This window comes from Schistocerca cancellata, chromosome 1, assembly GCF_023864275.1.
Source record: "Schistocerca cancellata isolate TAMUIC-IGC-003103 chromosome 1, iqSchCanc2.1, whole genome shotgun sequence".
NCBI lineage: Eukaryota > Metazoa > Arthropoda > Insecta > Orthoptera > Acrididae > Schistocerca > Schistocerca cancellata.
Window position 1 is genome coordinate 1075386479 of NC_064626.1, and position 72089 is coordinate 1075458567.

The window sequence follows — 72089 nt, forward strand, 5'->3', positions numbered from 1 at the left end:
AGTCCGTCTGTACCAACAAAAGCTGATACCGATCGAACGTCAAACCCAGGCGCTCAAAACACAAGACCTCTTCTCTCCACCGCTCGCTTCCCAGCAACATTTGGCTCCCCTTTCTCGTAACTGCAGAAGGCTAATCCTATTCTAGGAACCACGGAATATGCTCCCTCTCTATAAATTCTTCCAACGATATTTTAGTCTTTAGTCGTCCAGCGAGAAAGTTTGCGAGGAAATACCTATATTCATACAATGGCACGCTTCTCAGGGTAATAATCCTCGGAAACAACCCAGCCTGCGCTTTCCGAGGTGACGCTTCCTCGTTCTTCTCTGCTGCGTCCAAGATTTTCAGAGTTTCCGAAGTATTATCCGGTTATCCTTCTGGTCCCACTACAACACCGGCCGACCGCCGCTGTGTTGAGCTTCTGCACTCAGGTGCCCATACCGTCCGTCTTGGCACTTTCTGTGTGAAGCAGGGTCAACACACATGGGCGGGCTTTTCCACCCAGGGCTGGAGTTACGCCCGCCGTTTCACTTACACTGGCGTTCCAACCTCTACTAGTATAGGCAATCATTCATTACGCCCTTTTGATAATGAAGACACTCCGTCACCTTTCATGCAATAAGCGTAAACAACTCTTTACAAGGTGTACGTGGCAATGTCAGTCTTCATTAAATATTCATAGATGCGATACACAACCTCTCAAATGATACCTAATTGCTGTTGTACATCACGGGAAAATATGTAGATGAGTGCTTGTAAGATGCGAAATTATAGCCACCTTACAGTTGAATGAACTAATTCTGACTCCCGTAACCTGACAATGCCTTTCGAATGTCAATACGGTAACACAGTTCATAGCAAGCTAGAAGGTTTCAAACTATTCAAGTGTAAATTGTTTTAACAGAAAAGGCCTCTATCAATATTGAACAACCTGATTAATAACAAAAAACTTGCAGCTTACAGAGAAAAGCATAACAACAAATATCGAATTATCACTACATAATGCAATAGCCTGAAAAAAGAAAACACAAATTAGCTCTCAGTTGTGGCCGATATTCGATGAATTCGCATCTTATCTGAATGAACTGCTACCTTCACGATTTTTCAATGAATTCTTCACCTGCGTGCTAAATGTTAACTTCCAACTTAAGTTTATTTTGCTGTGTCATTTTCTGCCTGTGGGCGCTTGTAGCTTGTTGACAACCTTGTGCTGTTAAAGAGCGGTATGCTTAGTAGTTAAAACTACGCGAAGGTCATATTAAGTTGCAAGTTTTCCACTCATTAAATAACATCACGTGTATTAATACGAATGTATAGTCAATTTTCTCGTCTTTTGTATACATGTCGTCATCCAAAGTCACGCGAACGTTTGCAGGGCACCAGTATCTGAGACATGAGACTTCCTTTTCAGTTTTGAATAATATATCACCATTATTCATAGAATTTCGTATTCTTAAGAATTTATTTTTCACTCTGTCGATCTTTATTCAGATCTTTAGTGTGTTCGCTCTTGAACGTACTAGCTTTCGCTTTCGCCATATTTCAGGTAGAGAGAGAATACATTGCCTTTAGCAATTTTATTTTGAAATAAAACTTTCAGCCAGCCAAGTAAGTTCATAATGCAGTGCAACTTCAAGCATGTGATTGCAGTGACGGGAAATTAGATTTTTTGCTATAATACTAGCTCAAATCTTTTCAGTTTATTAGGTTTTGTAGGATACAGAGTGCATACACATTTGCAAGGTGCAGTTCAGAGACACTGATAAGGAGTAGCTACATGAGAAGTGTTGTAATGGCTACGTCTGCAGATTTGTCTTGGTTTAGCTTGTATGAAATTGCCCTTTAATTATTCCGCTGTGCTGTGAAGAAGTTCGTTGTTAAATACGAAATACAAAGTTAGTCAGACCGCGTTGGTTCACTTTCATGGATCAGATTTCATATAAAGAGGAAATAGTTCAGGGCACTGAAAACCGAGGTCATAGTCTCTCAGTAACTCGTAGGCTAAAGTAGTAACAGGCTTTCATAGCTACAGTTGAATATTCATAATGACGTTATAAAACTAAGAGCAATTTTTCCTTTACGTTCTCAACAAGAAGTTTAGTAAGCCTCATATTAGTTATAGAAGCAAGTCTGCATTCCTGATTTCTTTATAGAAACATTCTCTCTTATTTAAAATTGCTCTCTCGAAATTTCTTAAAATTGGGAGGGTTCTCTTGACGATATTGAGGAAACTTCGGAAATGAACCGAAGTTCACCTTGTAGAGCTATGGAGAAGAGAATTCTTTTCGAACGAGACGACTTGTTCTAGAAACGAAAATACTGCAGTTTCCTGTCGCTGAAATTTAAGAATGCGCTCATGGACCCTTGATCCAACGTAAATCCCAAAGTAAAACCAATGTACCCGCTGATCTATTAATATTCCTTACTGAATATTCTTCTCTCCCTGGTAAGTCAGCAAAGTAATTGTACTGGAAAGAATGTACAGTCGTTCCTCGTGTTTTACTTAGAAACTGACATGGTTTAGTTACCTATTTCTGAGGTGGTTGGCAAACTCAGTTATTTATTCCATAGTTCTATGATTTTTTTGCAAATCATTATGCACCAAATAATTACCGGATTGTAATAGCAAGGAAATGGTTCATGATGTATTTTTCATCTAAAAATTTAAACAAGTAGCAGTCAGTGAGAGGGATATGACTTCTTTCCTCACTTATGTTCAATGCTCAACTTTGGTGCTCGTCTCGGAAGTTCTTTCTATGGATCTACATCTGCATCCACATGGATACTCTGCAAATCACACTTAAATGCCTGGTAGAGTGCTCATCGAACCACCTTCACTATAATTCTCTATTCCACTCTTGAACAGCGCGGCGAAAAAAGAACACCATTATCTTTCCGTGAGAGTTGTTATTTCCCTTATTTCTTATGATGATCGTTTCTCCCTTAAATATTTTCGCATTCGGAGGAGAAAGTTGGTGACTGAAATTTCATGAGAAGATTGCGCCGCAACAAACAACGCCTTAGCTTTAATTATGTCCATCGCAAAATCCCGTACCATGTCAGTGACAATCTCCCCTATTTCTCTACAGTACAAAACATGCTGCTCTTCTCTGAACTTTCTCGATATACTCCGTTAATCCTATCTGATAAGGACCCCAGACCGCGCAGCAGTACTCCAATAGAGGACGGATAAGAGTAGTGTAGGCAGTCTCTTTAATAGGTCTGTTACGTCTGTTAATATAACGCAGACTTTGGATTGCCTACGCCACAACATTTTCTGCGTGTTCTTTACAACTTAAGTCATTCGTAATTGTAATTCATATGTGTTTAACTGAATTTACGGCCTTTATATTTGACTGTTTATCGTGTAACCGAAGTTTAACCGATTCCTTTGAGCACTCATGCGGATGACCTCACACTTTTCATTATTTAGTGTCAACTGCCGATTTTCGCACCATACAGATATATTTTCTAAATCGTTTTGCAATTTGTTTTTATATTCTTATGACCTTACTAGACGATAAACGACAGTATCATCTGCAAACAACCTAAGACAGCTGCTCAGATTTTCTCCCTAATCGTTTATACAGATAAGGAACAGCAGAAGCGCTATAACTCTACCTTGGGGAACGCCAGAAATTACTTCTGTTTTACTCGATGACTTTTATTCGATGACTTCCCCGTCAATTACTCTCTGACAGGAAATCACGAATCCAGTCACATAACCGAGACGATATTCCATACGCAAGAAATTTCACTACAAGCCGCTTGTGTGGTACAGTGTCAAAAGCCTACTGGAATACTAGAAATACGGAACCAATTTGAAATCCCTTGTCAATAGCATTCAAATCTTCGTATGAGTAAATCGCTAGTTGTGTTTCACAAGAACGATGTTTCCTAAATCCGTGTTGATTATGTGTCAATAGACAGTTCTCTTCGAGGTAATTGATAATATTCAAACACAATATACGTTCTTAAATCTTGCTGCATATCGAGTTAATAATATGGGCCTGTAATTTGGTAGATTACTTCTACTACCTTTTTTGAATATTGGTGTGACCTCTGCAACTTTTCAGTCTTTGGGTACGGCTCTTTCGTCTAGTGAGCTGTTGTGTATGATTGTTAAGTATGAAGTCATTGCATCAACTTACTGTGAAAGGAACCTAATGGATATAGAGTCCGGACCGGAAGAGTCACTTTTATTAAGTGATTTAAGTTGCTTCGCTAGTCGGAGGATATCTACTTTTAAGTTCCTCATGGTGGCAGCTGTTCTTTGTTCGAATTCTGTGATATTTACTGCGTCTCCTTTGGTGGAGGAATTTCGGAAGGCTGCGTTTAGTAATTCGGCTTTAGCAGCGTTGTCGTCGACTGTATTTGCGTTACTATCGCGCACAGATCGCATCGATTGTGTCGTGCCGCCAGCATTCTTGACAAACGACCAGAATCTCTTTGCATTTTCTGCCGCGTTTCGAGGTAAAGTTTCATTGTGGAAACTATTATAAGCGTCTCGCAATGAAGTCCGCGCTAAATTTTCAGCTTCTGTAAAAGATGGGCAATTCTGTAGATTTTGCGTTCTTTTAAATTTGGATCTTCAAACGATTCATGCAACACCGGGAGAGAAAATTTAAATGGTCTCTTAAAGCCTCATTCACATAATGTTTAATTTTTAAGTTAATTTAATGTTTTATGAACGCGGCATTGAACGTTTTTAAGAAAGATTACGAACTGCATCCTGTAATACACAGATCTATGTGTTTTTATTTTAACAATCGTTTTCAGACACAATCCGACCATCCTAAAGACATTAGTATCAAAGGAGAAATGAGCATTAATTGCATACAGTAACTGCACACAATGTCCCAAAAACACTTTTCATCAGGTACATATGCATTACGCACAGTGTATGCATGCACACGCTCGCATGTGTATGTGTGTTATGTTTGCGCTCATGTGTGTGTGTGTGTGTGTGTGTGTGTGTGTGTGTGTGTGTGTGTGTGTGTATTTTCTGTGGGCACCCACATCATTTTAAACTCCTTGAGGATGTACGTTCAAATAAATTGTGATTAAATACCTTGCTGTATTTCCATCACACAACATTTTGTTTGTGGCGTTGGTGTCAGTACAGAATTATAACAGCTGATTTAAGAAACGATGATTACATAGGCCAATTAATAATGTACGTGATAAAGTGGGGAATCTTCAGGATTTAAAAACGTCGTTTGTAATGATATTCTTTGTATACGTAAGTGGCACTGTTTGTAATACATACTTACCTGATGAGAAATGTTTCAGGGGGCGCCACATATATTTACTGTACGTACTTGATGGATAGCCGGCCGCGGTGGTCTAGCGGTTCTAGGCGCTCAGTCGGGAACCGCGCGACTGCTTCGGTCGCAAGTTCGAATCCTGCCTCGGGCAGGGATGTGTGTGTTGTCCTTAGGTTAGTTAGGTTTAAGTAGTTCTAAGTTCTAGGGGACTGATGACCACAGATGTTAAGTCCCATAGTGCTCAGAGCCATTTGAACCATTTGAACTTGATGGATAGTCTGAAAGCTATTTGTTAGAAACATCTCCCATACACTGTATTAGTCCGAGAGTTGCGAGTCACTTGCATGATGCAGAGATTGTACTGTCTGTGTTTCTGTCTGCTAGTGCAGTCCCATCCATCGTTATGCAGCATGTATGCAAGCAGTAGGGCGAAAGCAGAGCTGTGTCAACCAGCCGGATCGCTAGACGTTTAGATTCGAGTTCGCTTGGCCTTCGTGTATACGGACAAAGCAAACACATTGCGTTTCTTCCTTTCTCGCTACACTCGGAGCTCGAGATGTAGTTCACGTTGTGTGCATTGTGCTAAGCCCCTCACTTCACCCGTCGACGTGACGGTTCCTGTGGGTTCCGTTGTTCCCGCAAAGACGTCTCCAGGTGGGTAGCCTTTACAGTGTTCTAGTGCAGTACCACCTCTCCTCCACGCTGAGAAGGTCGAGCAACAGGATTCTACGGGTTCTCTTCCTGATGTTCAGGAGATACCAGTCGACACCGGCACTGCATTACCTATCTCTTCTGTACCTGATGTTAGTGTTGGTCGTTCTGAGTTGTGCTCCCCGATTTCCGATAAGTGTGGTGACGATGGCTCCTCTGTCAAATCGGAGCTTGACGGGCCCCGAACCCCTCAACATCAAGAGTGCATGTGAAACAGCGTTTTCAACCTGCCTGTGCCGCGCCGCGTCGTAAAAGCGAGATTCCTCGGCGTCAGGTGGGGAGGACTAGCATTATACCTTCTCCTCCCCGCCTCCGGACGTTGGGGAGAAACGGACGTGATCGTGCTTATTCCTTAATGTTGTTTTATTGACCTTACATGTGTTAACGGATGCAGGCGTATACATTTCTACCCCTCAATGTTAATAGGATACGTATCCAATTACGGCTTGCTGCGTCACACCAGTTTATTTACGATTCCCAAGCTGATATTGTATGTTTACAAGAGGTATTATTTGATGTGTTTTGTCTTCCGGGATATTCTATGTTTTTCAATGTCGCACCTGAAAATTCTACTGGTACGGGTTTACTTTATCGAGATGGAATCCCGCTGACGGACATCGAAACGCTAGATGATGGTCGCGGTATAGGCTGTAGTTTTTATGACCTCACCTCAATTTTTCTTTACACTCCGCCTGGATCCGGTCGTTCATCCTATCGCGCGCGGTTTTATAAGGAAGAAGTTGTTTGATTACTCCTACGGAACCCGCGCAAGAGTTTGTTAGGGGGTGATTTTGACTGCGTCATACGCCGTGTTGATCAGACCCTCAGGTGACGTCCTTGCATCTCCAGGATGCTTGGGTTTGCAGATATCTTACATTGGTGCGGTTTAAGTTTTTTACAGCTACTTCAAGTAGCCGGTTGGACCGCTTTTACACTCCTGGAAATGGAAAAAAGAACACATTGACACCGGTGTGTCAGACCCACCATACTTACTCCGGACACTGCGACAGGGCTGTACAAGCAATGATCACACGCACGGCACAACGGACACACCAGGAACCGCGGTGTTGGCCGTCGAATGGCGCTAGCTGCGCAGCATTTGTGCACCGCCGCCGTCAGTGTCAGCCAGTTTGCCGTGGCATACAGAGCTCCATCGCAGTCTTTAACACTGGTAGCATGCCGCGACAGCGTGGACGTGAACCGTATGTGCAGTTGACGGACTTTGAGCGAGGGCGTATAGTGGGCATGCGGGAGGCCGGGTGGACGTACCGCCGAATTGCTCAACACGTGGGGCGTGAGGTCTCCACAGTACATCGATGTTGTCGCCAGTGGTCGGCGGAAGGTGCACGTGCCCGTCGACCTGGGACCGGACCGCAGCGACGCACGGATGCACGCCAAGACCGTAGGATCCTACGCAGTGCCGTAGGGGACCGCACCGCCACTTCCCAGCAAATTAGGGACACTGTTGCTCCTGGGGTATCGGCGAGGACCATTCGCAACCGTCTCCATGAAGCTGGGCTACGGTCCCGCACACCGTTAGGCCGTCTTCCGCTCACGCCCCAACATCGTGCAGCCCGCCTCCAGTGGTGTCGCGACAGGCGTGAATGGAGGGACGAATGGAGACGTGTCGTCTTCATCGATGAGAGTCGCTTCTGCCTTGTGGCGCCGTGCAGGTGAGCGCCACAATCAGGACTGCATACGACCGAGGCACACAGGGCCAACACCCGGCATCATGGTGTGGGGAGCGATCTCCTACACTGGCCGTACACCACTGGTGATCGTCGAGGGGACACTGAATAGTGCACGGTACATCCAAACCGTCATCGAACCCATCGTTCTACCATTCCTAGACCGGCAAGGGAACTTGCTGTTCGCCCGCATCTCGTGGTCGTGCGGTAGCGTTCTCGCTTCCCACGCCCGGGTTCCCGGGTTCGATTCCCGGCGGGGTCAGGGATTTTCTCTGCCTCGTGATGGCTGGGTGTTGTGTGCTGTCCTTAGGTTAGTTAGGTATAAGTAGTTCTAAGTTCTAGGGGACTTATGACCACAGCAGTTGAGTCCCATAGTGCTCAGAGCCATTTGAACCATTTTGAACTTGCTGTTCCAACAGGACAATGCACGTCCGCATGTATCCCGTGCCACCCAACGTGCTCTAGAAGGTGTAAGTCAACTACCCTGGCCAGCAAGATCTCCGGATCTGTCCCCCATTGAGCATGTTTGGGACTGGATGAAGCGTCGTCTCACGCGGTCTGCACGTCCAGCACGAACGCTGGTCCAACTGAGGCGCCAGGTGGAAATGGCATGGCAAGCCGTTCCACAGGACTACATCCAGCATCTCTACGATCGTCTCCATGGGAGAATAGCAGCCTGCATTGCTGCGAAAGGTGGATATACACTGTACTAGTGCCGACATTGTGCATGCTCTGTTGCCTGTGTCTATGTGCCCGTGGTTCTGTCAGTGTGATCATGTGATGTATCTGACCCCAGGATTGTGTCAATAAAGTTTCCCCTTCCTGGGACAATGAATTCACGGTGTTCTTATTTCAATCTCCAGGAGTGTATTTATCTGCCCCCATATGTAGTCAGCTTCTATCGATTGATGTAGTTCCTGCCAGTTTCACTGATCACTGTGCTGTTTCAATGACTTTTAACCACGTCCCGCAGCGGGTTCATCTTTCGCGCCCTTTATGGAAGCTAAACACTCTATATCTCACGGAACCCTCTCTGGAAGGCATCATCGCAGACGTATGGCGGAGGACAACTCAGTCCCAGACGCGTTATTCCTCACTTCTAGAATGGTGGGTTACCTTTGCTAAACCCCGGATTCGAAATACACTCAAGCGTTTTAGCGCTGAAAAAGCGGCTGAAATAAGGCGATCTTTACGATAATGCTAGTGATGCCCCCCTGAGGGTCGTCAACATCCACCGTGTGAAGGCAAAACTTCTTCAACTCAAACGCAGGCAAATGGATGGGGTCCGACTGCGTTCCCAGCCTCGTTCAATCGTACAGGATGAATTGACCTCTCTCTATCATCTTCCCCGGCTTCGCAAGCGAGGACGTTGAAAGGTGGTTACACTGAGCCACAGCGCCAAAAATCGCGCCAGAGAGTATATTGTTCCGCCGCTTCCACTGGCAGTGATTATTGAGACGTAGCGGCAGGCAGTGCTTGCCGAGAAGTTGTGGTGGACACTGCTTGTAGCTGAAGTTAGAGTGAGATGTGGTAGTGGAGAGTGTTGTTCCATGTTTTATGCATTGGTTTGATGGGAGAGATAGCAGATGTTGTTCTAATGGAGATATTGTAATGGTCAGAGTGCATTTCGTCAATATATATGGAGGTATTTTCTTTTATTCTTTTATTATTTGTGTGTCCTGAATAATGTGCCATTACAGGTGCAGTCAACAAAGCATCTGGCTTGTGTTCTTGTATTAGAGTGTAATTCTGCTTTCCTTACGCAATTATAGTATTTCTAATTTTCTTTTATCACGTCAGTATAATTGGTATTTGAAAATTCTTGTTTTGTTGAAGAAGAACCGTGCCAGATGTGCGTTGAGTCACACTACCACACACAGAACAGCTACACTTGTGCTATGTTGGCTTCGTAGGTTTTATAGTTGCTGGGGACTTAATTAATTAATTGTATTAACTGAAATTTTATTTCATTCTTTGTGGTTGTTACATGCAGTCACATTGTGTACAAAAACTAGTCAGGGCCAGCCGTTTACGAAACAGCATAATCGGACATACAGCTACTAAAAATATTTGCATTCTTATATCTATATTATAATTAAGCCCCCATGCACGTGGCGACCGCTGCTTCGGATCGTCCCTTGGAATTCTTCTGATTGTAAAAATAGTAGACAGTAGTATTGTTGTAGTAATTTGTAGTTTAGTAATTGTAGTCTATTTTGCATGTGTAGATTTAGTAATTGGCATTCTTCTAATGTTATTTTTCAAAATTTAATTTTTATTGTCTTGTATACGCGTTTGACGATTTGGTGCAATTATTTCAATTGTTCGTTAATCGTGTTTGAAGGAAGCTTTTCGTGTGATTGATATTGTTGGTGATAAAGTGTCATTGTGTATAAATTTTCATATAGTGACGAGTTTTGTATATTTTGTAAATGATTACGCGATCAATGAAAAAGGCAAAAATGATGAATAGTGAGAATGACGAAATTGTTAACATGGCGAACTCGCCAACACAGGAGAACAGTGTGATGAATAATGAAGTGGAAAACAGTGTAATAAGTCGGGAAAATAGTCCGGAACCATTTCAAAATTTTTCCCAATCAGAAAATTCACAGAATCCGAGATTAACAACAGAAGATTCTGGAATAGTATCGAACACAGATAGCTTTACAGCTACGACGAACGAAGCTGGTTTTGCGGGAAATGTTAGGGGCGATAATAATTTCGAACAAGTTAACATGGAGCAGTTGATGAGTGCAATATTGAATTTACGATCTGAATTAAAAACAAATAGGGAAACAATGGCAACACGGTTAGACTCACAAAGGGAAACAATGGAAGCACGGTTAGACTCACTGGAATCACAAATGGGAACAATGGAAGCACGGTTTGGATCTGAATTAAAAACAGAGATGGGAACTTTGGAAACACGGTTAGACTCACGAATAGGGACATGTTTCAAAAATATGAAAGATGAATTAAAGAAAGAAATCAGAGAAGAAGTACAACCGATTTTGAATTCTCACAATAATAGATTAATGGCAGTAGAGATTAGACAAAGGGAACAGGATAGAGAACAGGAGGAAAGAGATCGCGTGATAGTACAGAAATTTTCAGAGTTAAATTTACAACGTGCAATAGATAAGGAAGAAATATTTGAGAGAATCGAGGAATCCGTACCAAATGACAGATTAAATAACCTAACACAACAGTATGAACAGTTAACTACTAAATGCGTTAATACTGAAACGCGAGTCGCGACACTTATGGAAGACGTAAATAAACAGAAAGAACAAATTGGTGACTTATCGGAAAGAGTGGAGGAGATTTCAGATAAATTGACAAATCTTAGTTTAAATGGGGACAGAGATTCAGATGACACAGCTCCATTGCCATTTTCAGAAACCGAAGAGTACCAGAACATAAATAAGCATGTTGAAAATCAGGGAAAATTTAATGAACGCGTTAAAAGGGAAGTTGAGGCATTACGAAAGCAAGTCAAACAAATTGAAGGCGAAATCGTAGGAAAAGACAGCAGAAGAAATCTAGAATCACAGGTAGCAGTGGGCTTTGAAGAAAGTAATTTATTTCATTTACGGGATGCAACAAGAGAGCGCCAGGCGCGCGAACTTGACAATAATCGACATTCGGACTGGAACAGACGCGGTAGGTCTTTGTCGCCACGAGGCGAAAACTTTGACTATAAACACTTTTTGACTGTTCGGAAATTTAAGATCTTCCGCAATTCTAAGAATGACATACATCCATGTTCATGGTTAGATCAATTTATGTACGCACTTCCGCTAAAATTGCCACTAAGTCACAAACTGAAATTTATGTGCAGCTATTAAAGTCCTCAGGGGATTCACTACTCTAAGTGAATATGTGCCGTAGCGAGCATAGGGCCCCGAGCTGTAGTGGTGCTATTTCCCTTTTAGTTTTCTGTACCGCTGCCTACTCTTTTACTATTCTTTGCATCTATCAAAACAACTCTTCAACTATCAATCTATCTAGAGAGCGTGTAAAAAATAACCGGATATGACTAATTTACCCAAATGTGATTTCGGAAATTACCATGTGGAGTTACTGTACCTTCAGCAGCATTCATTCGTAGCCTAAATGAAATTTTACCTGTTTATCTTCGTGACAACATTACTTCATATATTGACGATATTCTTATTGCTAAACGTTCTTGGAGTGAGCACAACAAAATTTTGGATTCATTATTACGTATTTTTGCAAGAGTTGGCATTACTGTGAACTTAGAGAAATCTGAATTTGGTCGTTCACAGGTGAAATTTCTCGGTCACATTATTTCTACAGAAGGTATTCTTCCTGATTCAGAGAAACTTGACGCTATTCGTAATTATGCTGTTCCTACCACAAAACGTGATGTTCGTAGTTCCCTTGGTGTCTGTAATTTTCTTAGACGCTTTGTTAGATTGGACAATTTGGCCACACCTCGTTTATGTGAACTATCTGGAAAGAAATTTAATTGGTGTTGGGATGAGGAAGCTCAGTCAGAATTTGAACAACTCCGTGATGCTTTAGTTGCTGCTCCACTTCTTTCACACCCGTATTTATCTAAAGATTTTTGTTTGGCGACGGACTCATCATACAAAGGCCTAGGTGCACATTTATTTCAAGAGATAGAAGAAGACGGCGTTGTAGTCCAGAAAACTATTGCATTTGGAAGTCGTGTTCTCTCGAAATCAGAAAAGAATTATTCGATTACGGAACTTGAAGCTTTGGCTGTTGTTTGGGCTTTTACAAAATTTCGGACATTCTTGTTTGGCAGACATACTAAGGTTTACACCGACCATCGAGCTCTGGAGTTTCTTATGTCGACAAAATTAACTCATGGCAGATTGTCACGATGGGCGTTGTACCTACAGGAATTTAATTTTAGTATTGTTTACATACAGGGTTCTTCAAATATTGTTGCTGATGCTTTATCACGTGCTCCTATGGGTTTGAAACAAAGTGCTGAAGAGGACTGCAAGGAAAACAATTATTGTTTGTTGTATATTCAAGGTGTTGCGTTTGAGAACTTTATTTCGTCTTCGCTCCAGGACATCGCTAAGGAGCAAAATAAGGATCCAATCTCGAAGGACATTAAGGAGAAGTGGAAGAGAAAGGAAAGCGTAGCGATTAGACAGCATTATTTAGTTCGCAATGACATTCTTTTTAAACGAAAATCGGTCGACAACTCTGTTTGGTTAGTTTGTATTCCTGATGAGTGGGTTAATAAGCTGATTTGGTATACGCATTTCAGTTATGCACACTTTGGTCCCAGAAAATGCTTTCATAAATTACGAGAAAATTGCTACTTCAATAATATGGAAAAACGTATTCGATTTGTTCTTGCCAAATGCAAATTATGTCAAAAGGCTAAGCCGCCGACAGTTTCTCACAGAGCACCGTTGTTTCCTATCATTCCAGCAAAATTAAAGGACATGGCTGCAGTTGATTTGTTCGGTCCAGTGGTTCGATCTACTAATGGTTTTGCGTACATTTTCGTAGCAGTGGAGTTGACATCAAAATATGTGTGTTTTACACCGTTACGCAAAGCAACAGCTCGTTCAGTATCTAATGCTTTCATTAACCATTTTCTTAAAGAAGTGGGTCATGTTGATAAGGTTATATCAGATAATGGATCACAGTTTCGTTCTAAAATTTGGCTTCGTACTCTACGGCGTCGTAAAATTAAACCAATTTTCATTTCACTTTTTCACCCTCAATCTAACGCTTCAGAGAGATGGATGAAGGAAATCAATAAATTGTGTCGTCTTTATTGTCATCAGAATCACAGAACTTGGGATCAGTATCTTCATATTTTTCAAAACATTCTGAATGAAATTCCTAACGACTCAACTTCTTTACCACCTATACTGATATTAAAAAACAAAGCACCGACAAATCGCATTTCTGAAATCGTTCCTTTTCCGCCTACACGGAAACTGCGGCATTCTGAAGTTGTCAACCTGGCTCTACAAAATATTGCATCTGCGGCTGCTAGAAGAGAGAAATCAGCTAAGCGTCCTGGTCGTTTAAAAATCTTGTCAGTTGGTCAGAAGGTGTTAATTAAGGCTCATCGTTTGTCTCACAAAGGAAAAGGCTTGTGTCGGAAATTTTTTCTGCTTTATAACGGTCCATATAGAATTCACAAAATTATTCATGATAACACTGTCGAAGTAGAAACTCTTAAATCACGACGCTCTAAGGGAATACATCATATATCTAACGTTAAAATTTTTGTGGAATGATATACTTTTGAAAAATTTTTGTAGAATGACATACTTTTGAGAAACTAACAGTTGTATGTAAACACACGGAGAGTACAAGGATACCGCGCTGTGTTTTGGCGGCGGCATATACTCAAAGCAACAGTCAAGTCTGCGCGCCGCACAAGGCAGTCGTTGACCGCAAACAATCACTTCCTACGTCACGCGCCTACAGCTGATCGAGCGCTCAGTGCGAATGCACTGACAGCCGTAAATAAATACACAGTCTAATTTCTCTGACTAAATTCAGTATAAAGCTATAGTGACTTGATGAATTCTGTTATTAACATTCAGTATTTTTCAGGATACGGTTCTATAAAATACTTAAGAACTTCAGGTAAATTCTGTGCGTGTCCGACGTTAAGACGACTTGCTATAGAGAAAATTTCAGGAAAAATGTCATTTCGAAGAAGAAAGTAATAAACTAAAAAGGTAATTATTAATTGAGTTTATTTTTCAGGTAACATATATCCACTTAGGTACGTACTTTAGACGTAATTTGCTGCTCGCGATTACGTGATTCATACCTTGTGCTAAATTTCATGTTCTATGAAATTACTTGTGAAGCGACGTGCTTGCGTACGTTAACTGATTTTGACAATGATTATTAATGAACTGAGTTGTAACTTGTGTATATTATGCATCGCTTGACTGCACTGCTTTTTCACTGATGTCATATTTTTAATTATGTGCCTGCTGTGCCTATTTATTTAAATTATAATTGTCACCTGATTAATTGTGCTGATGTGGTTAGGTATGTAAGTTTCACTTTGTGATTTATCTGCTTGCGCCTTCATGTTTACTTATTAAGATACGATGCTAATGACCTGTTTAGTACGTAAGATATATGTTTACTGCTATGCGTATGGATTGCACATTTACACATTTCTGCTTGTTGTCATAACTATACTTTAATTTGGTATATAGCAATGCTGATGTACAGTGGACGGACATGGAGTGTGGGTTACGATGTGGTATGGGTTATGGATTGTTCGCTTGGCAGAGCCTCGTTGTAAGAATTGTGCTGCATCCACTTGTTGACATTCTGTTCACTACTGGTATATTTACTCGCTATTGCTTGCCTTGCTTACGCTCAGTGCCTTATATTTTTAAGATAAGAAAATGAACTGCTATAATTCGACGAACGACATTAGTAAAAGAAACTTCATAGAAGTCACATGAGCTGGAGGTTTTATGAAAGCTGTATAAATGTATGCCAATAGGAAGGAAGCTAACGACATGACATACCAACACAGTTATTACACTGCATTTTTCGTGAGCAATTGAAATAGGAAGTGACACTTGACACAAGAAATACTCCACATGTTTGCTTCTGTTTGCCATAATTCTTGAAGTGGTGTACACACTGTGAAATATTAGGATCATTCACACTCCGTAATCGTACTTAATTACTGAGAGTTATTCGAACTAAGTCTGTTAGAGGTCATGTATGCATTCTTTGTTTATAATTCATAATGAGTAGAAGATTTTGGTCAGATGGATTACACAGAGGTTGTGTGTTGACAGTGTGTCTTCGGATTGTATGGGATGAGGAGGTTTGCATTAGGATTTTATCTGTACTTGTTCGAGGAAACTGACTAGAGGAAAGAGTTGTTATGGAAGTGAAATGAAACTGGCAATAAGGTTTATATGTATCGACGTATTGAAGAGGTATTATGGAGGTATTGAGATTATATGAAGTTGATTGGAGTTTTGGTGTATAAGAGATAAAATAAGTGAGGTGCATATATTTTTTTTTGTTGTTGTTGTTGGTCTATATGGAACAAGGAGGATGAAGATAGCAGACTAGAACACTAAAATGGAAGGAAGATTGTCTACACACACTTTGTTAAATCACTAAGCAGTATGTACTTTTTTTTTTTTTTTGGAGAGGGGAAGCATTGCATATCTTGGCACACTGACAGTTGTTCAGCAACCGTACATTTTGATCTGGCTTGGCAAACATTGGTCTTGACATGATGACTATGACATTGACTTAACTATTATTGACTGTTATACATTGCTGCCACTATTACTTGATACACATGATGAACATGAAATTTTGACAGAAGTGGATTTACACAGTTAACACTAGTCAATTACACAGTAGTACTTAATGTGGATGAAAGATGAGTGAGTGTGTTTGGTGTGTTTTCCTTTCCTAATCCTACCCACCTATCTCCTCAATATTATTTTATTTGTTTGTAGTGGCTTGCACTGACACCCATAAATATTATAGGTTTACTGATGTTTGTGTATTTGTAATAGTTAATATGACAATTACCTGACATCATTTGTGTGTTTGTTATGATTTGTATGTTTAGTGTAAAAGCATTTGTATGTGTATTCAAACTATTGTTCATGCTTGAACTGTCTGATCAGTGATAGTAAAGATTATGGACTGTTACTTGTACTTTTTCTACATGATTGGTGCCACTAGGACATGTTTAATTTGTGCTGAGGAACAGTGTGATCAGTGATAGTTGTTTAATGTCATTTGTCGGTGTCTGCACCTACTCAACAATGCTGGGTGCCACTGATGAACTGCTTCTACTGAGAAATGTGACTTGTTGCTGTGTGTACCTCTTCAACATTGCTGGGTACCACAGATGGAACTGCTTCTACTGAAATGATGTTACTTCTTGCTGTCTGCACCTACTCAACAATGCTGGGTGCCACTGATGGACTGCTTCTACTGAAATGATGTCACCTGTTGGAGTCTGCACCTATTTGACATTGCTGGGTGCCATTGATGGACTGCTTATACTAAAATGATGTCACCTGTTGGAGTCTGCACCTGTTCCACAATGCTGGGTGCCACTGATGAACTGCTTCTACTGAAATGATGTCACCTGTTGGAGTCTGCACCTACTCAACATTACTGGGTGCCACTGATGGACTGCTTCTACTGAAATGATGTCACCTGTTGGAGTCTGCACCTGTTCCACAATGCTGGGTGCCACTGATGGACTGCTTCTACTGAAATGATGTCACCTGTTGGAGTCTGCACCTACTCAACATTGCTGGGTGCTACTGCTGGAACTGTCAACCACTTGTTGTGTAAACATTTTATGTGAATATTTGTATAAACTGATTTTTGTGTATTACTGTTTGTGAAAAGGTATGAGACTCTTACCTGTACATATTCGTCATTGCTGACGCTATTGATTGAACTGTTTAACCACATAATACTTGTGTAAACTATTATGTAAAGTCACATGTATGAAAGAATTTGTATTGCTTAGTGTATTTTATATATTAGGCTATTGAAAGGTCAGTGCAAAGCCAAAATTTTATCTAGTTATATGATATTTACGTATTAATATTATCTTTTATTTTTGTCTGTATTTTTTTTTGACGAATTTGGTGGTATTTTCACCACCAATGCTGGCAAAAATACCATCAAATTCTAGCCCGTGGAGGAAGGGCATATGAAAGGTGGCTACACTGAGCCACAGCGCCAAAAATCGCGCCAGAGAGTATTGTTCCGCCGCTTCCACTGGCAGTGATTATTGAGACGTAGCGGCAGGCAGTGCTTGCCGAGAAGTTGTGGTGGACACTGCTTGTAGCTGAAGTTAGAGTGAGATGTGGTAGTGGAGAGTGTTGTTCCATGTTTTATGCATTGGTTTGATGGGAGAGATAGCAGATGTTGTTCTAATGGAGATATTGTAATGGTCAGAGTGCATTTCGTCAATATATATGGAGGTATTTTCTTTTATTCTTTTATTATTTGTGTGTCCTGAATAATGTGCCATTACAGGTTCAGTCAGCAAAGCATCTGGCTTGTGTTCTTGTATTAGAGTGTAATTCTGCTTTCCTTACGCAATTATAGTATTTCTAATTTTCTTTTATCACGTCAGTATAATTGGTATTTAAAAATTCTTGTGTTGTTGAAGAAGAACCGTGCCAGATGTGCGTTGAGTCACACTACCACACACAGAACAGCTACACTTGTGCTATGTTGGCTTCGTAGGTTTTATAGTTGCTGGGAACTTAATTAATTAATTGTATTAACTGAAATTTTATTTCATTGTTTGTGGTTGTTACATGCAGTCAGATTGCGTACAAAAACTAGTCAGGGCCAGCCGTTTACGAAACAGCGTAATCGGACATACAGCTACTAAAAATATTTGCATTCTTATATCTATATTATAATTAAGCCCCCATGCAACGTGTCTTTCTACCATTCGTTCTCTAGATGGGCGTGAATGGTCCTCCCAATGTGATATGATGGGTGAACTTTCCCAGTACTATTCCGAGCTTTATGCTGACGTGGATTCAGACGGTCCACCGTTTGTTGATTTCACCTCCCTCCTTGATCGTGTTGTAACACCAGCTTTCCAGGAAGAGTTTTTCTCTGTATTCCGTCGCGATGATATACTTCATATTGGGGTTCGTTCTCCCTCCCATAAATCACCTGGCCACGATGGCCTTCCCAAAGAATTTGATATTCGATTTTGGCCCCAAATAGGAGAACTTCCTTGGTGAATGAAGTGTTCTATGGAGGCCTTCTCCCGCCCAGCTTTAAGGTTGCTAACATAGTCCTGATCCCCAAAAAGCCGGGACGTTTGCGGGTGGATCAGGTCCGCCCGATAACCCTCTTCAACTATGATTATAAAACAGTGGCGCGAGCGGTCAACAGCCGACTATCGGTGTTGTTGACTACCATCATCGCGAGCCATCAAAGTTGTCTTCCGGGTCGTACTCTCCTGACTCCCGTTGCCGAATGTAGAGATTTAATTTCGATTGCTTCCACCATTCCCGTGCCAAGCGCTTTGCTTTTCATTGATTTTCACCAAGTGTTCGACCGCGTCAATCATGGATTCCTTATGCGAGTATTGACGACTGTTGGTTTTAACAGTCCTGCACGACGGCTGTTTAGCTCTCTAACCACTGGTATTCGGGCGTCCATTGACGTAAATGGCCGTCTACTTCCCCCATCGCGTTGTGTCAGGGCGTGCTTCAAGGGAGTCCATTATCAATGTCACTCTACGTGCTGTTTCTGGAACCATTATTGCGAACTATAGCTCCTCGTTTTAGTGGCTGGTCGCTGCTGGGAGAAAGGTTTACCGTTCGTACATATGCTGATGACGTTATGGTTCTTCTCCGTACCCGTGATGATATACCACTGCTGAAGGAAGTTTTGGATGCCTTTTGTCGTCTTACGGGAGCGCGTGTTAATGACCAGAAATGTCGTTTACTCAGTTTTATTGCACAAATATTTCCACATCCTTCGATGATGTCCCGTAAGTTGCAAAGTGTAATTGGCAGGTTTATCTGGCGCCACTCTGTCATTCGCGTGCGTTATGGGGTCATGGCGCGACCCCGTTTGCAGGGAGGTTTGGAACTCCATGACATTCGGGTTAAGGCTTCTGCCTTATTCATCCGTCGCACCGTGTTAACGTGTCAACGCCCTCCCCCCCCCCCCCCCCCCCAGTCACTTACAGCTCGCCTTTATGACTGTATCCGACCGGCGAGCTTAACACCTCCAGTAGATATTGGTAGGATTAGTTATAAATTACGGCACGTCAAGGAATTTTTTCTTGAGGTCAGTCATTTAGGAGTAAATATCCTTTCCCAAGCAAATATCTCCCTAAAAATGCTGTTAAGCCGTTGGCCAGTTCCTCAGAGTATTCCCTCTGTGGAAGCCTTGTCACCAGAAACGAAGTGGAAGATTGTTTGGTCTAACATCAGCATCCCGATGGAAGTGGCGTCCTCGTGGTACCAAGATGTTCGTGATATTGTACCTACAACGTGCGACTTTTTCGTATTGGCCCCAGTGTAAAGGATCGCTGCAACCGTTGCCATGAAACTGATACATTATCTCATCGGTTGATTTCCTGCGGCCATGAACATTGGAGATGGCTTCGCCGACAACTGGCTTTTCACCTCAGGACGTCGGAGGCGGCTATCTCGGGGGAGATTCTCGTGCGTCCCGATTCAACCTTCTTTCCTCGATCGAAGAACAATACCGTAATGTGGCTTGTTGGCCATTATGTCCACTACGTGATGGTGAGTGGATATGACGCAGACCCGTGTGCCTTTACCCAATATATGGCCACCGCACATTGGACGTGGCTCAGGATGCCCCGTTATCGTGAATTTTTTTCTAATATGTTGTATCTTGTTTGTCATCGACAAGGCATTGGATGAGGTGCCATGCCACCCTTTTTTATTATTTTTATTCTTATGGACACTGCTATGGATCTAGATGTTCCACGATGTAGAAGTGACGGAAGAAAGAATGTGTGGGCACGTTAAAGTTGACGCCCCATTCCCTCCTATACGTTTTTCTGATTTCACCCTTTTCTTTTTGTCGAAATGACTTCTTTTGTTTTATTTTAATTGATTTCCTTCAATAAGTGTTTTGGAAAAAACGAGAATATTTTCGTTTTTTGAAGGAATACACTGCCATTCGAGTGCATATTTCGGCGTGTTTCCTGTGTCGAAAAAAAAGCAAAAAAAAAAGAACAAAAAGCGGAATCGGCAGCGTGATAGATTGATAAATTATTGCATTTCATGGTTAGCTGGTTCCTTAAAAAAATGTGGTTAGAGCGCGGGAATGCGCTACGCAAAAAAAAGAAAAAGAAAAACAAGTGGCTGGCGTTGCTGCCTCTGGATCATGGGGTCCTGAGTTCGATTCCGGGCCGGGTTGGCGATTTTTTCTGCCCGGGGACTGGGTGTCTGTGTTGTCCTGCTCTTCATCATCACAGTGGCTAGATTGGACTGTGAAGAATTGAAATTTTCTATGGGCGCTAATGACCGCGCAGTTGAGCGCCCCACAAACCATCATCATCATCATCATCATTCCTCGGGAAGCTGTGAAGCAGATGCGGAACGCAGGATCCATCAGGCATCAGGCAAGAGCAGCAATTAAAATGCTAAATGAACTTCTGTGGAGACACCAACATTGTAAGAAAAGAAGAAGAGGATTCTGCAGACAGGAGTGAAAAGGATACTAATATACGATGCAGAATGATGGGCCTGGGGGTGGGGGGGGGGGGGGAGGAGGGAGAGGAGATGGCAGCCAGGACATCCAGAACAGAGTGGAGAAGATATGAGGAAATTAGGCAGTAATGGATATAGAAAAATCAGATGTGCGAAAAATTGAGAACAGGGCTTTTAAATGGTGTGGCCATGAATGGCGAATGGAGCGAGGATGGTAGTATAAAGAAATACCGGAATGGTCGCCGCCAGAAAGCAGCAAGCGTGGATGGCCGACATTGACATGGAGAGGAAGAGAGATCTAAAAATAAGTCTGCCATGATCGTGAATGCCGGCGAAGGATAATGCAGAACAACTGTTGAGGGGTGCTTCAAATGGTTCAAATGGCTCTGAGCACTATGCGACTTAACTTCTGAGGTCATCAGTCGCCTAGAACTTAGAACTAATTAAACCTAACTCACCTAAGGGCATCACACACATCCATGCCCGAGGCAGGATTCGAACCTGCGACCGTAGCGGTCGCTCGGCTCCAAACTGTAGCGCCCAGAACCACACGGCCACTCCGGCCGGCTGTTGAGGGGTGGAGAAACCCTTAAAAGTAAAATTAAGTAAATCATTTACACAGCCAAGTGACCAAATATATTAGTACTTGACTTACATTTCAACTTGATGCTTCTAACCGGTCCTGCGAAAAAGGGGTCTGATCAGTTGGACAGACAGATAGACAGATGGACAACAAAGTGATCCTATCAGCGGAAAAATGCTCCTGTCGGAACACAAAATAGTCGAGTATGTTCTGTATTAAGAGCACGAATATGATCGCATGCCACAATTTTTGGTGAGGGACGTGAAATGAGGATTGAGGTACCTGGTTCCCCACTTTCCTGTCAGTCTTTTAGAGAAGAACATATTCGCCTTTCTTGTGCTCAAACAGGAACATTATTTCGCTGGTTTCCTTCTTTTCCTTGTCACAACAGGGTGTGTGGCTTATATAAAACGAATTATGTAGGACAAGAAGGTTTTGACAGTTTATATACTTCGACACATTTATGTACTATGACGCATTTGCAAATCAAGTAAGTACACATAATAAAAAGTTAACACAGAGACGTTTGATTTATATTTTTTATGTGTACCTTGCTCAAAATCCCAGTTCTTCACAAACGCCAACCAACGACTTTGGCACGTGGGTTACACTTGTTTCCACACCATCACCCAGTTAAGCAACTTTGGGCCTGGGTAGTACCTGGATGGGTGACCATTTAGGGAAACCGGATTTTAAAGACATGCGTATCACCGAAGTGGTGATCAAATGAAAGACTTGCGACATTTATATTTTTATCGAAACGACTGGCTTATGATTTGTATCTTAAAAGTATAAATGTTATTAGAAGTGATTTAATGAATCTGCAGTTTTTACAGTTTTACATAATTTTTGGCAATCCTTTTAAGATATACTTAGGCATGTTGAGACCCCTTTTAGCCATTTTGGTCACTGCAGTACCATGCATACTTGCATAGGCGTGGGAGGGTTTGAAATTCCGTGTGCTGTGCAGGCTACTAATTAGAATTCACCTACCTCAGAAAGGCGTCAGCTCGATGTCCCTCCACTCGGCAACGTAGATACTTACAAGATGATATAAATGCAGCATTGATAAGAAACACCATCTAATATCTGCAATTACTGAGGCCGCTCAACTCTAGTGATGAAATAAAGTTCTGTAGAAAAACTGTCATTAAAAAATTTATTGCCGCGCGGGATTAGCCGAGCGGTCTAGGGCGCTGCAGTCCTGGACGTTGCGGCTGATCCCGGCGGAGGTTGGAATCCTCCCTCGGGCATGGTTGTGTGTGTTTGTCCTTAGAATAATTTAGGTTAAGTAGTGTGTAAGCTTAGGGATTGATGACTTTAGCAGTTAAGTCCCATAAGATTTCACGCACATTTTTTGAACAAAAAATTTATCGGATGGTAAGATAATGGATTGGCTTCTGGAAAATAATGTCCGAAATTTCAACACATAAAAGTTTATTTGTTCTTCTAGCCAAAGAAATAGTACTATTCAGTCCATATTTAGACTGTTAGCTATTTTCGTCAATTTCACAATTCATACACTCGTTTCGCACACACAGCAGCCAGATATTCAACAACGTTTTCACAATCATTAATCTCACCACTAATTGGAGTTAATACATTCGGTCCTTCTTATGGATTTCTGAAAAAAGAAAACTGCTCGCCATAAATGCTCAGTGGCTGAATACTGAAACATGCCACGCAGATATTCTATGAAGGCCAAATTTTGACACGGGAATATCTATCCAACAAAAACAGTTCCAAAACTTCCAAGCTTCACCAAAACTGTCCATTACTATATCAGCGTTAGCCACGCCACTTATCAAACGCGAGGAGCTCAATATTCCTTCATTTTACACATTATTTTGATCCACACTAGTGACATGACTATCCGCGTTCAAGGCTAGCGAGCGGATCCCTTCTTGTGGCCTCACTCCCAGTATAACTATCAGGTTACGAGTGGGAACCGTCTCAATTCTGATTGGCTAACCATACTCGCTGCCAATCAGAACGCTCGCCCACGATCATACTCGTGCCAAAACTGGCCTGCACCAATCCTTACACATCTACGTCGTTATGAAATACAAATATTAAAGTAATGTTTAATAAACGAAAACGTAAAGGCAATAAATCTGTAAATATCCTTTGGATACAGATAATACTCCAGCTGACTTTCTGGCTGCTCTGTTACAATAGCAGTCACACATAGACATACGTCATCAGCAAAGTGGGTAAATTCCCTATGAACATTTTCCCACGACAGGCTTGCGTAACTCTTGCAGGTTACTTAGAAGGTATATAATGCAACATTAAAATTTGACAAATGTCCCACGTACACACTCTTATTCACTCACATATATTCCCACAACAACCTCAGACGCCAATAATAATTTTGTCTGATTTTTACATTACAAAAACGAAAAATAATTCAAGCTTTAATATGAAAACCTCAATTAATTAAGTCTGAACACTGAGAGTTCAAGTTTTCAAATTATACCAAAAGATAAATTATTATATTTCGTAACTGAATTTAGTTTCCTAAGTGTCGGTTTTTGACTTTTTTAGCAGGTTTTTCTGTCTCTAAAACTGTGACAATTATAACGCTGAAATTTGGATACAATCTTCTCCTGAATGTCAAAAGGTAGTGTACGGATTTTGAAAATGATTGAATAATATTTAATGTCATTTATTTAGGTTCTTATAGGTGGTGAACGTAGGCGTCCAGTAAGAGATATTGGATAGCTTTGCCACGGCAGGTAGTGACAGATGCGCGCGTGTCTGCCGGTTAGACTGGCAGATGTCTGCCTCCGAAGTTACATGCAGCTAGTTATCCTAAAAAAAAAAAACAAAAAAAAAAAACAAAAAAAAAAAACGTTCGCTCAAAACTTGCGACACTACAGTCTTAGTACTCATTATGCAGTGGCGGTGCACAATAATATTTTGTTGGCGGAAAAAAATGTTGACTAAAACGTATTTTGGTGACTTCAGAACACTTTCTGTGTGTTTACTATGTCACTTAAAATTACATTTACCCTTCCGACAGGGTATTACGTGCATTAGTATGGTAACTTCGTATCGTTGGATATCGGCTACGGATAATGACACCGAAAAAAATTTTAAAGTTCCCAGAGGAAATCATGCTAAGAACGTATGCTAAAAAATTTCGACAATTTTCCATGAACAGAAATTATACAAGCGGCCATCCTCACAACTGGTACTTTTCGTACCCAAAAATTATGGTTTTTCGGGGTTTTCTCAGGAACGGCCCACCCAGTCCAAATGAACCAACCGATTTGTTGAATTTGCGAGGGATGCGGAATTTGACCATGTACTGTGGGATAGTTACAGTATACCCGTTCTTTCTATAGGTATGCAAATGGCTGCTAGCCCATTACTCCTCCCCTCCGTAATCAATAGAACTCAAGATATGACCCTCTAAGAAATTGCATTTTCGGGCGGCTTTTTGGAACATATTTTTATGGTGCGCTGTCATGCACGGACTGATAACGCTTTCGTTTTTACCGACTAAGGTACGGAACCCTTAAAAAATCATTACAGCAAGTTTATTAGTTTTCGAGGTATGACGTAATAAATTTGAAATTATTTTCTGAATAGGAACATTTCATCCGTTTGAGGAGGATTCTGACCCTAACTGAAAGTATGATCTTTTTTAATACCATTAAGTACGTCAGAGATTTAGCCCTACCTGATTTTTCGGTATTTCGTGTGATTTTTGTCTGAAGTATTCTATCAGCGCGGGGAACGGAGCTGTTTGGCTACGTACAGGCAATACTTTACGCGACAACGTTCCAGCTTCAGACTTTAAATGTCAGACGCCACTTTCCACACAATACAGTAGAAGAATCCTTACCTAATTATCGGATTAAATTGTATCCGTTTGCCTAATGAAGTTTGTTGTGAGTGCTTGTTGCCCCTTTAGATCGTCGATATCTTGTTGGATTTGTAGCACGCATTGCTAATGAACATTTTCTGCAATCAACTCTCACTCGGTAGCGTATAGAAATCTGTGAAGTCCGGTGAACGGCGGCAGTGAAGAGGGGGGGGGGGGATACGGGTGGGGGCGTGGCCTTCCAGTGCGCGCGTTGACACGCTGGCGCGCGAGCAAGGTAGTCAACGGGCGCGGCGGCGGCAGGTGGCCGTGTATCGAAAATACAATTATCGGGCACACGTCCGCACAATGAGAGCGGAATTCCATTCTGAATCGCGCCTAATTTGACAAGCTTTTAGCGGCGCGGCATCACGTAGGCCGCGCACGGTCCGTCGCCTCCTTTCTCGCGGGAAGAATGAAATGAAAATTAGCAAGTGGTCGCGCCGTGCAGCGGCGTTCGATTGGAAACGCGGGTATTAGCATACAGAATCCGGCACCATTGTCACCACCGCGCCGGCTGTTTCCTTGCTTTCGCTTTCAGCGAATAGCCGCGCACCGCGACGGGCTACCTGTAGCCTCGCTATCTCTCCGGGACGGCGCTCCGTGCGTCACGCATGCAGATGGACACAGCTCGCACTCGGGGGTCATACGCACCGATCGGGCAGGATCGTTCACGGCAAACGACGTGGGAGCTACCAGCCAGACAGTTTTTCCACACAGCAACAGGTGAATCTGCATTCATTGCCCACGAGTACCGACAGCAAATGAATTTACGGCGTCATTTGTTCTCTCCAGTACAAGCCCAGTCTTTGTTGTCTTTATTGTCTTCGATTTCTGTACGAGGGCAGTTCAATAAGTAATGCAACACATTTTTTTTTCTCGGCCAATTTTGGTTAAAAAAACCGGAAATTTCTTGTGGAATATTTTCAAACATTCCCGCTTCGTCTATAGTTTCATTGACTTCCGACAGGTGGCAGCGCTGTACGGAGCTGTTAAAATGGCGTCTGTAACGGATGTGCGTTGCAAACAACGGGCAGTGATCGAGTTTCTTTTGGCGGAAAACCAGGGCATCTCAGATATTCATAGGCGCTTGCAGAATGTCTACGGTGATTTGGCAGTGGACAAAAGCACGGTGACTCGTTGGGCAAAGCGTGTATCATCATCGCCGCAAGGTCAAGCAAGACTGTCTGATCTCCCGCGTGCGGGCCGGCCGTGCACAGCTGTGACTCCTGCAATGGCGGAGCGTGCGAACACACTCGTTCGAGATGATCGACGGATCACCATCAAACAAGTCAGTGCTCAACTTGACATCTCTGTTGGTAGTGCTGTCACAATTGTTCACCAGTTAGGATATTCAAAGGTTTGTTCCCGCTGGGTCCCTCTTTGTCTAACCGAACACCATAAAGAGCAAAGGAGAACCATCTGTGCGGAATTGCTTGCTCGTCATGTGGCAGAGGGTGACAATTTCTTGTCAAAGATTGTTACAGGCGATGAAACATGGGTTCATCACTTCGAACCTGAAACAAAACGACAATCAATGGAGTGGCGCCACACCCACTCCCCTACCAAGAAAAAGTTTAAAGCCATACCCTCAGCTGGTAAAGTCATGGTTACAGTCTTCTGGGACGCTGAAGGGGTTATTCTGTTCGATGTCCTTCACCATGGTCAAACGATCAACTCTGAAGTGTATTGTGCTACTGTTCAGAAATTGAAGAAACGACTTCAGCGTGTTCGTAGGCACAGAAATCTGAACGAACTTCTCCTTCTTCATGACAACGCAAGACCTCACACAAGTCTTCGCACCCGAGAGGAGCTCAAAAAAATTCAGTGGACTGTTCTTCCTCATGCACCATACAGCCCCGATCTCGCACCGTCGGATTTCCATATGTTTGGCCCAATGAAGGACGCAATCCGTGGGAGGCACTACGCGGATGATGAAGAAGTTATTGATGCAGTACGACGTTGGCTCCGACATCGACCAGTGGAATGGTACCGTGCAGGCATACAGGCCCTCATTTCAAGGTGGCGTAAGGCCGTAGCATTGAATGGAGATTACGTTGAAAAAAAGTGTTGTGTAGCTAAAAGATTGGGGAATAACCTGGTGTATTTCAATGCTGAATAAAACAACCCCTGTTTCAGAAAAAAAAGTGTTGCATTACTTATTGAACTGCCCTCGTATTATATTCAGTGTCGGCTTCAATTACAGTTTACCCGAATATCTATTTTGCATTCCGTTACTGATTCATTCACTCATACATCGTGTTTTCCAGATCTCATTCTCTCTGTTTGTCTATGTGAGTTGACCTTCAACTGTCATTTTTTCATCAGAAAAGTTGTTCCAAATTTATGAGGAAAAATTTTGCTACTGTAAGTTGCTTCTGCGCCTATGCAACTATCCGTGTTCAATGCGCTCTAATTAAATTTAGTTGACATTTGATACTTACGGTCCTAAGTTGTGACGTTGTGGCAACAATTACTGACTGCAGGCAGTGCTCCGCTCTCCTCGGCGATATAAAATGGCTTTAAGATCCCTGAACCGTGGTATTACCCAATTTCTTAGAAAATCAAAATTACAATCTTACCAAAGTTATTTAAAGGAAATGGGAAGCCTGGGATCACTGGTGATGGACAAGCTTGTGATTGTTTTACAATTTGAATTTGACTCAAAACAGACTTTATTATAAACTTCAATTCGGACATTTGCCCTCTTACTGATGCAATATACAAATCTTCACTTTGATTGAGTTACATAAATACGAATAAGAATCATATTATTTTGCGTCCGCAACCAAAATCATTGATAGTAGGCACGATGAATAATCAGTCACAAACAATTGTTCTTGTTTAACCATGTCTCAACAGACTAATAACACTATACACTTCCAACCAAAGTTACACAGCCACATAATACCACAACTTCATAAAGAACAACGAGATCTTAAAGCTTAATGAATCTGAACTGCCCACATAAAAGTCCTCGGTGAAACATGCTTACACTAAAAATACAAAGTTGGCCAACCAAGGTCTCAAAACTTGCACACAATAATAATAACAAATTGTACGTTCAATAAAGATACACAAATGATTAACATAAGTGATAAATAAGAAGGGCTAGTAATAACTCAACCAATAAAATGACTTACAGTAACACACATATTGACAAGGTAGCCTCACTTAATTAACGGACATAATGACTCAGAATGATTCGCAAACTGCACTTAACAGCATTCTACATCTACATTTATACTCCGCAAGCCACCCAACGGTGTTTGGCGGAGGGCACTTTACGTGCCACTGTCATTACCTCCCTTTCCTGTTCCAGTCGCGTATGGTTCGCGGGAAGAACGACTGTCTGAAAGCCTCTGTGCGCGCTCTAATCTCTCTAATTTTACATTCGTGATCTCCTCGGGAGGTATAAGTAGGGGGAAGCAATATATTCGATACCTCATCCAGAAACGCACGCTCTCGAAACCTGGCGAGCAAGCTACACCGCGATGCAGAGCGCCTCTCTTGCAGAGTCTGCCACTTGAGTTTGTTAAACATCTCCGTAACGCTATCACGGTTACCAAATAACCCTGTGACGAAACGCGCCGCTCTTCTTTGGATCTTCTCTATCTCCTCCGTCAACCCGATCTGGTACGGATCCCACACTGATGAGCAATACTCAAGTATAGGTCGAACGAGTGTTTTGTAAGCCACCTCCTTTGTTGATGGACTACATTTTCTAAGGACTCTCCCAATGAATCTCAACCTGGTACCCGCCTTACCAACAATTAATTTTATATGATCATTCCACTTCAAATCGTTCCGCACGCATACTCCCAGATATTTTACAGAAGTAACTGCTACCAGTGTTTGTTCCGCTATCATATAATCATACAATAAAGGATCCTTCTTTCTATGTATTCGCAATACATTACATTTGTCTATGTTAAGGGTCAGTTGCCACTCCCTGCACCAAGAGCCTATCCGCTGCAGATCTTCCTGCATATCGCTACAATTTTCTAATGCTGCAACTTCTCTGTATACTACAGCATCATCCGCGAGAAGCCGCATGGAACTTCCGACACTATCTACTAGGTCATTTATATATATTGTGAAAACCAATGGTCCCATAACACTCCCCTGTGGCACGCCAGAGGTTACTTTAATGTCTGTAGACGTCTCTCCGTTGATAACAACATGCTGTGTTCTGTTTGCTAAAAACTCTTCAATCCAGCCACACAGCTGGTCTGATATTCCGTAGGCTCTTACTTTGTTTACCAGGCGACAGTGCGGAACTGTATCGAACGCCTTCCGGAAGTCAAGAAAAATAGCATCTACCTGGGAGCCTGTATCTAATATTTTCTGGGTCTCATGAACAAATAAAGCGAGTTGGGTTTCACACGATCGCTGTTTCCGGAATCCATGTTGATTCCTACATAGTAGATTCTGAGTTTCCAAAAACGACATGATACTCGAGCAAAACACTGCTCGTTAAGGCCCATAGCAGTGTTTGGAAGCAATAGCCCTACGGTCGACAGGCAATACGAGCGTTCACTCGCCACGGCTTGTGCACAGGGCCATTTTTTTTTCTTTATTGTCATTTTGACACCTTATACAGGTAGGCCGGCAGCGGCAAAGCTACACCGCTCTTCGGCCACTGATATAACATTTGGTACATATGAAGACACAGAAAAACAAAACAAAACGGTGGATAAGGAACAGTAGACACACAAAGTAAAAAAAACATGGAGCCGTTCACAGGCGTAGTGAATTAAAAAACGTTCAGCGCTCGTACACAAACATAGACGACAGAAATGACACATATGAACGATGGCGCACGGACGGTGAAACACTAAGGCACTAACACGATGGCACACAAAAAACCGATGGCGATGATCTCCGGCGCCACAGGGTCACATAGCAGGGGTTATATGGTTGTATATAATCCGACCGGTCCCACAATGACCGGTCCTGACAAGAATCCATAACCGCGCCGACGTCAGGGAAGGAGCAGTCTTAATAAATGGCCTGCAGCACAAATAGATTGCGATGGTTCAAATGGCTCTGAGAATTATGGGACTTAACTTCTGAGGTCATCAGTGCCCTAGAACTTAGAACTACTTAAACTTAACTAACCTAAGGACATCACACACATCCATACCCGGGGCAGGATTCGAACCTGCGACCGTAGCATTCGCGCGGTTCCAGACTGTAGCGCCTAGAACCGCTAGGCCACAGATTGCGATGGAAACAAAGTTAAATCACAGCCACAGTGGAATATATAATAAGCACCCCCCCAAATTCTTAAAGAGCAACACTCTAAGACTACCCGTCTCCCAGCAAATTAGCAGAAAACTTAGAAATCACTTCCAGTTGCCTTAAGGCACTTTCAACAATAAATAAACATACCAAATGCTGCCGTGACAAATGACTAAACCATTAACTCTAAGGCTGCCCGGCACGTACACAAACGCCGCTAGCTCCAAAGCGGACAATATGTCCTAAAACAAGTCAAAATTTGCATGAAAACCACTTAAAACACTCCACGGATGATCAAAAATGAAGTGAGGGACATCAGCCTGCTTAAAATAGCCACTGTGGAACCAAGTTCATAACCATCTCTGGCAGCTACCTGTGCCACAATATGTTTCAACAATCTTCTTAGTTAAACACAGAATAAAAGTCATACGTAACTTGGAGCTTGTAAATTACGATCTGGGAAGCTGTTCAGCCTGAGACGACGAATTCACAACAATTTTGCACGTCAGGGCGCCCCATAACTTGTGCACCGTACATCCGGCGCGCGACAAAAGACAAGGGCGGCGAGCACGGCGAAGCCTATGGACCACGGTTAGGGACGCGGGTTTCTTTTCAACACAAGTTGAACGCCGACCGGAGACTCACTCGTCACAGTCACCCGCAAAACCCACCAGGGGAGCAGCCAAAGATAGCAGGGCAGCCGAATATCGGTATCAGCGATGCCAGTCGAACACCCTAGCGCCGTCTGCCAGGGCTCAGTCTCTCTCTCTTATAAGACCTAAAAAAAAAAAAAAAAAAATCTAAAATTAACGTCTCTATAATATCGGGTAATGTTGAGTGAAATCCGCTACCAGCCACAATTGCGACTGGTAGCGGATTTCATTCAACATTGCATCTTACCGGGCCTCAAGAGTTCAACATCATTCGCAATGGAAAAAATACCCCGTCTACAATGTAGAGTCATGTCTTGCAGCTCCCAAATATTGAAGTAAAGGAACTTTAATTGTTTGAACCAAAGCTGCTGGGGTGAGGAGTTTGGAGCTTTGCCTATTTTCACAAGGCACGTATTTTGTATTTGAAATATATTTGATGTAGACATTTCCACAAACAGGGTGATTCCATGATGACGCTACATACTTTCAGGATGATGGAGAGGGAAAACGCATTAATTTGATGTATATGACCCTGGTTTGGAAACGACCGAGTCGAAAGTTATAAAGTAAAATTGTTCTGATACCTTTGCAGTGGACCTCTTCTACTGCAACCTCTTCGCATTTCATAATTTCATAGGAGGTAGTATTGACCAAAAAAGAAAGTAAACATGGGCTCAAAAAACGGGTATCTTAACATCTACGAGCACTTGTTCATTAGAAGGGAGGCATTTCACAGTGGCAAAGTTACATTAAAATCTGATAAACTCAAATGATAGCAACAAAATGAACAATATAATTTTATAAATAAAAAGTCAACAATTTAACTTAAAGATAACATAGGGTTTCATCTCACTCTGGTGGCTCCGTTTCAACATGGGTTAAATAGAGCGCAGTATAAACTAAAATAGAGAGAAGAACGTTTCAATTAACAACTGTTCCGTAATAATAAACCCAAATGAATAAACATCTAGTTATCAGATCAGTACTGGTAGTGAGCCACTATAAAAAACACTGTGGAACAAATGGACAACGACAAAAGATGTATAAAGAAAATTTGAAGAATAACGACCAACTGCTTACAATAGATAGTAAAAGTAACCCTGAGTACCAAAGGCAGCGCAAGTAATACCGACAAATTACAAACCAGTCTCGAAACAGACAGATCTCAATGCCCGTAACATGGAAGGACAGAAACGTTTAGCAGTGTACGTAGCTTCGTTTTAAATTGAGGCTACTGATGCTAATTCCATAAAAGAGCGTATAAATAAAATTTGAGCGAGAACGCCCACATGAATTCAGTTAAGACAGGAAAACCGAACTTGTATTTATGCTGATTACACAAAAGAAGCAACTCATATAACACCCATAAACTATCAACAGTGCTCAAAGCAAATAGACACAAATAACGGTGACGCAAAATAATTTAGCAGCACAAGTTGGCGCGACAGGTAAACTCCATTTAAACAACATCGGGGTTAATTCAATTCTAAAATATACAGTGCAAAGTTTCCTACGGTGCAGCGAATAGCTACGAATAGCAAGTCCTACATTCTACACGTTAAGGTGCTCAACAGACACGTTCATAAGGCTCAGCCATTCCACATCGCCAGTGAATGCTGTAGAGACTAAAAACCAGACGCAATCCAAGGTCGTCTTCCACTAGATCCGATGACGCATTTCTCAAGCATGTAAAGCGACTCAACACACTCTCTCACGGAACACGATATTGAATTCCGGCAGTTGCTTAAAGCCTTCGTGTCCGAAATAACTGCCAGCACTTACTGTTGGATGGCCATCTTCCAGTTGTGGATGGTGAACGACTGGGAGTAAGCTAATCCAGACAGCCTAAATTACGGCACGAACTACGGCACCCAAGTCCCGTAGCGGGACGCAAGGAAAGCAGTTGCTTATTACAGGAAAGCTCTTATATCACGCTTGCGATTTGACTTCGAAGCAGAGGAACGAAAGGGCAGTACCCATGTCACAGATTCGCTAACAAGGATGGCCAGAGACTGATCGGGCTACCTGTGAGCCAAAACGTTATGACCACCTGCTCAGTAGCTTGCTGGACTATCTCTGTAGCGCAATGTATCACTCTGGCTTCGAGACATGGACAATAGTGCTGCTGAAAGATGACATCGACATCAGGGAAGACATTATACACGAAGGGATCCAGGTGGTCAGCGGCTGACATGGTATGTTCGATTAGTACCACAGGTCTAATACAGCGCAAGAGAATGTCATAGCATAATACTTCTCCCTATGCTATGACATTCTCCTGCGCTGTATTACACCTGTGATACATAATAGTACTCCGCCCCCCTCCCAACGAACCATGGACCTTGCCTTTGGTGGGGAGGCTTGCGTGTCTCAACGATACAGATAGCCGTACCGTAGGTGCAACCACAACGGAGGGGTATCTGTTGAGAGACCAGACAAAAGTGTGGTTCCTGAAGAGGGGCAGCAGCCTTTTCAGTAGTTGCAGGGGCAACAGTCTGGATGATTGATCTGGCCTTCTAATACTAACCAAAATGGCCTTGCTGTTCTGGTACTGCGAACGGCTGAAAGCAAGGTGAAACTACAGCCGTAATTTTTCCCGAGGGCATGCAGCTTTACTGTATGATTAAATGATGATGGCGTCCTCTTGGGTAAAATATTCCGGAGGTAAAATAGTCCCCCATTCGGATCTCCGGGCGGGGACTACTCAAGAGGACGACGTTATCAGGAGAAAGAAAACTGGCGTTCTACGGATCGGAGCGTGGAATGTCAGATCCCTTAATCGGGCAGGTAGGTTAGAATATTTAAAAAGGGAAATGGATAGGTTAAAGTTAGATACAGTGGGAATTAGTGAAGTTCGGTGGCAGGTGGAACAAGACTTTTTGTCAGGTGAATACAGGGTTATAAATACAAAATCAAATAGGGGTAATGCAGGAGTAGGTTTAATAGTGAATAAAAAAATAGGAGTACGGGTAAGCAACTACAAACAGCATAGTGAACGCATTATTGTGGCCAAGATAGACACGAAGCCCACGTCTACTACAGTAGTACAAGTTTATATGCCAGCTAGCTCTGCAGATGATGAAGAAATTGATGAAATGTATGGTGAGATAAAAGAAATTATTCAGATAGTGAAGGGAGACGAAAATTTAATAGTCATGGGTGACTGGAATTCGAGAGTAGGAAAAGGGAGAGAAGGAAACATAGTAGGTGAATATGGATTGGGGGGAAGAAATGAAAGGGGAAGCCGCCTGGTAGAATTTTGCACAGAATTTTGTTTCAATCATCATGAAAGAAGGTTGTACACATGGAAGAACCCTGGAGATACTAAAAGGTATCAGATAGACTATATAATGGTAAGACAGAGATTTAGGAACCATGTTTTAAATTGTGAGACATTTCCCGGGGCAGATGTGGACTCTGACCACAATCTGTTGGTTATGAACTGCAAGTCAAAACTGAAGAAACTGCAAAAAAGTGGGAATTTAAGGAGATGGGACCTGGATAAACTGACTAAACCAGAGGTTGTACAGAGTTTCAGGGAAAGCATAAGGGAGCAACTGAGAGGAATGGGGGAAAGAAATACAGTAGAAGAAGAATGGGTAGCTTTGAGGGAGGAAATAGTGAAGGCAGCAGAGGATCAAATAGGTAAAAAGACGAGGGCTAGTAGAAACCCTTGGGTAACAGAAGAATTATTGAATTTAATTGATGAAAGGAGAAAATATAAAAATGCAGTAAATGAAGCAGGCAAAAAGGAATACAAACGTCTCAAAAATGATATCGACAGGAAGTGCAAAATGGCTAAGAAGGGATGGCCAGAGGACAAATGTAAGGATGTAGAGGCTTATCTCACGAGGGGTAAGATATGTACTGCCTACAGGAAAATTAAAGAGAGCTTTGGAGAAAGGAGAACCACTTGCATGAATATCAAGAGCTTATATGGAAACCCAGTTCTAAGCAAAGAAGGGAAAGCAGAAAGGTGGAAGGAGTATATAGAGGGTCTATACAAGTGCGATGTACTTGAGGACAATATTATGGAAATGGAAGAGGATGTAGATGAAGATGAAAAGGGAGATACGATACTGTGTGAAGAGTTTCTCAGAGTACTGAAAGACCTGAGTCGAAACAAGGCCCTGGGAGTAGACAACATTCCATTAGAACTACTGACAGCCTTGGGAGTGCCAGTCCTGACAAAACTCTACCATCTGGTGAGCAAGACGTATGAGACAGGCGAAATACCCTCAGACTTCAAGAAGAATATAATAATTCCAATCCCAAAGAAAGCAGGTGTTGACAGATGTGAAAATTACCGAACTATCAGTTTAATAAGTCACAGCTGCAAAATACTAACGCGAATTCTTTACAGACGAATGGAAAACTGATAGAAGCCGACCTCGGGGAAGATCAGTTTGGATTCCGTAGAAATGTGGGAACACGTGAGGCAATACTGACCCTACGACGTATCTTAGAAGAAAGATTAAGGAAAGGCATACCTACGTTTCTAGCATTTGTATACTTAGAGAAAGCTTTTGACAATGTTGACTGGAATACTCTCTTTCAAATTCTAAAGGTGGCAGGGGTAAAATACAGGGAGCGAAAGGCTATTTACAATTTGTACAGAACGCAGATGGCAGTCATAAAAGTCGAGGGGTATGAAAGGGAAGCAGTGGTTGGGAAGGGAGTGTGACAGGGTTTTAGCCTATCCCCGATGTTATTCAATCTGTATATTGAGCAAGCAATAAAGGCAACAAAAGAAAAGTTCGAATTATGTATTAAAATCCATGGTGAAGAAATAAAAATTTGAGGTTCGCCGATGACATTGTAATTCTGTCAGAGACAGCAAAGGACTTGGCAGAGCAGTTGAACGGAATGGACAGTGTCTTGAAAGAAGGGTTTAAGATGAACATCAAAAAAAGGAAAACGAGGATAATGGAATATAGTCGAGTTAACTCGGGTGATACTGAGAGAATTAGATTAGGAAATGACACACTTAAAGTAGTAAAGGAGTTTTGCTATTTGGGGGGCAAAATAACTGATGATGGTCGAAGTAGAGAGGATATAAAATGTAGACTGGCAATGGCAAGGAAAGCGTTTCTGAAGAAGAAAAATTTAAATGTCAGGAAGTCGTTTCTGAAAGTATTTGTATGGAGTGTAGCGATGTACGGAAGTGAAACGTGGACGATAAACAGTTTAGACAAGAAGAGAATAGAAGCTTTCGAAATGTGGTGCTACAGAAGAATGCTGAAGATTAGATGGGTAGATCGCATAACTGATGAGGAGGTATTGAATAGGATTGGGGAGAAGAAGAGTTTGTGGCACAACTTGACTAGAAGAAGGTATCTGTTGGTAGGACATGTTCTGAGACTTCGAGGGATCACCAATTTAGTATTGGAGGGCAACGAGGAGGGTAAAAATCGTAGAGAGAGACCGAGAGATGAATACACTTAGCAGATTCAGAAGGATGTAGGCTGCAGTAGGTACTGGGAGATGAAGAAGCTTCCACAGAGAGCATGGAGAGCTCCATCAAACCAGTCTCAGAACTGAAGACCACAACAACAACAATACTACTCCAAACAGCCTGCGTCCGTGGTGCACTGCACGTTTCGATCCGGCGTTCACGTCGATGTTCAAGAATCACAAGACGAGGAGGTATAATTGGATAAGGCCGGAAGATACGGGAAGATTTCTGTTGTATTACATCATGGTCTGGTACGGTTTCCGAAACCAGATACTTGGTTGTACGGCGTACCGAAGAGCAGATGGGATGAGGAACCGATCAGTAGGCAGTTCGGTGGAAGAGGAATGGACATCTCTAAAACGGTCGGTCACAGAAGTTAGAAAGAAGAACATAGGTACAAAGATGGTAACTGCTAAGTTACCGTTGCTGACAGAAGAAATACTTCAGATGATCAATGAAAGAAGGTAGTACGAAAATGTTCTTGAAAATCAGGAATACAGAAATAGAGGTGACTCACGAATGAAATAAATGGGAAGTGCAGGGAAGCTACGGCGAAAAGGCTGCATGAGAAATGTGAAGAAATCTAAAAAGAAATGATTCTCGGAAGGATTGACTCGGCATACAGTAAAGTCAAAACAACATTTGGTGAAATTAAAAGTAACGGTGGTAACATTAAGAGTGCAATGGAAATTCCACTGGTCTATACCGGATAGTTGGAAACAGCACATTGAAGGCCTCTATGAGGGGGAAGATTTGTCTGATGTTATAGAGAAAGAAACAGGAGACGGTACAGAATAGGTGGGGGATGCAGTATGTATTAGAATCAGAATTTAAGAGAGCTTTGGAAGACTAAAAATTAAAAAAGGCAAAAGGCTAGCTAACATTCCACCATAATTTCTAGAATCATTTGTGCTAGTGGTAACAAAACGATCATTCGTGCTGGCGTGCAGAATGAATGAGTCTGGCAATATACCATGTGACTTTCGGATAAACATCATCCACACAGTTCCGAAGCTTGGTAAGTGTGACAACATCAGGAGAAATCACGGTAGACATTTACTTTGGATGATAATAACAAGTGTGAGAATTACCGTACAATCACCTTAACTGCTCATGCAACCACATATAAAAAAAAAATTGCATCTGTGTTAGGGGACGATCAGTTTGGCTGTAGGAAATGCAGAGGCACCAGAGAAGCAATTCTGACGTTGCAATTAATAAAAATTAAGACAATTTCACAGGCTTTGTCGACCTGGAAAAAGCGTTCGACAGTGTTGAATGGTGGAAGATGTTCGAAAAGTGATGGAAGATAATCGAAATTCTGAGAAAAATAGGAATAAGCTATAGGGAGAGACGCTAATATACAATATGTACAAGAGGGAACAATAAGAGCGGCAGACCAAGAATGTAGTGGTTCAAATGGTTCTGAGCACTATGGGACTTAAAATCTGAGGTCATCAATCCCCTAGAACTTACAACTACTTAAACCTAAGGACATCACACACATCCATGCCCGAGGCAGGATTCGAACCTGCGACCATAGGAGAGAGGGGCTGAGCTTTTCCTGACAGTTTCCAGCAGGATAACCAAAAATGAAGAAGAAAATCACCTTGTGTCCTTCCACACGAGCAGCTGAACACAGACTGAGCAATTTTTCCCACCATTTTCCAGGTGCGTTTGGGAGGGGTGAATGTATGTGGAGAGGACAGGTGGGAGGGGAAGTCGAACCTGGGACCCAGCCTTTATTAAAGATGGTCAAGGAGCCCAAAATATCCACAGCGGGTCATACAGTCCCCAAACAATTTATGCAGAAAAGATATCACATATACCTCTAGAGTAACTCAATAAGGCGTTGCATCTGTAGAATATTACATGTCATAACATTATTATTAATTAATTACATCTTAGAGGGCCACCAAGCCAAACGAGTGACCACCATCATCGCTAGACTTAAACTTGAGGCAAATACAGTATACAGACCTGTATCACTAACCAGTTCTGTTTTTCTTGCACATGTTTTTGTACTTCATCTTAACGTTTCCTATGTAATCTTATAATGCTTGGATCTTGTAGCAAATGTATTATATAGACTTCTTCTGGGTGTTTGTTTTTTTGATTGTGCTTTTATTGCAATACAGTGGGATCCTTAGTTGGTATTACTGAAAATTGGAGTAATAACATCATATCCTCTGTAGACAATGGTCCCTTCTATTAGTGGTCTGGACTCCTTGTGCACAGTAAAATTTTCTACTACGAGTTAATGCCCCTAGCTCTAAATGTAAATTAATGAATATCTTTATGGGGAACAATCTATTTGACATACTTAAGTGGTTGAAGGCAAAAACATCTCAACTGATCTCCATTATATTTTTTAGATGCTCTATGTCCTTCATGTGGCCCAGTATTCCTTCAATGATAGATTTATCAATTATCGTCGTATTGAAAGCTCTAGCAATTATTAAACATTCTGTTTTAGGTATTGCAATAATCATCGCCTGCATGCATTCGTATACTGCATGCGTTTCTTCTCTCTTTCCCTCCACTGGTGCATATACGGCAGCTTCCTAAACGTCTTGAACCTTGAATGTATCAATCTTTCGTTTATGAACGCACATAATTGCAACCACTTTCTGTGGGTACTTTTGATCATAGCTGCAACTCCAGCTCTTGCTCATTCAGTTCTACTTGTTCGCTGTTTATCATAGTATAACCATTAATTTCTTTAGAGCCTTGTAGTTTCTTGTTTCTGACATTAAAGCTACATCAACGTTTAGTTCTCTTTTAAGTTTTGATATTTGGTGCTTGTTCCTCTAACATTCAATGAGGCTAGTTTCAACATTTCCCCACTCCGTTTATTCTTAACTTTTGGTTTGGCCGTCGTCAGAAGATCAATCCATTTTTATACTTGATTGTTGTAAGTAATGTTATAGTTCGCCCGCTACAATATATCAACCTATAGCCAGGGTTTATAGATGGCGAGGCTGCCAGCCTTAGGTGTCGCAGCACGCGTGTATTTCTTTAGAGATTCTCTCCCCTTAGACGGTTGCCTTCATTACTGCTATGAATCCATCTCTCCAGGCTTTGTAGGGCGTCCTCCTCTAGGACGGTCGGCTCCCCTACACCTAAGAAACCCCTGCGTTGTGGATTGCTCTTCGTCTGACTCCTGCGTAAAAGGTATGTGTGGCTAAGGTGGCCCTGCCAGGTTCTTTTGCTCCCTCCAGCATAGCTCTGTGGGTTACAGCAGAGTGCACAGACATCCTAGCCACGGTTTTATTTACTTACTTCGTATGGCATGAAGGATACATTACTTAGACTCAACAGCAATGGTGTCGATGGTAATCCAGTGTACATAAAGTACAGATAAAATAAATTACATCAGTCCTGATTTGGAACGTCTTAGATTAAGTTGATAAGACAATATCATCCATGTGACCAGAATAAATTTGAACAACGCTTGAATGAATTATGCATAAATTAAAAAATATATAATTTTATAAACAGAGTAGGTATTCTAAGTTTAAAAAAATATAACTATATAAACAGAAGAAGTATTAAATGTTTAAGATTGTAATAGATAGGAAAGTTCTTTAAATATTGCAAACAGATGGTTATAGGTGGATATCTGGAGTTTCCATCCAGGGGATAGCATCCACAGAGAACTATAGTTTGCTGGATAGAGTTCAAGCATACTTCCATATAGGACATTCTGTGACTATGTGCCGTATTGTTTGTCGCTAGAATCCGCAGTCACACTTGGCACTTTGAGCAATTCTCTCATCGTGCTTCAAGTCCTGGCATCCCCGTGCTTGGTGCATATGCGATTTATGGTGATCCACAACGCCCTAGGTAGGTGGAATCCACGAGAGGCTCGTGTGGGATCGACAATGAGATCTTGAGAGTCCGGATATCCCAGCTATTCGAGGATACATAGCAATAAACTCGTTGAGGTAAGGCAGCAGTCCTCGATGAGTATGTAAATGATTTAGGAGACAAGCCATCTCAGGTTTTTGCAGAAGAGGCTGTCATTTACTGTCCTGATGAAAAGCAAGTTAGACACGATATCTGTATGGTGTGAGGAGTGGCAGTTGACCCTTAATTGGGAAAAGTGTGAAGTAATCCCCTTGGGTACTAAGAGGAATCCGCTAAATTTCTCTTACACGAGAAATCACACAAATCTAAAGAGTGTGATCAGTTATCAAATACTTAGGAATTACAATTACGATTGATCTACATTGAAAGGATCACACAGATAATGTTGTGAGAAAAGCGAACCAAAGCTTGTGATTTATTAGCATGACGCTTAGAAAATGCAACTATCTACATTACGCTTGTCCGTTCCCTTGTGGAGTATTTCTGTTGTGAGATCCGCATAAGGTAAGACTGACGGAGTATATCGAAAAATTTCAGAGAGAAGCAGCTCGTTTATTACTATCGTGAAATAGGGGACAGAGTGCCACAGATATTATGCGCGAATTAGGGTGACAGTTAAAATAAAGGGCGTTTTTCGTTGCGTCGGGATCTTCTCAAGAAATTGCAGTCACAAAGTATCTCCTCCAGATGAGGAAATGTTTTGTTGGCGCCCACCAACGTAGGGAGAAGTGATCATCATAATAAAATAAGAGAAACCCGAGCACTCACGGAAAGGCTGAAGTGTTCGTTTCCCCGCGAGCTGTTTGAGAATGGCAGGTAGAGAAAAAGCTTCAAGGTTGTTCGCAATTAATTGCGAATTGCAAAGCAGTCATTTAGTTGTAGAAACTTTATACGCTGCAGAAACGTTGGTTATGGATGAGAAAAGTGCATTAGCAAATATCAACAAACTAGAGAGAAGAATCTAAAAAATTCTATGGCCCAATAAGACAGTAGAAGGCTACACACTTCGGAGTAGAGAAGAAACGGAACAGATATTTAACATAGTACATGACAAGCAGAAGCGACGACTGAAATTTTACGAATATATCAAGAGAATGGCGGACAACCGAAAAACTAAACAAACTTTAAAAATCGATTAAAAACAGTCTTGACTTCAATAAAGTATTTATTTGCAATGATAACCAGTTTCGGTTTGAATATGACCATCTTCATTCCATTTATACCACGATGGTAGTCGGTGGTGGTAAACGGAGCAGGTGTCGTGGTTCAACATACAGCAATTGCCATGACACTTGCTCCGTTGACTGCCACTTCTTACCATCATGGTATACTCGTAAATGAGCTGAAGTTGGTCACATTGTGGTTATCATTGCATATAAATATTTTATTGCCGTCAAGACTGTTTCTAATCTATTTTCAGAGTATTTTAGCTAGACCGCTCAATTAAACAGACGTTGACATAGACAGAAAGATTTAAGAACATGAAGTAGAACACCAAAATTACGTAAGACTCTGAAGGACGCTGGCATAAGACTTCGATGTACAAGACAGACGAAACTTCGGACACAAAGTACTCAAGTGGAAAGTGAGCTAAGAGGTTAAGTGATTAAAGACAGAAACAACTTGGTCGGAAGAAAGAAAATGTATGATGAGATGATGAAGTGTGGCGCCTAAGAAAATCTCACATCATGTAGACGCTTTGCAAGTTCCTGTAGAGCCTATAGGTGTATAAATTCTAAACTATAAAATATTGTATGCAATTTGGGACCATAATACTCTGAAAACATTTCAGAAATTGTGGAGAAAACTTGTTGGAATTGCCAAAATGTATAACCTCCCCCTTACATCCTTTTACATTAAGTTGCAGTGATTGGACATGGGTGGGAAATGGTTAACGGAATACGGTCGTTTCAAAATTAATGTGGCCCTATTACTTAATACGAAAATGTCTCAGTTTCTCAGAATTCTACATAAGAATAAAAACACACTGTTACAGCTTTAGTTAGATTTTAAAATTATAGCCAAAACAACTCACCGGTCTACACACGGTTAGCCATCCGTGGTAGTCATACACACAATAATGTGGTTATGTTGAAAGTGTTATATACGTTTCTTATTGATGTGCGCAGTTGCACTCGGTGGGGTAAGTGGTGCTGGTGATTCTCCGGAGGGCCCAGTGGGAACGTTGTTGACAGTAAAGAAGGATTTCTTCAACTTCTGTACATTTTTTTTCGTAGTCCAGCCAGGTGGAACACGCTACACTCCGTTGTACTTAGAAGGCAAGTATACGGGCGGTGGCTTGGGCCGTGAGAGGATGCTGCGTAGGCACCCTTTGTTGCTGACGGCAGGCCCGTGAATATCCGACGGCCTCTGTAGGCTGCAGCCACGACGTCTGCAGTGCATTTCTTCTCCGTTGACGATGATGCATGGAGCGGCACCTCGTCCCCGCACGCATTCACCGTTGTGGCGCTCGGAGACTGTTGAGTTCAAGAATCGACAAACTGCCCTCTGGTGGGAGCCAGATGACCCCCTCATGCTGAGACACTTCGGTCCCATGGGAAACTCAGTGCTGTCGGTAGCTGGCTTGGACGGCCGATAGACGGTGCTGGGTACTACCGTTAAGTCCCAAAAGGAACTTTGCGCTGATGCCGAGAGGCACTCCTGATCTCCGACCCGCGGCTGCTTCAGGGGATGCCCAGTCGTCTCACTGTCTGGCATGGCCCTGGCGTCGTGGTGCTGTTGGACTCCCGCGGAAGGAAGTACTTCTGTGTCAAAAAAATTCAGATGTATTTACATCGCTTTTAGGCGCATTTGTTACATTAAAATCTGGCACCTACTCTCGTCACCCATAACAAAAGACTTGCTCTGATGTGATAACATTACTCGCGTGCTGCAGCTATTAACACTGCGCGGTGCAGTTTCTCGCTGAGTGCGACTAGCATAATCTCGCAGTCCCCTTACAAGTCGCCACATTGCGGCTAGCAACCTGTGGCTGCTAATGCCATATCGAATGACGGCTTTCTCACAACTTATTACTTTTTACTAATGCTCTGGGTTGCGACGCCGCAATACCTATATTTTTAACATAGCATCCAACAGGCTGAAAAATAGAATGCTGAAATAGATACTGAACAATTGCATGAATCATAATGAAGTTATTAGAGTCCTGCGTGACCGAGTAAGCGAGCACAAAATACCAGGTGGGGCGAGCACACCCTAACTGGATAGGCTACCCGCATTAGTTGTTGTGACCGAGCATAGAAGCCGTGACCGAATACGTAGCACATAACTTCGAACACATTACACGTGTTATTATCCGTGTGACACTGCAGCCAGTATGGGCTTCTTATTTGTGGTGTGTCTCTCTCTGTAATCATGCAGCGCGAGGAAGCCAGTGTAGTAAGACGTAAGATTGAAACCAATGTTTACACATTAAAGAAACGGGAAGGTCTAAAAAGACCAGTATGGAGTACATTTCTGTTGGTTGTAGATGAAAACATTGCGTCTACTGGGTACGTATCGTGCATAAACTCCTCCACTTTCTTGTTTTTCCAGTCGGGAACCGCTCATTTAAAGAAACACAGTTGCAAGAAACCTCACAAAGATCGTTTCTTTGGCCGTCCTTCCGTTATCTTAATATGCTTGAAATAAGTGAAAAGCAGGAAATTCTTAACAATGTGCGACAAACGTGTGCTACGTACGCAGGTACAACATTCAATCATTAACATAATCGTTTTTGCATAGTTAGTGGAAAGTGTATTATAGAGAAACGGGAATGTTGTGACTCGTATAATATTTCATTAACGTAAAACATCTCGTTTTTATGGGAACGGGGGTCGGGTTGTTTGGGGGGAGAGACCAAACAGTGAGGTCATCGGTCTCTTACGGGAATGTTTCGATGATTTCCATATCAGTTCTGTATTACTTGTCTCTTTTGTTTATTATCATAGATCCTTCAAGTACTGTGTCATCACCACCCAGAAAGAGAGCTCGTTTCAAGGAATGGAGGAACAACAGATCATCCGCAGCAGATGAAGTAGATCTGTACATTTTAATGCACCCCGGAGACGATGATGACATCTTAAAGTGGTGGAGCAGACATGAAACAGACCTGCCGGGTTTGGCTGCAGTTGCAAGACGTATTTTATGTATCCCAGCAACAAGCGCACCTAATAAAAGGTGCTTTAGTAAAGCCGGCATGTTACTAAGAAACTGCCGCAGCCAATTAAATCCGGAACGCGTTAGTGATTTCCTGCTGATCAACAATAACTATAATTTTGTTTATGTTGCAAACAATTGAAACGTATGACAAGTTATGTCTGTAAATGTTTAATGTTCTTTGTATGCTTTCTTTATGAAGATGGTTGTCTTCTAGATTACAGGGAAAGCACTTATTTAATGTTTCCTATAAATGAAAGGAAAAATATCTCTTCTGTTTGGACATGAGACTCGTCTTCTATCCGCGATTGTATTGAAATATTATTTTACTTTCGAGGTGCTTTATGAATTTAGCTGCGTCACGTACCCGTTGTTGGAAAAGTTACTTTGGTATTAAGAGAGAGACAGAGAGAGAGAGAGAGAGAGACAGAGTGGCGTTGGATTTGTACAGTAAAGTACAGTACAGTGCAGCGAGCCGGGGCGAGGCGAGGTGAGACGTCAGCGGTGCCCGGCCATGCTCGGTTATCCGCGTGTCCGGACTCCGGACAACAGACATGGCGCGAGTACGTGACCGAGGCTACAACGTATGGGACCGGACACGAGCTGCTCGGTCCCCACGTCAACAGGCGAGCCGTGACCGGTCAAACACTGAGCGCTGCAGCACTCTAGAAGTTATAGGGGGTGAACAATTCCATAAATCGTATTGAAGTTATGACCCGGGCGAACATTAATGAAACCGACAAACTGCGGGAACCTGTAAAGATGCAGCGCGGCTATATCAAAACAAATATCCTCACAGACGCGAACCACATCGCACAACATTTGAAACCCTTTTTTAAGCGTTTGTGTGATCAGCGGTCATTCCAGACAGACGAACGTGCAGAGCGGCGTCGGACTGTGCGTAAACCAAATTTGGAGGACCGGGTTCTGCCTCTCGACCGTTTCCACCCGCTTTGCCGTACACAAACACCATATCGCCTTGTTCCTGACATCGAAATCGGACCAAACTGCTGATTACTGTACGCCGCGTCAATCACACAGGCACGTGGTCAGGGGAACTTTCATTCGACAGCACCATCTGCTGTGGCCACGATGCATTTCTGGACACGTGTTCATAGGAACTTTTTTGTTCCAATTCCAGTCAAGAGTCAGTGCCTGCAGTTTGTCGGTTTTATTAATGTTCTCCCTCTATAGACACGTGGTGGTGATGAAGAAAGGGCGATTGCCGGAACCGGGTGCCGATATGAGTGAAGAACAACGTGTAAAAGTTGCTGATGAATGCGCCGAGAAACTTTACAAAAGCTTACCCTTTAGGACGAACTCGGTTACATGGTACCGGCGGACCGCGTACTAACAGCCGGGGACGAAGCAAGAAGCACAGGGGCGGGCGCGGCGGGCGTATTTCACTCTTAGCGCCGGCGCCGGCCCTGGAGCGGGATTACGACCGTCCGTCACTGGCCGGCTTGGCCGATTTGTCTCCGGGTCTGCGGCCGGCTCCCCGCCCACCACCTGGGGCCCTTACACTCGTCCCCAGCAGTCCTGGTCACCAGCGAGCCACCCGTGATGAAAAGTCCTAAGTGCAAGCGATTGTTCCAATGATTCTCCACTTTGACAAAAAGAATACCTATACTTACACCCGAGGAACACAAAACCTCGATAATCGATACAGACTCACATGCTACAGTCCGCCATCTTGTTTTGTATTTATAACATCGAAGCTACTTGTGCAGTGAATTACGTTGGCAATCAGTGTCAAAATATAATGTGCAACAATGAAATGTCAACCAATAGCTCCGCCATTACACCAGTGATGCAAGTGAAGCAGCAAGATGATGAAATTGTAAGTGGTCAACTGTCATATAAAAGCTTTTCACACAATTTTCGTAATACGTAACTGATAAAAATCTATCTGCATCCTATAAAGGCTGTGATATACATAGTCAACCACAAAGAAGAAAACCAGCACAAGACATCAATGATCTCGATTTCTAGCCCGCATCTCGTGGTCGTGCGGTAGCGTTCTCGCTTCCCACACCCGGGTTCCCAGGTTCGATTCCCGGCGGGTCGGGGATTTTCTCTGCCTCTTGATGGCTGGGTGTTGTGTGATGTCCTTAGGTTAGTTAGGTTTAAGTACTTTTAAGTTCTAGGGGACTGATGACCATAGATGTTAAGTCCCATAGTGCTCAGAGCCATTTAATGATCTCGATTTCTAGTCATACACTGCTCCTCTCCTTCCCCCCAAATGCCACACCAGCAGCTACAGAAAAAACAATGGACAAAGTGTTCTAGATTAATCTATCTAGTTTAAGACTGTTTATTTTTAAGTACCATTTCTCTATGTATGCATCTATGTATAAACGCCTGAAGCTGAACAGAACATGTTCTAAACGCGTTGAATTATGTTAAATTAAGAATAAAATAAAAAGTGACTAGTAGCAGGAACTTGCAATAAATAATTATCCCACACAGTCACGGTTCACAAACATAGCCATAATGGCTGACAATAATTATCCTTACACGGTTATAAGAAGAAGGAGAAGAGTATGAGAATCTTAGAGTCGTGGTTTCGTGCCACATATTGGACGAATATTTTTATTTATTGGGTACGTCCTTAAACGTCAACACCGAATACTTTCCGAAAATTTAACATATAAATTTATCGAACAGCTTAATCGAAATACGGCGGAGCAATTTCACAAAAAAAAAGAGATTGGTCGATAGGATACGTCCTCAGTCACCAAGTGATAGCAGTTTAAAATTGTAGACATAAACCAAGGTTTGAGTAGAGTCAGCGTTTTCAAATGAATAGGCTCCTGTAACGTGGGGAACTGCTTCAAACCAGTTTTACGGCTACGGCCACAACAGTGGCAGCAACCACCACAAAAAAGTGCTTACTTTTTGAATTATGTAAGCGAAGTTAAAACAAAAAAGAAATACGAAGTGCACATTGAAAGGAAGACAGAAAATCGGATCCATTAACTTACTGGAATGATGCTGTAGTAGATGAGAAAGTCAAAATTGAAAAAAAGCTTTTGGAGACATTTTTCACAGCCGGAGACACCACAGGAAAGAGCACTTTTGAATTATTAACTGGACACACATGAAAAGGAACATCAGGATTAGCAGGAAAAAAAGGAGGTACAGTGAAAGTGAGTATAGCCCAGTTAGGGTAATCTGAATTAATTCTTTTCTATGTGTAGTTATTGAACAAAGACCTTATTCTCTTGACGATGAAAATGTCAGCTGCAATAGGCTATTTTCCCATGTTAAAAATGTGGTTCGGATTGTAGTACCCGGCCGTGGTGGCCGAGCAGTTCTAGGCGATTCATTCCGGAACCGCGCGACTGCTACGGTCGCAGGTTCGAATCCTGTGTCGGGCTTGGATGTGTATGAAGTCCTTAGGTTAGTTAGGTTTAAGTAGTTCTAAGTTCTAGGGGACTGATGACCTCAGATGTTAAGTCCCATAGTGCTCAGAGCCATTTGAACCATTTGATTGTTGTTATTCTGATTGATTGTAACATTTAAATAGCATATATGGTCAATATTCTTACAAAATATTTGTTATTTTCATGAAATTAAAGCTTACAAATCATTAAATATCAAGATCTAGTGACATGGTCGAAAACGCTCTGCTGTTGGCTGATGCTCTGGTGACGTCCGGATATCTTTGCTGTGACGTCACGTGTGCTGCACTGCTGTTGAAATAGCTCGTTAATATTTTATAAATTTTAGACTTCATTTACTTATTTTGAAGTTTATTTGTTTTAATATTTGCCGTAAAAGTAACTTATTAGTGGATTTTCATTAATCTCAGTCTTTCTTCCTGTGTTATTGACTCGAGTGGTCTATTATTTGTGAGTCTGCTTTCGTCGTTCGTCTAAGCCTTGCGCCTCAGTAGTTTGTTTACATTTTGCGGCGTGCACTGCAGCTGTAGCGGTTATAAGCTAAGTACTGACAAACTTATTTGTGCTCTGTAATACAGTTATTAAATTTAATAGATTTCAGCGGTGTTGCGTGTCGTTTGTGGCGAAATAACGACTTAATAAACTTTTGTAATCGTTCGCTCGCTGTGTTTTATAGAGTTTTCAGCGTGTTTAAGTCGTTTAGTAAATTTCGGGCTTTAGTTTTCAACTGACGTTTATTATTCTTTCTAGTGAAATATTTCAGTAAAATTTTCATTTAGTGTTTTAACTGCGCTTAGTGTTACAGTGGTCGTTTTAATTTTTTGGTTTTAGCTACTAATTTTGTTAAGTTTTGCTGGTATTGGTATCTGCTGTGTTGTAGTAGTATTAATACAAGTAGCTGCTTTCTTAGTAGGCAGAGCATTTCGAGACCATTATTGTTAGTTCTTAAATAGTTCTACTGGTGTAACTGAACTTTGTTAACGTAGACGTATAGTTTTTTTTCAGTAACTGTAAAATTTTACCATGAGTGAAAAGTGTGGGCTCTGTCGTAGGTTTGTGAGTAGTGGATTACGGTGTGGGACTTGTTCAAAGTATTTCCATTGGGGGGGGGGGGGGAATGCAGTGGGGAAGCCAGTGGTAATTTTAGGGAGATCCTCTCCTGGGCATGTAGAATCTGTAGTACAAACAAGTTAATAGAGGAGCAGGAGCGTAAGATCTGTGCCCTTCAGGTGCAGTTACAATGCGCAAAGGAGGAACTAGATAGGTTGAGGAGGGTGAATGGTGGTGGGGAATGGGAACTGGCAGCTGGCAAGAAGATAGCTAGGAAGAGGATGTATTCAGACAGTTTTACTTTGCATACATGCAGTAGATACGACCAAATGTCAGAGTTGAGTGGAGAGGAGCCTCGTTTAGCTGTGGATGTAGGTAACTTGCAGCAGTCCTCAGCAATTAGGAGGCCTAGGTTAGTTGCAAAGTCTAGCAGAAAGAAGGTTCTGCTGCTAGGTAGTTCCCACGGTAGAGGTGTGGCAGGAAGTAGCAGTAGCAGGAAGTGTTGGGGAGTGAGTACCAGGTCACCAGCATTGTGAAGCCTAGTGCAGGGTTGGCTCAGATGGCTGAAAGCATAGGGGAGTTATGTAAGAATTTTACGAAAGAGGATCAGGTAGTGATAGTGGGTGGAGCAGGGAACAGTCTCGATAGGGACGGGGAATATGTCAGTGGTGACTTGGTTAAGATAGCTACTCAAACTGGTGGCACTAATGTGCATTTCGTGCAACTGTTTCAACGTCATGATCGGCTTCACCTTAATGCGGCTGTTAGGCGCGTTAATGTGGGGCTGGGGAGGGCACTGATGGCGGAGGGCATGGACCACATCTCAGTGGTGCCAGTTGGGTCTATGAGTAGATGGGGTTTCACTAGACATGGCCTGCACCTCAATAGGTATGGGAAGGGGAGGCTGGCTAAGCTTATAGGTGACAGTGTAGTGGGTGGTGGTGGTAGTGGTATCACTCATGGAAAAATTCCTGCAGTAGTTGGTGTTAGAGCTGCACCTTTTTTAGACTGAAGTCATCTGATAGGTATACCTGCCTAAAGGAAGTGCCTCTAACTAAGGGCTCACCTCCAGAGGATGTAATGTTTCCAAGTAGAGAAGGAATTAGGATATTTCAACAAAATATAGGAGGTATAAGAGATAAAGTTAGTGAACTGCTAATAGATGTTAACCCTGAAATTATTGGTATATCAGAGCACCACTTAAATAATTTGATAATTCAGAGGCTTCCTTTACCAGGCTACAGATTAGCTGGCTGTTTATCAAGGAGTTACTTGCGGGGTGGGGGAGTGGCTCTGTACGTAAAAAACAGTATTTCATTTGAGTGCATAGACCTATGACGACACTGCACTGAACAGCTATTTGAAAGTTGTGCAGCATTAGTTGAATTTAGAGAAACTTAACTTCTAATTGCTGTTGTTTATAGGTCCCCCAACTCCGACTTCAGAGCATTTTTGCTTAAGCTAGAGAGAGTTCTTGATTCACTTTGTAGGAAGTACCAGAAAGTAGTTATATGTGGTGACTTCAATATTAATTTTGTACATGTCTGTGCAAGGAAAAGGATGTTGGTAGATCTCCTAAATTCATATGATCTGATGAAAACTGTGTTTTCTCCAACTAGGGTGCAGGGGGACAGTAGCACAGTCATAGACAATATTTTTATTCATTCTTCACTACTAGATGGGCATTCTGTTAGTAAAAGGGTGAATGGCCTTTCAGACCCTGATGCACAAATTTTAACACTAAAAGGTTTTTGTACTCAGACCAATGTCGTATTTAATTACAAAGTACGCAGGAAAGTTAATCCAACAGCAATAGAGAGTTTTTCAAAACTTGTCAAGGAACAAGAGTGGCAAGATGTTTATTGTGCCGATAATATAGATGATAAATACAATGCTTTCCATAACACATTTCTCATGCTCTTTGAGAGTTGCTTTCCATTAGAACATTCTAAACGGGGTACTAGCAGTAATGGACAGCCCGGTTGGCTGACTAGTGGGATAAGGATATCATGTAGAACAAAGTGGGAATTATATCAAAATGTTAGAAGTAGTCACAATACTGTTTGTAATGAGCTACTGTAGCTTGATTGTAAGGTGCTTAAAAATGTTATCAGCAAGGCAAAAAGTATGTGGTATGCAATAGAGTGCTGCAGCGCTCAGTGTTTGACCGGTCACGGCTCGCCCGTTGACGGTGGGACCGAGCCGCTCGTGTCCGGCCCCACACGACTCGGCTCGGCCACGTACTCGCCCCATGTCTGATGTCCGGATTCCGGACACGCGGATAACCGAGCATGGCCGGTCACCGCTGATGCCTCACCTCACCTCACCTCGCCCCGGCTCGCTGCTCTGTACTTTACTGTACAAATCCAACGCCTCTCTCTCTCTCTCTCTCTCTCTCTCTCGCTCGCTCGCTCGCTCGCTCTCTCTCTCTTTTAATACAAAAGTAACGTTTCCAAGGCCGCGTACTTGACGCAGCTAAATTCATAAAGCACTTGGAAAGTAAAATGATATTTCAATACAACTGCGGATACAAGACGAGTCTCATTTCCAAACAGAAGATATATTTTTCCTTTCATTAATGGAAACATTAAATAAGTGCTGTTCCCGTAATCTGGAAGACAACCATCATCATATAGGAAGCATACAAAGAACATTAAACATTTACAGACGTAACTTGTCATACTTTTCATTTGTTTGTAACAGAAACAAAATTATAGTTATTGTTGATCACCAGTAAATCACTAACGCGTTCCGGATTTAATTGGCGTGGCCATATTTTAGTAACGTGCCGGCTTTACTAAAGCATCTTTCTCTAGGTGCGCTTGTTGCTAGGATACATAAAATACGTCTTGCAACTGCAGCCAGGCCTGGCAGATCTGTTTCATGTCTGCTCCACCACTTCAAGATGTAATCATCATCTCCGGGGTGCATTAAAACGCAGAGATCTACTTCATCTGCTGCGGATGATCTGTTGTTCCTCCATTCCTTGAAACGATATCTCTTTCTGGCTCGTGATGACAAAGTACTTGAAGGATCTATGATAATAAACAAAAGAAACAAGTAATACAGAACTGATGTGGAAATCATCGAAACGTTCCCGTAAAAACGAGGTGTTTTACGTACATTGGCACCCTGGTCGGAGACAAAAACAAAACTGTGCGACATGTCAGGCGAAATGTCCCAATCAGCCATGCTACCTTCAATTTCTTTCATAATATTTACTCCCGTCCTCTTAACGTCCGGGAATTTCGTTGTAAATGAAACATTGTTCACAAGAGACCAGTCGGTGTTAATGTAATGTGTTGTAAGCGTCAAATAGTGCACCGGATTACGCGAATCAGTCTACATATGAAGTGTCGTAGCACATGTTTTATTAATAACTTCCGCAATAACAGAAGGGATTATGCTGTTTCTTATTGCATCAGCTTGTTCTTTACATGTCTGCTTATAGTAGAGGGATGTGGCATGACATCTGCCACGTTAACTTTTCCATAATGCGCACCTAAATGTATTAATTCTTGGCCTAGTTCTCTGAAATCTTCACCGGAAACAGCATTAAAAGGACTGATATCTTTAGCACATATTGCAAGACACTTTGCTGTAGTACTATTTTTTTATTATTGCCGGTATCCCTCAAGGAGCTGTATCTTTGTGAGTTTTCTTGCAACTATGTTTCTTTAGATGAGTGATTCCCGACTCGAAACACAATAATGTTGAGCAGTTTATGCTTGATACGTACCCAGTAGATGCACTGTTTTCGTCTACAACCAACAGAAATGTACTCCATACTTGACTTTTTACACCTTCCCGTTTCTTCAATGTGTAAGCATTGGTTTCAATCTTACGTCTTAACTGCACTGGCTTCCTCGCGCAGCATGATTATAGAGAGAGACACACCACAAATGAGAAGCTTGTACTGGCTGCAGTCTCACACGGATAATGACACTATAATGTGTTTGCAGTTGCGTGCTACGTATCCGGTCACGGCTTCTATGCTCGGTCACTAGAACTAGTGCGGGGAGCCTATCCAGTTAGGGTGTGCTCGCCCCATCTCTTATTTTGTGCTCGCCTACTCGGTCATGCAGGACTCTAGTATGCAAATAGAATAGCTAATTCACAGGATAAAATTAAAGCCATATGGTCAATTGTGAAGGAAGTGTCTGGTCAGCAGCACAAGGTTGATGATATAAAGTCAGTTCGCAGGAATAATATTTCTGTTACTGATAAACCAGATATATGTACAGTATTTAACAACCATTTTCTGAGCATTGCTGGTGAATTAAATAAAAATTTAGTTTCTACAGGAAATCATATAAATTTCTTAGCAAATGCCTTTCCGAGATTGACGTTTGAAATACTCCTCTGTGATACAGACAAGAGGGAGATTGAGTCAATAATTAAATCACTGAAGACTAAGGACTCTCATGGTTATGATGGAGTGTCTATTAGAATATTAAAGAACCGTGCTGCACATGTTAGCCCTGTATTTAGCCATATTTGTAATTTTTCCTTTAGGAATGGTCAGTTTCGTGAGCGTTTAAAGTACTCAGTAGTAAAACCGCTTTATAAAAAGGGAGAAAGAGATAGTGTAGATAATTTTAGACCTATTTCTATGCCATCAGTGCTTGCAAAAGTTATCGAAAAGGCTGTGTGTGTAAGGTTAATTGATCATTTTATATCACACGATTTGCTATCAAATGTACAGTTCGGCTTTAGAAGTCGTTTGAGAACTGAAAATGCTATATTCTCTTTTCTCTGTGAGGTACTGGATGGGCTAAAAAAATTTTTGGAACGCTTGGCGTATTTTTTTATTTAACAAAGGCATTTGTGTTGATCTCACAATATTGCTCCAGAAGTTGGACCATTACGGAATAAGGGGAGTAGCTCACAATTGGTTGACCTCTTACTTTAGCAACAGGCAGCAAAAGGTCATTATTCACAGTTTTGATAACGGCTGTGATGTGGTAGCTGTGTGGGGTACTGTCAAGTGGGGGGTGCCCCAGGGATCAGTGTTGGGGCCGCTCCTGTTCCTTATTTATATAAATGATATGCCCTCTAGTGTTACGGGTAACTCTAAAATATTTCTGTTTGCTGATGATACTAGCTTGGTAGTAAAGGATGTTGTGTGCAACATTGACTCTGTTTCAAGTAATGCAGTACATGACCTCAGTTCATGGCTTTTGGAAAATAAACTAACGTTAAATCACAATAAGGCTCAGTTTTTACAGTTTCTAACACACAATTCAACAAAACCTGGCGTTTTAATCTCACAGAACGGGCATATGATTAGTGAAACTGAACAGTTCAAATTCCTAGGTTTTCAGATAGATAGTAAGCTGCCGTGGAAAGCCCACGCTCAGGATCTTGTTCAAAGACTTAATACTGCCATTTTCACTATTCGAACGATATCGAATGTGAGTGATACTTCGACAAGTAAATTAGTCTACTTTGCTTATTTTCATTCACTTCTGTCGTATGGTATTATGTTTTGGGGTAACCCTTCCCATTCTAGGAGGACATTTTTGGCTCAGGAATGGGCGGTTTGGGCAAGAAGTGGTGTGAGTTCACAAACCTCTTGTCGACCTCTGTTCACGAGTCTGGGTATTTTGACATTGGCCTCTCAATATGTATATTCCTTATTGTCATTTCTTGTTACCAATATTAGTTTATTTCCAACAACCGCTGAAACAGTTTCACTCGGTTAATACTCGCCAGAAATCAAACCTCCATTTGGATCGAACTTCCTTAACTCTTGTGAAAAAAGGTGTGCAGTATACTGCTGCATCCATTTTCAATAAGCTGCCATTCGAATTCAAAAATCTTAGCAGTAATCCACGCGCTTTCAAATCGAAACTGAAGAGTTTCCTCATGGGTCACTCCTTCTATTCTGTCGAAGAGTTCCTTAAAAAATTAAGCTGATTCTCATTGTATTGCTGATAGCGTTTGCTTAAAGTTATGGACTGATTTTCTTTCAGGTTAATGAACATTTATTTTTATCTGTTATCACTTTTATGTTGCAAGTTCATGTACTGAGCCCGCATCTCGTGGTCGTGCGGTAGCGTTCTCGCTCCCCACGCCCGGGTTCCCGGGTTCGATTCCCGGCGGGGTCAGGGATTTTCTCTGCCTCGTGATGGCTGGGTGTTGTGTGCTGTCCTTAGGTTAGTTAGGTTTAAGTAGTTCTAAGTTCTAGGGGACTGATGACCATAGATGTTAAGTCCCATAGTGCTCAGAGCCATCATGTACTGACACGTTCCATGACCTTGGAGATTTGCTCCTCAATTTGGTCCTACGGAACTTGACATGTAAATAAATAAAAATAAATAAAGTAAGAGGTAAGACGAAGCTACACGTTTGTTATAGGAGTGCTAGTCGGAGTTATGAGGTTTTTATGTACTTTTTCTGCAAAGAGTTTAGAATTTAGCCATTACAGCTTTTAAGTAACGATAGAAACGAGTTTTGTGAACGGTGATAGTTGAAGCCATGCGAAACTTGATGCGTTTATGCTCCATCCATTTAGTGCGGCGATATGTGCAACGACGGAGATTCTTCTCACTGCTCCCTGCAACGTCATTAAACACGCTCAAAACTAAGGAACTGTAGAACTTTTGCAAATAGGTCCGTATATTAGAACTAGATTGCCGAGTATCAGTCGTGAGCTGTAACCCAAACCACACTGAAATTATTCTTGGCAAAACTTAGTGCTGATTTCGTTCCTACAAGGTAATCAGCAGAGATAGTGTGATTCTTGAGTTTCTCCCGGCGTATTTGATAATCAAAATATCCATGGGTGTACTGCCGGTCTACAATGTCCAACGGGCACAATATTTCGGCGATCATACATGTCGCCATCATCAGGTGAACTGACGGACTGAGCTCCTGTGAACGTGCCGGCACGGAGATCCGTACGCTATAGCTGCTCAGAGGGAACTGGATTCGGTCGCGGCGGAGGCCGATTTCTCACGCCTCCTTGACGAACCACCTCTGTAGGTTCCGTGCAAGACTGTCATCAATTTGACTGGCATGGTGTTGAGTGATGATGCGGTCTCGGTTTTGCAGAAAGATCTCAACTTCGCTCCCACCCCCAAGTTCACTCCGGTCGCAGAAATTGTTCGTGCTGTTGAACAGGTTGCAGCTCGACTTCCGCCTGAATCAGCTGAGGAAATGCGTCGTGAAACTTGTCGTGCGTTGACGAAATCCAGGCCGATGAAGTCAAATATCACCAGTACAGAGAGGGCGGCCTTTCGTGATCTGAGGGAGCGCTCTGAAATTGTTGTCTTACCGGCTGACAAATGCAATGCCACAGTTGTTGTCTCCCATAAGGACTACACTGATAAGATGCAGAGCCTGCTAAATGACGATTCCTACCGAAAGATCAGCGTTGACCCTACAATGATGGTGGAGAACAAGACGAGGTTGCTTCTCAAGGACGCAGATTTACCGGAGGGTGACGCTAAGAAATTGTTACCCCAAGGTCCGGTACCGCCTAGACTATATTGACTCCCGAAGTTTCACAAAGAGGGGGTACCATTACGCCCCATTGTCGGCAACATCAGGGCACCTACATATTTGTTGGCCAAATACCTGACGGGAATATTAAGTCCTTATGTGGGTAAATGCGCTCATCACATCCGGAATTCCGTGGATTTTGTTAAACGCCTTGATAGCTTCAGGTTGGATGAGTCAGATATCATGGTGAGTTTTGACGTCGTTTTCTTGTTTACGAGGGTACATCTGCGAGAGTCACTAGAATTGATTAGTCAGAAGTTTGACGAGAAGACCACTGAACTTTTTAGGCATGTCTTGACTTCCACGTATTTTCTTTTTAATGGAGAATACTACGAACAAACGGAGGGAGTCGCCATGGGTAGCCCACTCTCACCGGTGGTAGCGAATTTGTACATGGAGAACTTCGAGGAGGAAGCCCTGTCGTCATCCGAATGGAAACCTGCTTTTTCCGTTACGTGGACGACATGTTCGTCATATGGCCACATGGTATGGATAAACTCCTTGACTTCCTTTCACATATAAACTCCATACACCCCAAAATGCATTATGGAGACTGAAACGGAGGGAAAATTACCTTTCCTTGACGTCTTGGTCAAGAGAAGGGCTGACGGCACCCTAGGTCATGGGGTGTATTGAAAGACAACGCTCACTGGTCTGTATTTGCACGCAGACAGCTGCCACCACCCTTCACAGAGGAATGGGTTCCTTAAAACTCTAGTACATAGGGCGCGCACTATCTCTGACGCAGGGAGTCTACCCCAGGAATTGGAACATCTGAGAACTGTATTTCGAAAAAATGGGTACTCAGAGTGGCAGATTCAACGTGCTCTCCGCCCAACCACTACAGCACAATCTGTGGAGATGGATGAAATCACGAGGGAGGAGGTAGGCACTGCGTTTATTCCATATACAGGCGCACTCTCGGGGAAAATCGCCCGCATTTTGAAGAAACACCGGGTCGGAACTGTGTTTTGTCCTCCGAATAAAACTCGTGCACTGCTGGGGAGCGCCAAAGATGACGTCGGTTTGAGGAAGGCCGGCGTGTACCAGATTCCGTGACAATGTGGCAAGTCGTATATTGGTCAGACGATGCGTACCGTCGAGGATCGATGCCGTGAACACCAGATGTATCCGAGCAAGTCGGCGGTCGCTGAACATCGTTTGTCGGAAAATCATGCCATGTAGTTTGAACGCACGAGGATTCTGGTACAGACGTCGAGATACTGGGACAGCGTTGTTAGAGAGGCCATCGAAATTCGCACCAATGAGGACCTCATAAACCGTGACTGTAGCTTTAATCTTAACAAGGCTTGGGAACCAGCGATTGGGTTAATCAAGAGTAAATCGAGCAAACGTATAGTTGTGACGACCACGGCGGACAGAGCCATGACACCGACGTCATCTCAGACGCCGTCGCAATCTGTTCCATCGCGCGACCGTGGCGCGGGGCGCGGATGGTGGAGGGAGCGCGCCGCGGGCGGAGGGTACTTAAATCGGCCTCCGCTGCGACCGAATCCATTCCCGCTCACGCTGCGGTGAGGTACGCATAGCAGATTGTCGCTGTTGCTACTGGAGATGCCTGGACGCTGAAGTGGACGCAAAGCTGCTGCCTTGGCGGAGTTGCTGCTCACGCTAGCAGGGACTTCCGGCAAGAAGAAGAGGAAGACTGCAACGCAGTGCTTTCGCTGCCAAAAGCTTGGCCACGTCGCCAAGCACTGCAGCGGAGCAGTCGCGTGCTTGAAGTGTGCGCAAGCACACGACGCACGTGACTGCAAGAAGTAGAAGGACGCCCCCTGTACCTGCGCCAACTGCGGCGGCGCACACGCGGCCAACGCCCGTTCCTGCGCCTACAGAAGAAACTGGCGCGGACCGGAGAAGAAGACGCAGAAGCAAGTGACCACCACACACGAAGAGGTGGTCACTTGCACAGAAGACGTCGTCACCAGGCGCCTTAACGACGCCGTACAAGACGCCATGTCCGCCTTCAAATCCGCCATGGCGGAAGAGAGGGCGGCCATGCTGGCGGAACTGGGCGAGGCTCGGCGTCAGATTGCTGTGCTGACGCAGGAGCTTCGCTCAGCCAAAGCAGCTTCCGCCACAACAGTCGACACCGCCACCCAGGCGACTCCTCCACGCGTGGAGTTCGCGACGGTGGCCACGCAGACAGACGAGCCTGCCGAAGGGGAGGCGACACAGCACAAGGAGGACACCGAAGCAGCAGCGGAGGAAGAGGGGTGGGAAGAAGTCCCGTTCCTCCTGCTTCCAGACATGTACAGCGCAAGCGCTGTAACGAAGAAGATCGCTGACTCGCTTTGCGATGGTACCTACCCCCACCACGACAACCCCTATCCTTTCGTTCCACCTAACCACTCTAAACCTCCACCCCCACATCAACCAATTGCGTTTCCAGAAGGCCTTGTTGGTCTTTCTAGGGAGGATTACGATTTGATTAATTCCTTCCCTATTTTCACAGAGTGGCAAATGCGCTACATCATCTTCGCTCTGGTCAACGGAGAGTATGAAAAAGCAGGATACACTATATCCACTATCCCAACCGAGGGAGAGCCCTCAGCAACAGCCAAGAAGAAGAAGAAAAATCGTCACACCGACAAGTACAGGAAATAGGTCATCGGCACTCCTTGCCATTCCAGAAATACCTACCAGTACAGAAAGAATATTCGACAAGATTCCCAGGGGAGTAAAGGCCAAACGGCCACAAACTTCCAATAGAACATCCTCACAGTGAGGAAGTCACAAAGGGAGAGCAGCAGCGACCGAATCCAGTTCCCTCTGAGCAGCCATAGCGCACGGATCTCCGTGCCGGCACGTTCACAGGAGCTCAGTCCGTCAGTTCACCTGATGATGGCGACATGTATGATCGCCGAAATATTGTGCCCGTAGGACAATGTAGACCGCCAGTACACCCGTGGATATTTTGATTAGCAGAGATAGTGTATTAAGCAGGTTTCGTTTGGCGCACCGGGTAGCGCATTCGATTGCGAATTAAGAGGCCAAGTGTCTGAATCCTAGATAGATCAAAACTTTAAAAGCTTTTGTTTCGATTGTGGGATGTGTTATATGTAGCTTCACATTAGTCTTAGTCTGAGAAATGCACAACAGAGGGTAATGCATTTACTTTGCGAACAAACAATTCACTCTTTTGGAAAGCATTGCTATTAGTGAAGATATCACCATACACCCACAGTACAACGAGGTGTAGGACGATGAGGTTAGATGGAGAGATATAAAGCGTGTACAACATGCAGGTGACACAAACATAAGAGCTGTGATGTTTGTAAGTATAAACTAACGTTAGTGTCTGAAGCTGACTTACATAATCTTTTTTAAGATGATGAAACTGCAAAAGTTTAACCAATAAGGATCCTAGCTGGACAGTACTAGGATAAAAATATTGTTTCTAATCGAGCAAAAAAAACGTGTGGTCACATTAACTAGAAAATATATTTTTGAGCGTGACGTGTGTGAACAGTGATTGTAAATGTAAGCGCATGTAAACAGCAAGGAAAACACAATAATGTTCTGCTTCTGATCGGTGTGGTGAAGTTTTGTAACTGTGATTTGGTTTCCATATCAGAGGACTGTCGAGTCATTTTACAAACAACTTAAAATATGATTTCGGTTTAGATTCGGACCAGCAATCTACGGAGATTATCGTATGAAATTCGTCGGTCTACCGCTCTGACAACTGAACTACCGAACAGTTCAGGTGTAGTTGGGTAAAATGACAATTTTCACGAGGAGTTTAATTTCGTGGAATATCACTGTCCTCCGTTGTAACAGTGGGGCAGCGTATGTCGGAGATACGTTAATGTTAACTTCACAGTGCAACACATTTTTAATGAAGTTACTAAACTTGATCGTTGACGTGGTGGTATTTGGCCGGTAGAGCGCAACCACATTTTGCGCCTATTCTCGTTATCTGCAACACTCAGAAACAACTTTTTAGAAGTATGTATTTGTATAGTATGGTACTACACGCCGTTTGCAACCCATTTTCCGAAACGTAAATTCCAAGACAAGACATCCCTGTGAATTAGGATTATGACAGTAGGAGCAGCGAATTAGCCAGTAACGACAAAGGAGTGACATGACTCGAATGGAGCGTTTTAGCGGGCTTTCAAATTATCTGAATTTCGTTTCCGTTTTTATAAAAGAATACGTAAACTCAAGAGAAAAACTGGAGCATAAAATGACATAATCATTTAAAACGATTTCCAGAAAAGTCAAATGCCATATTAGCAATCTAGTTAGATAGGGATTCTCTCTAAAAGTGAAGTTATAGCTTTGTGTAAATATGTTACTTAATAATTTTAATTTAGATGTCGTTTGAAGTTATTCAGGAAACTGAAATTGTATGAAACATGTGAGACAGTTTTGTACAAGACAAGAATTCATAAGAAACACTTAGTGATTATTACCGAAGGAGTCTTAAGCAGTGTTACTGATAGATGGTATGCTATCGGATGTGCAGCCGGGTTATCGATTCTTTATTTTCGCACACATTTCGAAGAATCGTTAGAGCCAACCATAAATCCGGCTTTTTCGGGAGCTGACTGGGTCACAAGATTGGGTATAGTCATGTTGCAATCCAAAATTGAGCCTGTTTTACCTCACAGTGCAAGGATGGAATGTCATCATAGAAAACGCCTCCTCAGGGAGCTGCGACATCTTGGTGTAATCTCACTAAATTTATTGACGGCCAGCTGAGAAACCTGGCGTTGCCACAGTATTTATTTATTCAAATCTTCTATAAGTCACTTCCTCTCCTTCTTCCCTCTCTCTCTATCAGCCTCCTCCTCCTCCTCCTCCTCCATTTTTTTACCCATCTCCCCCATCTCTGTCCAATTCTCCTCTTCCTACTCTCTGTCCATCTCCTAATCCCATCTTTCTGTACATCTTCTCTCCCCCCCCCCCCCCGCACCGTCACTCTCATCTCTGTCCATTTACCTCGATATTACTCACACCGTAACTTGTCGGCCACATTTCTCTCCAGATAGTAAGAACTATTTGTACCAAGTTTACTTGAAATCGATCGAGAGCCTTAACAGGAGATGTTGAGCACATTCTTCTGTGACACACAGATAAGTGTGATTCTCTGCTGTTCTACTCCATACTACTCCAGAGAGGATATTGAATTTGTCTGCGATATTTAGCCAGGTGGCATGAGCTTAGGTTCTAAACACGTTAATAAAACTATTGGATCGCTGCAGTGCTAGTTTTCACTATCTGGTTGACACACTGTACAGCTTAAATAACAGACAAATTGCACATCATACTTATTCCAACGCAACTAAATACAGGAAATATATGCCAAAAGATCGTTTTCGAACATTTTTCATACCCCTTCTCACTGCACCCCTAATGATAGTAGAAAATCTTATTCCCACAGTAACTGTATACAAACAAACGTCATGTAAGTAACAAATTTGACTGAAATTGCTTAAAGTGTTGACGAGTTATGCTTCAATTTCAGCCCCTTTTCATCCCCATTCCCACAGAATACAGGTGACTCTTAACACCACAGTTCTTCTCTTCATACATTTAGTATCCAGTATTGGGGAGATGTTTTTAATGTGCCAACAGGATGGCTGGCTCACCCAAGTTGTAAGTGGTCATCCAGTAACATTTCCCTGTGCTGTTCTTTTAGCTCTTCTGTGTTTTTCTTTCCCTCTGTTTTAATTTCTTGATTAGCTATTTTGCCTCCCCATTGGTTTTAGTGAATGTGGGAGTGTCTGTGCGAAAGAGTAAGTGTGTGGTCATTTCGTGTGTATGCATGTAAGACAGTTTTCGTTGTTATCCACATTTGTTTATTTTATTCATTCTTAGGGCTCTGATAGCCTCGCCACACACACACACACACACACACACACACACACACACACACACACACACACACACACACCAAGTATGCAGTAGATCCCTGATTCTTTGAAGAGTCAAACTCCCCTGTATGAAACAGATTCAAACTTCTCATCACTTTAATAAGGAGATAACCGGTATATTTCCTAAAGTGTATGTCGTACAATGATACAGTTTTGCGGTTTCATTTCGTTGTTTGTGTGGATGCTGTCCGTAAAATGTGTGGCGAATAGAGTTAGTAGTCAAGAAGTAATAAATTGAAACGTTAGGCATAATGCGGTAGTTTTTCTCGCACCTCGATGTTTATGAAATCTTATCTCCTAAACCATGTGCCGTACAGTGATATAAAGTTGCAGATTCATTCAGTGGTATACGCAGATGGTGTCTGCAAAAGTGTTGTGATTTCAGTTAACCCCTAGATCCGTGTATTCTGTGTATTTGCGCATAGTGCTCCCTTTGGGAGGTGGGTTGTTCTTACTCCCACACAGCTTCTTTACAGACAACAAATGGTAAGCGTACCACGTTTGGTTGAAATCGATCCTACGGTTTGGGAGAAGTTGTTGAACATACACACATACATGAATCCATTTTTATAAGATACAGACTTGAGAACAGAAAGAAGTGACACCACAGTCTGAGTACCTGACGGAGTGGCCAACGTGCAAGTTGAAAACGCCGATCGTGTAAAAATTACGGCGAAATGGGCAGTTTGTTGAACGGAGTGGGATTGCAGAATCTACTCCGAACGAAGAAGAAGAAGCAGCAGCAGACCGTATACATGACAAACAGTGTTTTATTAGCAATAATTTCTGCCTCTTAACGGAGAATAAAAAGTACCTACCCTGGAAGTGCTCCAAGGTTGTAGATACAGCGATAACGATTTGCTCAGTAGGCAGTTCAGTTGAGCTGGCCACGGTGGTCTCGTGGTTAAGGTGCTCAGTCAGAACCGCGGGACTGTGTAAGTAGGCTGTTTATGTTTTCTTATTGGCAACGTTATGTAGCGCTCTATATGAAAATCACTGGCTGTGCTGTGTGCAGTCTGTGGCTAGTTTGCAACGTAAGTAGGCTGTTTATGTTTTCTTTATGTAAGTAGGCTGTTTATGGTTTCTTATTGGCAAAGTTACGTAGCGCTCTATATGAAAATCACTGGCTGTGCTGTGTGCAGTCTGTGGCTAGTTTGCATTGTTGTCTGCCATTGTAGTGTTGGGCAGCGGCAGCTGGATGTGAACAGCGCGTAGCGTTGCGCAGTTAGAGGTGAGCTGCCAGCAGTGGTGGATGTGAGGAGACAGATGGCGGAGTTTTGAAATTACATATATTATGACTTTTGATGATATTAAGGTAAATACAGTGTTTGTTCTCTATTAAAATCTTTCATTTGCTAACTATCCCTATCAGTAGTTAGTGCCTTCAGTAGTACGACATATTATTTTAGCAGGACGTTGCAAAGACGACATTGAAGCTTTTCAGGGACTGTTACAAGAACTAGAAATTGACACAGACAGTCGCAGGATGCGAAAACAGGAAAACAATCATTACAGGTCACATCCGTCACAATTCCGTGACGACAGAAACAATAACTGGACACGACAATTCTATTCTTATAACGTAAATCGTGACCAAAACAGACACCACCCGTATGACAACCACTGGCAGAGTAATAGTTGCAGAGAAAGATCGCATTTCCGTAGTAATGAATATGACAGAGACAATCATAGAAACAGACAATATGGCAACCAGAACTATTATTATCACGGGAGACAGAATAACTTCAGACGCAACAGTCCACCGTGCAGTGATAATTCAGGGAGAAATTCTCCACCACGTGACCGACACGAAATAAACTGTGTAAACTACCGACAAAATGACAGACCTGAATTCCATCAGAACTGGCGAGCTTTAAACAGAGCTGGGCCCTCTCGGCAAGGCGAATTTGTGGAAGTTAGGCCTCCTAATCCCAATAACGATGCGCGCCAACAAAGAAACAGACAATGACTCGCACCGCAGGCAGCCACCTGCACCCGCTGGCTCAGGGAAAGATAACATAGACGCTAACCTTGAGAAAAATTTTAGCACTCCTCATCGACGTATACCGCATGATAATTGCATTCAAGTTGAAACTCTGCGTACTAGGAAGAGTAAAGGTTTACACCACATTTCACATGTAAAACCGTTTATTGAAAGATAATCTGCCTTTTAACTTTGTCTTTGCCATATAACTTTTCACTTTACATTACTAGTATGCTTTGTCAGACTTAGAATCTTTTTGCGGTGTTTCTGTTTCATACCTGCACAGTTTTTCTGTATTATTCTGGAAAATAAAACATGTTTTAGTAGTAACTTTTGTGATGTAGCTACAATGAGACAGCCTCTTTTGTAGCACAACAATACGTTACAGCACAGTACGTTCCTCACCATGACAATAAGCATAATAACTAAGATATCTATACGCAAAGCATTTCACTTTTGTTTATCATGAGGTAAGTACATTGTCTTCTGCAGAACTTAGCTTTCGGAGGACGATAACTACGACACTTCCACAGAGATTATCTTACAGCAAGATGCATATTTAGCGCTACAGGACACGTATTTGAGTGATTAATTTTGTACTTAAAACATTTATTTTTTAACGATTTTTGAATTACAAAGAAAGTTTTCCATGATACATTTCATTCCATTGCTGTAATCTGTAACACCTGAGGGTATAATTACATTAAACCTCAGGGGGGTACACGCCTACTTTGTGTACCATGTGTTTGGCAAGCACAAGGAGCCCTAGCTAATATGGTATTTGCTTATACAACTTTACACATCGGTACCATATTTCTCTAACACAAATTACACAGCTATCTGATCATTTAACTGAGAGAGACAAACTTTTCTATTACGTCAGTGACAGATGTTTACGTGATTACACCGTTGGATAACTTCACACTTACGAAATTGTATTTTGTCTGTACTTTGTGAACTGTTCATATTTTTTCAGAACCATTGTGATACTATGGGAGCTTTGAATGATGTATTTCGTATGAGATCATGACTTTTAAAGTACGTTTGAGGCAGATGACACTATTGAAATGAGCAGAGAATATTGTTTTATGGTTGAAATTATTGCAGAAAGCTACGACTTTTTTTAGATTTGACTGAGGTGTTATGATGTTATTTTTACGACGACGATGTGTATTATGCTGTTGAGGTATGTTTATGTCAATAAGATGATGCTACCATATATGAGGAATGTGATTACGTGTTTATATGTATATGAATAATGAATAGAAGTTAGGGACTCTTGACTTGTGAAAAAGGATGTTGGAAACCAAGAATCGTACTTTAAGAGTTATGAAATGTGTGTAAATGCGTGAATGTATCATAATGCCGGCGAAAATTTTTTGGACACTGTTATATTCATAGGATTTTGTTTCTACACATTTGCAACGTAAATTCTCGACCTGTGAAATTTTTATATGAGACTGTCACTGTAGCGGAAACTGCTGTCGTAAATATTTCCGTAAGAAAGTTAAGTGACCACCTGCACGTGCGTCGGCACACAGCTGTGTCAGACACCTGGAGAACAAGCCACTAGGGTGTGCCTTTCCGGAAGCACAGGTAGAAAAAAAAAGGGAGGCCATTATCCTCGCTATTGACATTTCCTTGTTGAAAGCATACTGTGGAGCTCTTAATTTATGATATTTACTGAAATGCCTAATGAAATGACGAGAAATATTTTTATGTCTATACACCTGATTATGACAAGTGTCTTTCTACGAGAGCTGAGAGCTACTGACTTACGAAATGCCACATAGCTATTGAATGATGTTTTTATGCTTTGGTTTGCGTAATTGCTTATTTCATTTGATACCTGTTTTCCAGCTGTGTTACAGCATTAGTTTTGTAAAATAAACTTAGATGCATTTGCTAATGTGAACACTTTCTGTCAACAGATCTATCAAATAATAATTTTGTAATCCACATTCTTTAAAAAAGGAGCACTTGGTAACAGTAACACATAATTTTCTTTTCAAGTACATGGTAATATTTTTTTTACAATAAGTTGTTGTGGTGCACTACTTTAATTACATAGACATTAAGATGTGAATATACATTTCCCTTATCTGCATTGTTGTTTTTACTGTAATATTTTTTCTGCTTCAGCTATGTCATGTTTAGGTATAAGTTGCTGCTGTTTGCCAGGCAAAGTGTTATTGAATTTGACTTTGTATTATTCTGTTAAGCCAGTTTTACTAATGATTTATTTTTATTATTTGCTGCACATTGCCTTAGATTAGTTGTAATATTACAATTGCTTTGCTAATTTCTTAATGCTGCTTGCTTCGCAAATCTGCGTTTTTTTTCATTGCTGTTTATATTAATTGTTTTATGTGATGCTGCATTGCCTCGTCCCTTGGTGTATATATCTGAGCTCAGTAGATTCAAGTTAGCTTAAGAGGGGTAGACTATATAAGAAACTAACTATGATGAATTGGAAGAAATGCATTAAGAAGCTATAAGAAAATAGTTTGGCCAAAAAAAGTAGTGCACAGTGGAGAAAAACTATTTTTGAAAGAGGATGTGAACAGAATACAGAAAGCATGCTTGTATAGGATTTTTTTGGCGGAAACAAATGTTGAAATAAGACGAAAGATGTATCGAATGAAGTTGTGGGGTGGACTGCAGTACCAGATGTTACACTGAAAACAAACCCTGTCCTTTCCTTTTGTGTTATCCCACTATGTGTTTGTGTACCCTTGTGTATTTGTTTTCTTCCTGTCTCTGTGTAGTTTCATACAATTTTTTCTTCTTTTAATATTAAGCTACATTCACTATGATGAGGAATACTGTTATCCTCAAATATAACTGGCATTAATAATATGTTATTGCTTAGACGTTATTTATTGTTTTGTTTTAATGCTCATGTGTGAAGTTGATGTTTTAATAATTATTCTGATCTTTTATGTATGTACTCATGTACTCCTGTAACACTGATGTATATGTTTATTTCTATCCTGTTGTAAAGCCTGTACTACAAATGTTATCTGTATTGTTATGTTTTAATGATGTATTTTGTACCTTTGTTATTGTATTTTTTTGTTATAAAATTGTAATTGACACCAGTTCATCTAATTAAGTAACTTGTAAGTTACATTTCACTGCACACTTTTCTGTTGGTCATAGTAATGCACAATATGTGAGAAGTAGGGACTGATAGTGTTTACATGTGTGTTGATAATTCAGCAAGGGACTGGATAACAGCATTGCTGGTTCTAAGGACAATTCCAAAACCTTTGTGAGTGCACAAGTGGTGGTTATGGACTTGCTATATTCTCCGCAAGACTCTTCAATGGTGAATGTGCACCTGCACCGTCGCAGCAGATGGCTGCTGGCCATCTCTACTAGGACTACAGTGGGTCTACACCTTTGATGACCCACCAATACCATTATTTCTACAAGGACTACAGTGGGTCTACACCTTTGCTGACTAACCAGTACCACAATTTCTACAAGGACTACAGTGGGTCTGCACCTCTGGTGGCCCACCAATACTCTCTACCAGGACTGCAGTGGGTCTGCTCTGTGATGACCTACCTACCAATATTCGTCAGAACTTCGAATGACTCTGCTGTGGGTTTGCTCCATTGTGGCCCATTACCTGTCAGTATGTCAAGAGTCAGCACTGTCTTTCCGTTGGAAGGACACCACTACTTCTTCAAGACTGCATGGATATCGACTACTTCTGTGTGCAATTTTTTTTACTAATGAGACTTTGTGAAAAAAAACTGTAATTACTATTATGATGAATGATCAGGACTGTCTTTATGGACTGTGAGAAAATTTTAGCTTTTGACCAACATTGTATCAATAAGTGTGTGCATTGGATATCTTTGTTAGTGTAATGAAAAAAATTTTCAAATCTGTATTGGCCACTGCCCAAAACAAATTTGTAAAATTGTTTGTGGGGAGCGTGGGGGCTATGTAAGTAGGCTGTTTATGTTTTCGTATTGGCAACGTTATGTAGCGCTCTATATGAAAATCACTGGCTGTGCTGTGTGCAGTCTGTGGCTAGTTTGCAATGTAAGTAGGTTGTTTATGTTTTCTTTATGTAAGTAGGCTGTTTATGTTTTCTTATTGGCAAAGTTACGTAGCACTCTATATGAAAATCACTGGCTGTGCTGTGTGCAGTCTGTGGCTAGTTTGCATTGTTGTCTGCCATTGTAGTGTTGGGCAGCGGCAGCTGGATGTGAACAGCGCGTAGCGTTGCGCAGTTAGAGGTGAGCCGCCAGCAGTGGTGGATGTGAGGAGAGAGATGGCGGAGTTTTGAAATTACATATATTATGACTTTTGATGATATTAAGGTAAATACAGTGTTTGTTCTCTATTAAAATCTTTCATTTGCTAACTATCCTCATCAGTAGTTAGTGCCTTCAGTAGTTTGAATATTTTATTTAGCTGGCAGTAGTGGCGCTCGCCGTATTGCAGTAGTTCGAGTAACGGAGATTTTTGTGAGGCAAGTGATTTGTGAAAGGTATAGGTTAATGTTAGTCAGGGCCATTCTTTAGCAGGGATCTTGATAGTCAGATTGCGTTGCGCTAAATAATATTGTGTGTCAGGTTAAGCACAGTCGTGTACAATTGTTCTAAGAGGACGTTTCAACTGCTACGGTCGCAGGTTCGAATCCTGCCTCGGGCATGGATGTGTGTGATGTCCTTAGGTTAGTTAGGTTTAAGTAGTTCTAAGTTCTATGGGACTGATGACAACAGTAGTTAAGTCCCATAGTGCTCAGAGCCATTTGTAGTTCAGTTGAAGGGGAATGGACATCTCTAAAAAGAGCATTCGCAGACGTTGGAAAGAAAACCGCGAGAATCCTGGTACTGTTGAACCGTCAGTCGTGATTGTCGGGCCGTATCAGGTTGATATCCCGCCACTGTACGGGGTGCCTCCAGAAACGTCTTGCAGTTCAAAGCGGGTCTCATCACTGAAGACATGTGTTCTCCATTCATTAGGATTCCAGGCTAACCTACTGTCGTCCGCCTTACGTTCTGACAACCAGGGGTGTTTTCATAGCAGGACCCTTTTGGTTGTCATCTGCGGAACACTTACAGCGCAGCTATATGGTGACGATATTCTACGTGTCCACCCGTACATGGTGAGCGTTTCTATTGCTTGTCTTCCTGCTTGCCAGATACTACCACGGCCAGCAAGGATCTCTTCCTCAATTGTGGAAGCTTGGAGCATTATGGGCAGAGCCCTTCAACCAGTTCGGGATTTGAGTGTATAACGCACTAAGTGGACAAAGATCGGCACGATATCCCTCACGAGGACATACAAAGACTCTGTTATGAAGATAGTAACTGTTCTCGAAAGAACAGATACCATTGACGACCGTGCAGCTTTTCTAGAATAAATAATAATAAATTGAAACCCTCAGCTGCCTACAGGTGTTGTTGATATACCTCGATGGGGACAGCTGAAAAGGTGTGCTCCGACCGGGACTCGAACCCGGGATTTCCTCCTTACATGGCAGACGCTCTATCCATCTGAGCCACCGAGAAAACAGGTGAACAGTGCGACTGCAGGGACTTATCCCTTGCTGTCCTCGGTGGCTCAGATGGATAGAGCGTCTGCCATGTAAGGAGGAGATCCCGGGTTCGAGACCCGGTCGAGGCACACATTTTCAGCTGTCCTCATCCAGCCGGACGGTCTGGCCGAGCGGTTCTAGGCGCTTCAGTCTGGAACCGCGCGGCCGCTACGGTCGCAGATTCGAATCCTGCCTAGGGCATGGATGTGTGTGATGTCCTTAGGTTAGTTAGGTTTAAGTAGCTCTAACTTATAGGGGGCTGATGACCTCAGATGTTAAGTCCCATAGTGGTCAGATCCATTTGAACCATTTTGTCCCCATCGAGGTATATCAACAACACCTGTCGGCAGCTGAGGGTTTCAATTAATTATCCTTTAACGGCTCTATTAGTCAATGCGAAGCCGAATAAATGCTTGTTTATGGACCAGAGGGGGACCAGCGCATTATTGACTTGGTCATTTTGTGAAGCTCTTTCTCTTGAGTAATTCATCCAGTTTTTGAGAAATTGTAATGATTTGTTTGCCTGTATATGTACATCACATCTACCGACTTCAATCCTATTCCGATAATTCCTTCGTGATGCGCCTTTTATTTCTTTTTCCTTTTTGTTTTTTTCCTCGTAGCGTGTTTGCTTTTGGTGAGTGTAGTATTTAGATAATTTTCTAGAAAGAAAAAGGACCAGGAGGAAGCGGTGCCGGTGTTTACTAGAAAGAACTCCTTATATTGAAAACGACGTATTCATGATGGATTCGAAAGTCTTCGTAGAAATATTTGCATTGAGGTATTAACTGCTTCAGTATTCTCCGTCACAGGGGCGGGGACGATGCGAACGAATTTTGTGAAGTAGGGGAGAGAGCGTGGGATGTAAATGTACCACCTGTGGAGAGCTGCGGCAGTAGCTGGCGGGCCCTTGCGAGCGCTGTTACCTGCGACCACCTGTGCGCTCACAGGCTCCAGGTTGGAGAGGATTCAGTGTGACTCCGTCAGAACACGAAGTTTATACATGGACTTACACGGGCTGTTCCCAATTCATGCTACACTCTTCTAGAGGTTTTAGAGGGGACTTCGTTGATCATGTTTTATAGAGGAACCCAGGTTCGGAGACGCCATCCAACGACGCTAATGAGTGGCAAAGTTATAGGAGCCAGCGCCTGTTATTCTATATATATACTAGGTGTTCTGTGATGACGCTACAGACTTTCAAGGATGACGGAGACGGATAAATGAATCAATCTGAGGTAAGAGTCCCTGCCCCGAAAAACCGACGAGTGGAATGATATGAACGAAAACCGTTCTTATACCTCTGACAGTGGAATACATGTACAGGTACTATTGTTGATAAGACTGTAGGGTAGGAAACTTTCAGGAGTCGTAGTATGGACAAAAAAAAAGAAAAAAAATGTACAGTAAACATGGGCTGTAAAATGCATACTTTAAGAGCTATGAGCACTTACTCATTAGAGGAGATGTGTTTCACACTAGTGAAGATGAACAAGTACTGATAGCTCTTCAGGTATGCATTGTAGAGCCCATATTTACTCGACATTTTTTTCTTGTTTTGGTCCATACCACTACTTCTGAAAGTTGCCAGCCGTAAAATCTTATCAACGACAGTACTGGTACATGTATTCTACCTGTCAGAGATCAGAATGATTTTCGCTTGTAACTTTCGACTCATTCGTTCCTCAACCACTGACCCATACTTCAAATGGATAAATCATTCTTGAGAGTTTGTAGCATCATCACGGAAAAACCCTGTAAATATGTATATTTACAGGGCCGGCACCTATAACTTTGACGCTATGTAGCGTTTTTGGATGACGTTTCTAGTAATGTTTTTTTTTTTGTAAAACTTGGTCTACTAAGTCACTTCTGCATAACATAAATTGTGAATCACCCTGTATAACAAGTCGTCTTACTGCTCTGGTATTTGACGATCAGGCGATGAT